We start from the raw sequence: 72,089 nt of genomic DNA on the forward strand, positions 1-72,089 counted from the left end.
TTTAAGTGATAAATAAATCCACTTATCATATTCACCATTTTTTTTATAAATATTATATTACTTAAAAAGTTAATAAGTATCCAACACAATTTAAAAATTAAATATTGAAAATGAAAATTTTCCATAATTTATCAGATTACAAATTCTTGCTTCTTTATCCACTTTATAAATGCTTCTTTATTATGAAGTGATCAGTTTAGTCAAATAAGAATAGGAACATATAACTTTTTAATTAATTCTTAGTTAAATACTTGTCATCATTTACTTTGTTTATCAAATCTAAGCAAAAAATATTATTGATTTTCTCTAAGGAAATAAAAGAATGGTTTTGATTTGAACTCGATCTTTACCAGACCATGAGTATTAGTGCAATCACTCAATTTAGAAAAGGAAACGATAAGCTAACAACTAAATTAAGAAAGAAATCAAAACGGGAAAATTTTTTGAATACAATATTAATCAACACTGTCATCTATACAAAAAAAAGAAAAAAAGAAAAAGAAGAAGCTGTTTTTTTATAATATCAATGGGTATTGATTGATAAAGCCCGTTTGATTTGATTTTGGGATTCATTCTTTCATCAGATTTAAGAATTTTATTTTTCAATCATACTTTTACCGGAACAGACTTGGCTGCATCCAGATGGTTAAGCCGGCACGTCCCGAGAAGGTACTCCGGCAGCTCCTCTTTTGTATTTGCCTGTAGGTTTCCGCATGAAATATTTACAATTTTGGACATTAATGGAAGTGTAAGATCAAAGACACTGAAATTCCATTTTATTTTTCCATTCATTGTTTTTGCTTGGTGTTTGTTGTTTTACCTGTATCAAAAATGCCATTTCAATAACCAGATTGTTGAGGTAACCAAGCACAAGACTGACTACACCTCTTGCCACCGTTGATGATCCGATGTCGATCCCAAGCTGAAAACAAACAATTATGAAGTTTCAGTATGCCGGAGTTTCTCATGCTATTTACAATTGTCAAAATCCACTTTGAACATTGATTGTTTAAAAAAGAGGCAATGTTATAAATTTACCTCCAAGTAGTTCTTCCCTTGGAAGTAATTCATTTCCAGAGCTTGGCCGATGAGGCAAGCTTTCTTTCCGACACTCTGCTTGACTATCCACGATCCCTAACAAAACAAAGTCATCTATTAAAACCCTTTTTTCTTTATGCAATGCAAATTGTGAAATGAAGCTATATGCGGTATGAGTTTAAACCGGCTAGTCTTCATGGTAAAGACTGCATGCAATTACTTTGCTTCATAGGTCATAAGGCCTGGGTAGGCTCAGTACAGAAACCTTAAGCTTAGGGATTTCTTACAATGCAAATCTTTGAAAGCAGTAGTAAGTATAAACTAAGTGACCTGTCAAAAAAGGTGCAGAGAATTCGGAAAACGTAGTTTCTCCTGTTCAATTTAAATGGAGTTAAATGTAAGATCGATAGTTTGTTTCTCTTTGAGTTTCTTACGTAACCCACTGGTGACAAGTGAGCTCACTAGAATAGAAAAGATTCCCGATCTCAACTGCAAAATGCTGCAAATAACAACCTTTGATATGTATGGAATGAGCTTAAACCGTGAATTTCTATATGCATCGTCTCCATTGATGAAGTTGTGTAGCAAGGGTGAATCTTCCACTGGACTACTCATCATATAATATAGTGCTAGACCATATGTTGTTGAACCTGGCACCTGCATTGCAGGAAATAGTTTGATTATTTTCAATGCTTAAGAACCGATGAAAACATAGATGGAAGGCTAATACACTAAAAAATCCCTTAAACTATTATACTTTGTTTAAACAAGCCCTTATACTATTCCTGTAGTTAAATAAGCCCTCAAACCATGATTTTTACCCATGAAAACCCTTAATTTTAATATTAAAGTAAAACTATTTAAAAAATTTAAACTAATTTGCATTTTATGCTGATATGAATTTGATGAGAATATTTTATTAAATAAAAAATAAAATTTTAAATTTCTTGAAAGTGCTTAGATGCATGACATAATTACTCTTTTGAAAATTTTGATTACTCTTTTAGATTTTATGTTGATGTTAAAGTGTATAATTTTTATTGGATGAACAAGAAATTAAGATAAGAGCTTGAAATTCAAAATATATTTACTTTAATATTAAAATAAAGGCCTTTTATGAGTAAAAATCATAGGTTAAGGGCTTATTTAACTACAAAAATAGGTTAAGGGCTTGTTTAAACACAGTGTAGTAGTTTAAGGGTCTTTTTAGTATGTTAGCCTAGATGGAAATATAGTTTGGCGGAATTAAAAGCAAGCAAAAACTCCAATACCTGTATGTTTATAATGAAGAAAAACTCTGGCCCTCCCTGCTCAGCATATTTCTGCAAAACCAACAATTTTTGTAACATTATTTTAACGTACAGGCAACATATTGCAAATGCAACTAGTTTTGCTTATGGGTGACTCACAAACAATGACCTCAAATCTCAATCTGAAAAATTAGTAATGACATATGTTTAAAGAAAAAAGAAATGAAAAGAACCTGAACAATGCTCCCAGGACGTCCTCCTAGATCGTCTTCTCTTGTGTCAGATCTTAGCCAATCTGCAGCAACCATTTGCATCAAAGTGCCCTTTGCCTTAAACTGAAAGCAAAGCAAATACATAATAATTTTAAACTGGAAGTTGAAATTTAATGCAGGAAAACTAAAATTGGAGCTATATAAAATGAAAGTTAAAGTGAATTCAATGGGAATATCCATGACTTCTAACTTCTAGAAGTTGATCACTATATGATATCTACAAAAGCTGACAATTGATTGTATCCAAACATGATATGCAAAATATGGAAGGACATGTATAGAGCCATAGACAGTATAGTCAGAGATCATCAGAGACAAAATGTCAGTTCACGGCATGATCATGCAATCACACGTACAATGAATGAATCATCATAGAACACACCAGCTGAATTTTTCTCATAGAGTTCAACTTTATCCTCACTTAAGCATTGTTCTTCATACCTTCTTACGGTCCTCTAGGTAATTCTCTCCGCGAATTAAAAATGTCGAGGGTTCTGCAGCTGTCCAACTACAAGGCAATGTACAAGTTGGATCCTTGGGAAGAGTGTTTCCATAGGAGCAACATATACCATCTTCCCTCGTCATGTCTTGTAAGTCCATGTAGCCTCGTTTTTGAACTGCAACATGGAAGAACTGTAAGTTATCAGCAATTTATCTACAACTTTCTTTGAGAAATTTTTTTTTTCTTCATTGCCACATTTAGAAGTTAAGGTGAAATACTGATCATCCAAAACGGAACCACCTGCAAGACCATGTAACTTCTTCACAAAAACAGCAGCAGTTGATAACTTTGGATGGCGTGTATCCTACAAATTTCTCAGTCACATAGAAGTCAAGTGAGAAACTCATAGCAAAATAATACACGCAGAACTTGTAATAGCCTCATTTATTGCTAAGAGTAACGGCAATACAACCACAAGTTAACAGCAAATTCACTTTCATGTAAAAAAAAAATTACTTTGATGTACACCTGAGATATTTCAGGACCAAAGTCAGAAGTCCAACCAGCTTCTGATTGCTCATAGTCTGTTGGTTCGGGAACATCAAAGAATTCATCAGCTGCATCATTAAGACCTAACAGACTTGAATGTTCTGAAGGAGCCCTTTCCATTACTTCACTTGTAGTTTCCTTAGTTTTCCCAGCCTCTATTTGTGTACACATATCAATTGCGCCATCCTCCACACTCTGGTGCAACCTAACTTTCCGTATCAACTCTCCAGAAGAAAGATTGTCCGAAGGATATTTTACTTGTTTTGCTCTGAATAATTCTCGTAATGCTGCAAGTACATGATATAAATTCCTAGAAATTTAATGGCTCAAATGATCACACGAAGTTATAAGACAGATGCACAAACCACAAACAAAATAATATGAACAAATAAATAAGATTATAACAGCAGTTGAAGCTTAGGATGACAAATCCCACAGAGTTAAAACAAAAATAAATGATTTACCAGCAACTCTCTCAAGCATCCTAATGGTAATAGGCCGAGCTGCTGAAGTTCGAAGATAAGATTTCCAGAATTTCCAATCAATTGCAAGCATGTGTTTTACAACAGACTGTTTTCCTTCATTCACAGGAGATATGACATATCCACCACCTGCAAGTAAGCGTCAAACAATAACGTTGTAGATTAAGTTTTGATTTTGCTTCTTTTAAAAATACATCTCCACATCGTTCCTTAACACAAAAAAAAAAAATAAAATAAAAATAACCAATAGTGCATCATGTGCAGCAACCCACAAATTTCTATGTGGTATACAAGAACAATGGCGAAATTGATCAAATCAAAATAAAGCAATAGAATATGAACCAATGAACAGTATCCGAATTGAGAAGCCAAAGATGCTTCAAACACAAACCAGTAAATTGCATGTGATCATGCACACATGTGATACTAAGAAGACAAGGCTCTTGCATGCTAAATTTAAACCAAAACCAGCTCATGCAACTTATAATGTATTTACTTATGTATAACAGAATAATATGGTGAACTCAGAAAATGTAGAAAAGTTATCTTTTCTTATTATGTATTTCAGGCATACATTACTTTTAAGGCAGGCACGGACATAGCTTTTCTGCGGGGGACAATTCTTGTGAAACACTGAGTGGTAGAGGATAACTGTCATAATATCAACCAAAATAAGTTAGTTTGCAGTTTAACTTGATCTGTTCCAACTTTGAATACAAATGTTAAGAATTCCCTCAGAACAATTAGTACCATATGTTCCATCATCTTCTCTTCTCCAATAGCGCCGCAACAAGAGATCCCTCCTTTTCATTGCCCTGCAAGTATAATGAGTTAGAGAAGACATATAAACAGAAATCTCCGACTTGCAAGATATAATGACTATATCAGAAGTTTGGATCTGACCAAGGTAACCAATCACTATAGAGTTGCTTGTGAACAATATCAGTATGACCATCAAGATGTTCAACCACACAACCCTTGTAGAAACAGAAGTCCCATCTGCAAAATTACCCTCAGTTTTAGAAAAAGAAACAGAAAGCATACCGGATAAGACAAAAAAATTTGCTAGATGAATATTACTCTAATTTCGCACAACTTTAGGATATACAAGAGAGCATCAGTAAGTAATAAAAAAATATATATATATGCATTTAAACGGGCACCAAATACTGATGCTAAATCTTTGCATAAAGTCATATTCAGAATATAGATTTCTTCTTATGGTTTTGTGTAGCTAATAAACGTTTCTGGATTAAGAGTTTCTAAAGAGATTGGATTCATATTAACAAGGGAAATAATTACTTGGTTTCTATTTCTATCATCCATCAAACTTAAGTTGACATTTCTTCTCTATTACAACAGAAGTGACACATGAACTCTAACAGCGCATTTAAATATGGCCAGTAAGAATAGCAATCACAGTGCAGTCTGTTCCAACAAATCACAATGCTAGATCTACTACGATTGCTAATATGCATAGATCTAAAGTACCACTTGATATTGAAATTAAACCATGCCTCTTGCAAAAGAATATAAGAGCTTTATTTTAAGAAACTAAAGAGTAATTGGAAGCTTACTGTGATCTTGAGGGTCCAAGAGACATAAGTGTTTGAAAAATGGCTTCTGAAGTTTCATCTACAACGCCCACAGCCATGATTGCAGGATGGTCATCCCACTGCCAATGGAGGGAGGAGAGAAAAGAGTCAAATGCAATTGCACGAATATCCTTGACTTGTGAATCAAAAGCTACCAACCTTTCTATGAGAATCCCTTTCTTTAGCTTCTTTAAACAGTCTGAGACCTGCATTGCCTCATGGTTTTAGACAAATAACTCTATCTAAAAAATCACAAATATTTGATTTATACTTGCCATTTTGGCATCCAAAGATTGTCCAAGGTGATGGTGCTACAACATCAGATGTCACTCTGTCCATCTTTGTGGATGAATAAAGAGTCCAGTCAAGAGAATTATTGTGATTTTCATTATTTGAACCACTCGACCTGCATGCACAGAATCCTTATAAGAAACTGATATATAGTTATGGGGAAAAAATATGGGAGAATACTTGATAAAAAAGCACGTCATGTCCTATCACACTCATCACTACTAACTATCCCAAACAAATCCAACTTAAGTTATTCAAGCAATCTGCAAATCATTTGCAAGCATAGGTGAACAGACAAAAAAGAAAGGGGGAGAAGCTTATGCTGAATAGAAATGCTAGATGGTCTCTTTATTATACCTGAAGGACTGCCATCTGCTCTTTGAATAAGCAGCATCATTTCCAGAGCATGGACCACCCTGCATATATACAATCAAGTCCAGTCTCATATCATCTAATGCCAGATAGTTAAGATGTGCATTAACAAGAGAAAGCAGTTCAGCACCTTTAAGGCTGCTTCCTGCAAGGATTGAATCCATCTTGCTGCTTCTTCAGGACTGCTAGCTCCTAGCTATAAAATTTAGATTCCATATCTCATACATGAAGGTGAAAGTATGATATATATTGACTAAGAATCTTTGTATTTGCCTCACCTTAAGTTGATCATTGTGATTAGAACTATTGTAAAGGGTGAATATGAAGAACACCTATAAGGTGAACAAAGAACTGTCATTACAAGGGTCCGATAGCATGAACCAATCAGAAAACATAAACCAGAAAATTTACCACTGTCCTAGAGGGAAAAAACCACATACTTTTCTGTGAATGCTTTCCCTCCCATTGTCTGTCACTCGAATGGAAGAATCAATGATTGCACTTCTACCAGGTTCCTAAAAGGAAAATCAGAGGTTTATCTTTTATGCTCAATAAAATTGTCATATCTGAAAAATAAACGGTATGCAAATGTGAAGCTACAAACAAAAAGAACATACTCAATGAATTTGAGCCTAAATACTATCTTAGCATCCCCATTTATTGATTAATCAAATCATATGAACAATACTTTCACAAAACTAAAAATGAACTGCAACATCTAGAAACAGAGGCACAAGATAGCTTGATCGTCGAGTATTCTTCAAGGCTGCTTAAGCCATTTCCCACTAAAGCAAAGACGAGGCCTCATCATCATTGTATAATTATGCATAAACGTATTATCTTGGCTTATGATAATCATCAAATTAAATTAAGCCACTTCGCACTAAAACAAAACCTGGCTTCATCACTTGTACAATTATGCATAGCCACTTATTAGCTTGGCTTAAAATTATCATCAAATCAACTCAACTTTCAAAAAGAAACTAAAGATTAAAGAACACAAGACTGACATATGTATGCTAAAGTAAAGTATTCCCGACACAAAGTTGACAGTACAATTCCCCAGATTTACCTTTACACAGTTATTTCTCTAACAAAAAGAAAAGAAAAAAAGGAGTAAATTTGAAAGACAGCTCTATTGAAAGAAACTATTCAAAAAAAAAAGTATCTAAAAAAGAAGTCAGCAAAGAATTTCAACCAGGTTAGTATAGTATAGAAATACTCTCCCTCCGTATCGAAATACTCATACTATACCTAGTGAGAAACGCGTTTGTTATGAAATTATTAAGTATATTCAACTAATTCATAAAAGCAACCAAAATCACTATTAAATGAACGAAAAAAAAATACAACCAATAAACAAATATAAGAACCGTTACTTTAAAAATTCGTTATTCCTTCATTATAGCAGCTAGATCGATTAATCAAAAAGAAAAGAGAATCATATTAAAGTTAAATGCCATTATTTGTTCACAATATTCGTAAATGAGTAACGAAGCTTGCAATATAAGCTTCTTCACACACACACACAAAAAAATACTAAAAAAGTAAAGAGGGGAGAAACCTGGAGATTGGAAATGGGCATGGATTTGAAGCTCTTAAGAAGATGATCTTCAAGAACAAAGTAACGTTTGCTTGAGTACTGTAATCCAATCCGATTCGAACGAATTATATGTAACCATCCTTCCATTTTTAAATCTCCGCTCTGGGAACCAGCCATTTTTCCTTTTCTTCTTTCTTTTTTCTTCAAAAACACAGAGGAGGAGAGCTCTTTGCCAGACAAACACAGAATTTTTTTAAAAAAATCTATGGAAATGTAATGATAATTTGATCCTCCGATCCCCACAAATAAGGTGGCATAGAATCAAAATATGTTGCTTTTTTTTCTTTGAAATTTCAAATACAAAGAAAAGAACAGGAAAAAGAACGACTCGGTTTCGAAAATTTTCGCTTTTTTTTCCCTGTTTTCTCTTTGTTTAAGAGAACTGAAAATTCTGAGATGGAGGAAAGCGTATATGAGACAACGATTGGCAGGCGAATATTGAATTACTTAAATTTACTATATTACCCTTTTCACCTTTCATTTGATTTGAAGTTTATTTAAAAAGTACGCGAGATTTATGCAACCAATCATGTACGTTCCCCCTTTTTCACTTTTTGTTTTTATTTATTTAATTATTAAAACATGGGTTATTCATGAGAAAATTTTTTATGAAATCACAAGGGAAAAAAGAAGAAAAAAATTAATTTGTTTTGTTTTTTTTCTTGTAAAATAAGCAACAGCAAAATTCATAGCTGGTCGAAAAGCTTGCAACTAAATTAACTTGAAAACAATCATTTCCCTCTTACGCCTGAGATGTCTTAAGATTTTTTTGTCCCTTACAAAAAAAGTACTTCTGTACGAGAAAGAAAGATAGTGCTGGAATTTTTTTTTTTGTTAATACTTGTATTTGATTGAAATTCAAAATAATTATTGGATGTGTTAATATAAGTATCAGCAATAGAGGAGATAAAGAGCATAAGGTGATGGAGCAAAGAGAGCCGGAAAAATGCAAGGAGGTAGAGAAGGAGGAAGGTGTTGTATCTTGAGGAAGATAGACGACTAGGGCTAGTAAAAGAGTCAAGGATTCAATCCTTTCTTCTTCGTTATTCAAGGTATTTATAGGTGTGAGGGGGGAAGGTTCTTTGTCCGCTTATGCCTTTCAGTTGCATATTTAATTGAAACTAGCTTTATTAGCAAACAGAGCAAAATTATGAGATGGATATAAAAATTAGTTGCGTAGTTCAAAACCTTATTACATTTGTTATGTTTTGTGGAGTCTTACCTAGAGAATAATTCATTATCAATCTTTAGTACAAGACATGATTTAAATTCTATTAAATAAACATGTATTAGTTTGTCAAAACTACAACCAATGTGAACTTTATCTCCCTTTAATTCAGCTCGATTGGGTCATCTATATGGAATAAAATAAACATGTATTGGTTTCACCCAATAAAAAGCTTGCTTCCTTGATTCAAACATAGAACCCTAAATAAAAAATTGACTAGTTTCACTATTTTATCACACATGCCTTTTGGAATGAGAGCAAACTGTATAAAGTAGTAAGGAATTGATAAAATGACCAATTTAACAAGTGTCACTCTTCCTGCCATTTAAAGCCTCCTAGCATCCCACCTATTAAGATGCGTCTGAATAGTTTTTCGAATAAACTTATAAGTATCCTTTATCACTCTCTTGTGAAATAAAGGGACTCCTAAATACCAACCTAGATAGTACACTATATGAAAACACAGTTTGTTTTACACTGATAGCTTGCCCTACACTCTTCTTAGTATTCTTTAAAAAGAAAATTTGAGTTTCCCAAACATTAACTTTGTGACTTGAGAAATAGCGGAAAGTGTTTAGCATATTGCTAATTACATCCACTTCTCCATATCAACTCGAGAAAAAAAAAACAAGTCATTAGCAAAAAAAGAGGGTGTGAGATTTTCAGCCCTCTTCTTGAAAGTTCAGAAGGAACTCAATTCTTGTTCTCAATTACTTTGTTAATATCGTGAGCTAATCTTTCCATGCCCATAACAAATAGATATGATGATAAAGGATACCCTTGGCAAATCTCTTTAGAAGGTTTGAATTCCTCAATCATACCCTCATTTCATACAATTTGCGTAGTAGAATAACAAATTTAGTACTTACTGAGGTGAATCATTTTATGCAAAAAAACCTGTATCCAAAAGAGTTTTGAGGAATTCCTATATGATTTTGTCGTAAGCCCTTCCAAGATCCACTTTAATATCTATCCATGCATTATGCCCTTTACAAGTATGCATAGTGTGGATAACTTTCTACGCAATGATGACGGTATCTGTGATGGACCTACCTTCAATGAAGCTAACCTGATAATCTCTAGTAAAATCGGCCTTGATCTGTTAATAATGGTCTTTGTTAGGATTTTATAGATGACGAAACATAGGTTAATCAGATGGAATTAAGTGGTCGACTTTAGGCCAATAAACAATGAAAGTGCTATTGAGAGCAAAATCTCTCCTTGATAAATTCTCCGAATCAGTTTGCAAATTGAAATGCCAACAATATCCCATTGACTCTTAAACAACTTAGCATGTAACCCATCCCTTCTCAAAGCTTTTGAAAGGCAAAATCTCAAAAAAGTGCTTTAGTTTGTAACATCAAAATTGAGTAAATCACTCTAACAACATCAGAAATTTTCGAAAATTAGCTTTTAATCAGGAAATACCCATCTCCCGCCTTGTCGTTTGTATATAGACTAGTAAAAAAGTTGACAGCTTCCCTTCTAAGTCTCTCCTCATCAAAGCACCGATATCTTTCTTCTGGCCTAATAGCCTCAATTCTATTAGTTCTTTTGGTCATCGTTCTGCTTTGGTAATATTTGGTGTTACGGCCCTCATCCATTAACCATTCACATCTAACCTTCTGACGCCATAAGAGTTCTTCAAGACCCAATATTTCTTCGGGCCTCTCTCTGAGTTTAATATCAAGTTTCCTCAAATTATTAGAATTCAACCTGTCTAAAGCCTGTTGAACACCCTTAAGCCTCGCTATGATATGATTCTTGCGAATGAAGATGTTTCCAAAAGTCAACTGTTCCACTCTTGAGCTGATTTTATGAAACCCCCCAAGCCTTAAACAAGGGGTCTTGTAGCCAACTTGCAAAGAAACGGAAAGGCCTCACAGTGCGACGAATGTTCTCTTTAGAAGTTCTAAGTTGAAGCATATGTAAAAAAATGTTTTACTTCAAGTCACTTTGTGTTTTCTCATGCTATTATAATGTAATCTCTAACTAAATGCAATCCAACTTCCTTTTATCTTAAAAAGAATAACAACTCTATTACATGATAAAGAATTTTTCCAAGACTTTGGGGCAATCACTCCTTGGACAAAACGTTGTAATGTAGTTTCAAGTTAATCTAACTGGTAGAGAATCTCATGCTAATTAAACATATAGAAAGTTGTATTATAGGTTAATCAAAATATTCGCATAGTTTTAAATCTTATGTTAATGAATTTTCTTATATTAAAACTTGTTTTTCATTAGCGACATCAATAAGATGTAAAAGATTACTTGATCACAAAACAAAAATAGACAACGTATTGATTTCCAAGTTTTCTTTTTAGTTTTTTTAATGGTGATATAAGTGTTGATGAAGTCATGTGGTTTTCATTCAATAGTGTTGCGTCTAAATTAAATTATATAGCACAAACTGCATGCCATCATTCAAAATCCTCCAATTACACCCAAAGAATTTCACATAGCTCTGGCTTCATTAAAACATCTTGCTACTTGCTCCACTAAAATTTATAACTCTATTATCATATTCACGAAAATTCATATAAAATGAAAATGACCATTCTTTATTTATTTTTATATGCCCACTACTCTTCTTCTTTTATGGAATAGTACTAGTTTTATCACCAATCACCATAAATCTTTATATTCATATATCATTAAATAATTATCGATACATGTTAAATTTAATAGTAAAATATATATTGTATTCTTAAAAAGTTGAATATAATTTTAAATATCTTGAAAACCATTTTATTAAGAAGAATAGTTACGAATCGTTTTTTTTAAGTAAAAATACAGAGGCAGAAATTGCATTAAGAAAAAAGCAAAACCAACAACCCCATAGATATGTGTCTGCCTTTTCGGTCATTTAGGGAACAAACAAACAGCTGTAATGTAAAAAACATTAAATAGCAAAGATAAGAAAACAGAAGCCAAAGAAAAGAAGAAAAAATTGCCTCGGTGGAGAGGAAAACGATTCATTAGCAGAAGGAGACCTTCTATCTTCTCCTCCAAATAGAAACCATCCAAACCCAGTCTTGAATAACATAAAAAAATATATAATAAAAAAACAAACTACTGAAAGTAACAAATTAAAATATATTAAAACAAACTCATTACTTAAATTTAAAAACTTAAAACAAATCCTTATCTACAAAATGATAATAATTTTACATTCAACTCATGACCATAACTTATTATTAATGGTATAGACATGTCACAAATGATTATTTTTTAAAATAAATTCCTAACATCTACGTGATATTTAAGAAAAGAGTATTAGTAAATTGATAAAAATAATTCATTAAATGTAAGATTATTTTATTAAATAAAAAAAAACAAAGTAGCCCTTTCACAATTTTTTCTTTCAAAATTGCTTTTTTTTCCCTATATAGTAGTAATAACATACGGACATCATCAAATATAATAAAATAAAGATAAAGTATCCCATAAAGGAACGAGGATGGTTGGGTTAGGTGCGACCGTACAATCGTTTACGTAACGAAAGAAAGTTGGCTAATAATATAATTCGTTTTTTAATTTTAATTTTATGCCCCATAAAAAAAAGTTTTTTTTTCTCAATTTAGTATTTAGGTTTAATTTAACATCGAGGCCAATCAACAGAATGTAACTTAATTAAAATTTAACACTTATTCTCTAGTAAAAAATATAAATATTTAATTAAGACAAAAGAAAAATTTTATGTATAAAATTGAATGTAAAAATTAAATTTAAGTATTAAATTAAAATAAAAAAACTTCATTAAATTGAAAAAATTAAATGCTAAAGTAAGATTTGAATATTAAAATTAAATTTAGATATGAAATAGGTGATAGTGAAAACTTTCGGCACTATGGCTTGTCATGTGGGCGGCGCTGTCTCTCGCCCTTTCAATTCTCTCACCAGTCATAAAATCATTTCTCTGGTTTCCTAAGCTCATGTTCCTTTTGCTTTTATGTGCTTTTTGTTCGAATTGCTTGCTTCGGTTATTTACTTTCACTTGAAAATACTAATATTATTTGTTGTTTATTATAATATGTGTTTTCAAAAATTGTTGTGAATTTATTTGTTGCGATAGTGATTTGGGCACTTATCAATGCTGAGTTTAGTGTATCGATTTAAATTTTAAGTTTTTCACATCTTATTGAAATTAGGGTAATAATTATCAAATGATTAAATGTATTTTGATATTTATATAAGGTTGAGAAGAAAAAATTGATTTGAATTGAGATGTTTTGATAGTTTATAGAATAAAAGTTAATAAATTATAATTATTTGAATCGAATTAAATTTTATTTTTATTTAATTTAAATAGAATAATAAATTTAGTTTTTAATATTTATATTTTTTTGTCAATTGACTTTGATTTATTTTTTAGCTAAAATTAGTTATTGACCTTTTAAAAATAGTCAAATCTCTTTTTTTAAAACGAAAATTTTGATTAAAATATTAATTTTTAACTATGTTAGCTTGGCAACCCGTGGCAATTCACGTGTACTTCATTCTGGTTTGACACATTTTGTCTTGTATGCACATCAACAATAATTCAAAAAATATAAAATATAAAAAATTCATAAAAATTAAAAAAATTAGCATGAAGTACATGTGAATAGCCATGAGGGCCTCCATGTTTAAAAATTTAACGTTTTAGCCAGTTTTTTTGTTAAAAAGTATAATCCGACTTTTTTTAAAATTTTGAATGCCAAATTTAGCTAAAAAATGAATAAAGGTCAAATTGACAAAGATGTGAATATTAAAGGCTAAATTTGTCATTATGCCTTTAATTTATAATAAATTTAAATTTTTATGAGGTAAAAAATAACATTTTAATATTTAAAATAATAAAAATAACTTAAAAGTTCTAGATAAAAAATGTTTTTCAAAAAATATCATATAAAAGTTATTGATTTTTTTTTATTTATTGTTTTAAAAATATTTATGAAAAGTACTTTGAATCTTACCAAATAATATTCAAAAGGGGTGAATTATCCAAAAATGCTGATAATTTTAAAAAATTATCAAATTAGGTCGATTTAGGAAAACGTATCCTTCTTTCTCCGTTTAGGGGTTAGGGGGTTTTTTAAGGGTTACATGTAAAAATCTCGCATCTCTTAAGTATGGTTTGATTAAAAACGATGGAGGAGTGGGTAGACTGCGAATATACATCTTTAAAATCTAATCTTTCGACTAATTATAAAAAATACAAAATATTAAATTTCAATATAACAACAAAATAATTAAATTAAATATAATAAAAAATTCTTACCATTTACCATTGAACGATCGAAATGTGCTTGTCATCCAAACGAATTAGAGAATTTATCATTATTAATTTCAATAAATATGAAAAAAATCGTAATACAAAATTAATTAAAAAAATCTTAATACAATTTTAATAAAAAATGAGAGTTGAGAGAGGATTTAAAATTGAGTGAGAATTGAGAATGAATTAAGAGAGAGTTGAGACTGAATTGAAAAAGTAAGAAATTAGGGGTTTAAATAGGAAAAAAAATAGTCGTTGGGGGGGGAGCTGTTGGAATTCGACCATTGGGGGTAGCCGTTAGGGAAAACACATTCGATAAATTTTAGAAGAACTAGTCTAATCCAATAATTTTTCATAATTTTTGGTATTTTTTTAGGTAATTCACCCATCCAAAAGTCATAAAAAAAAATTATTTTGTTGAAGTAAGTTTAAAAATTCAAAATCCAAAATTAAGATGGAAAAATCAAGAGCCTAACTAAATTATGATAGGCAGTTCAAAAAATCGAAAAAAATTAACAAAAATCAAACCATATCGCCCCACGGGTGTCGAGTTTTTAATAAGATACTTCAATGATAATGCAACAATAGAATTTAATTTTGTAATGAATTTAGATAATATTCAAATCAAATAGTGAGTGAAAATGTTTGTTTTAAAAATTTTAAAAAATTCATAATTTGTAACTCTTTATTTGAAAAGTGAAATAATTACTTGAAATGAGATCGATATATATGGGTGTCAAGTTTTTTGAAAAAATCGTAATAAAACTCTAATTTTAAACCTTATAAATAATCAATCTTAATTGGTATTTTTTTTTCAAAGTAAACCCAAGACATTCTTTTCTACATTATATACCATTCTATATACATAAGTGTTTCTTAAACCAATTTTTTTTTTCCATGATGGATGCCCCCTTTTGAGATCTGAAGAAGGGCATGTAGATCATGATGCAACAACAATAGAATATTCTCTAGTAGCTTGAACTTGTAGTTAAGGTCTATTGCTGACGAGCTTGCCACTATTGGTGAACCCATCACTAATTCTCATCTTATTGTTCGAATCCTACAAGGTCTTGGTCTCAAATACAAACACATCTTTGCAATCATCCGATCTAGTGACACTCCCATCACTTATGAAGAGCTTTACAACAAGCTCCTCAATCATGAAATCTTTTCACGACATGAAGACAACAAAAAGCCTCTAATAACACCTATCACAGCAAATATTGTCCACAGGTCATTATTCACTTCATCACGTTCTGGCAACAACACAAACAACCATCGACAAAACTCTAATAACAATCCCAATGGACTCAATCAACATTAGCGTCCACTACGTAACACTCAGCGGCAACAACATTCCACATACATCGTGTACTGCCAACTTTGTGACTGACCTGACCATTCTGCACATGTGTGTCGTTCGATTTCTCATAATCATATGTAAGCAAGAGTCAGTTTTCCTGCTCGATCTCAAAATTCATGTGCACCTTGGATAATTGATACCGATGCAACTCATCACATGACCCCAGATGTTCACAGTATGACCACTACACAGGACTACCATGGTTCAGAAGAAATCGTCATGGGCAATGGTAACACTGTTCCAATTTTTCACACTGGTAATGTCACTTTAAATGTCTCAGATAAAAAATTTAAACTTCACCAAGCTCTTTGCACTCCTACCATTAAAACTAATCTTATCTCCGTTTCTCATTTTTGTCTTTACAATAATACATCTATTGAATTTTTCCCTTATTCTTATCTTGTGAAGGATCTGACTACGGGGGCGCCACTGCTTCTCGGGCGGAATAGAGACGGGCTATATGAATGGTCGTTGGGCAATATCTCTAATACTCCAAGGTGCAATGTTGCTGTCCCCTATCAGCCGTGGCACCATCGCTTAGGTCATCCTCATCACCATACTCTCAATAAGATTTTACATTTATTTTCAATTCCGATTTCTTATTCTTAGAAACAATTTATTTGTTACTCTAATCGGTCTAATAAAAACCACAAACAACCTTTTTCCAAAAATTCTTTGCAAAGTGAAAAGCCTTTACAATTAATTTACAGTAATTTATGGGGGACTCTCCCCTATTCTATCTATTGACAAAAAACAATACTATGTTTTATTTGTCGATCAATTTTCGTATTACATATGGCTATTCACTTTAAAAACCAAGATAGAGATTTTAAACATCTTCAAAACATTACACCCTTTACTAGAGCATCAATTTCACACAACTAATGGTGGTGGAGAATTTCAAAATCTTCAATCTTATCTTCACTCTTATGGTGTAGAACATTTGGTATCACCTCTGTATACACCGCAAAAGGCAGCATAATTGAAAGGCAACAGAGACATATTTTTGAAACTACTTGCACATTGCTACATCAAGCATCCTTATCATCACTATTTTGGACTTATGCCTGTCATCAGGCAGTATATTTAATTCATTGAACATCAATCTCTTTTTGAAATTTCAAAAACCACCAAATTTTGAATCCATAAAAGTATTTGGTTGTCATGCTACCTTGGCTTAAACCATATGCCAAAAGTAAACTTGAGTCACGTTCTACACTATATGCGTTTACTTGGGATTTTTGAACAAATTTTATAGTCACCATTGTTTTGATCCATATACGTCCAAATTTTACTTATCATGAGATGTTTTTTATTTAAAGATAATTATCCTTTTACAAATATCTTTTCTTGTCTTAAAATTAATAATATCTTGTGAGACGATCTCATTTCAAAACACTCAAAATAAAAATCTCAATCCAGATTCTATTCAAAGTTCTTTATATGTTCCACCACTACGCATGCAACTGCCCACGCATCCATCGATATTAGACTCTATCTTGTCCCTTTGACTCTACTCACCAAAATTCCATTACTACTTTACAATTAACCCCACCATCACCATAAATACCACACCCTCTAAACTAATCACTTACCAAAGTCGCCACAAACAACAACTGCCACTAATTTCTTTCATTCAACTTTCTCCTTATACTACTGCAATGGCGCCTTATTCGTATATTCCTACACTTCCAACATTGCTTACCACCACCCAATGATCACCCGTTCCAAAACTAATAGTCTCAAGCCTCGTCAATACCAAGCCACCATTACATCCACCCACTCTATACCTGATAAGCCATAAAAGTAACATATTTTTAATCCTATTCTTGATGCGTTTTTGGATGATTAATTATGTAAATTAGTGAAATTGATGCTCCTAATTCTTTAAAATCATGTCTTTATATTTAGGAGAGCATTTGGGAGCAGAAGGAGCGAAAAACGAGCCAAAATCAAACAAATAGAGCTGTTTCCAGAATCCACATGGCTTGGGCATTTCCACATGGGCTGGCCACACGCCCGTGTGGCCACGTGCCCATGTGCCAGCCCGTGTCTATATCGCACCCTGTTTCCTAAATACGCAAAAAAACCCAAATTTTAGGCTTTCTGAGCATTCTAAAGTCTATAAATACCAATTAGAAGAAGACCTAAAGAGGCACTCAGAGAAGATTGAAGAAAAGACTCGAGAAGAACACCATCAGAATCAACTCGGAAGCGGATCTCCTTCAAGATTGAAGATCTCCATTTAATTTCCTTCAAAATTTTATTGAGTTTCTTTATGTCTTGTGGTTATTCTAACTTTGAAATTTTTTCATTCAGGATTACGAACTAAATTCCCTAGATACCTAGGGAAGATGAAACCTACGATGAATCTTATTATTTGATTTCTGATTTACGCGATAAATATTTGATTCTTGTTCTCAATTATGTATGCTTATTTCTTGTTTTAATATTTCTAATATATTGATTCAAGTTTAATGTGCTTATTTCAGTGGAGTAAAAATCCCTATTTAATAATAGATCTAGCATAATTGAGTGGAGTTGCATGCAATCCTAGAAGTAGGATGACATAAATCTACCGGATTAGAGTCAAATCTAATAGGGGAATCCATAAAATTGATTGAGTTAATGTGATAATAGGGGTTTTAATTAGAAAGAGATTTCAATTAATCAACCTAGAGTCAGTTGTTCTTGCTCTCGAAAGAGATATTAACATAATTTAGGGATTTCTATGGATCCAGACAAAAGTGAATAAATTGTTTAATTCAGATTCATAATAATAGATGAAGTCTAGGTAGATTCTTTCTTGAGTATTGTCTATCTCATTGGTTATTTTCGATTATTTTCCTGTTTCATTCTCTGTTGCATTCTTAGTTAGATTAGTTAGTAATTTTATATTAAAAACAATAGTAATTACTAGTAATTACTAGTAGAAAAATAGAAAAATAGTAATTACTAGTAGTCCTCGTGGATATGATATTCCCTACTCATCATAACTATACTATTGTTCGATAAGTGCGCTTGTCTTATTCGTATTTATAATTAATTTAGTGACCATCAATACCTCGTTCTTAGAAACATGCTAAGCTAATTCCCCCACTGGAATTTAGCCATGCAAGCCAAAATTAATACCCTTGTGTGCAATTGAACATGGGACTTGGTTCCATATGATCCATCTACGAATGTGGTGGACTGTAAGTGGTTGTTTCGGATCAAACATAGCCCCGATGGCTCTGTTGAAAGGTATAAAGTCCACCTTGTTGGCAAAGGATATACTGTCGTAGACTAGATTATCACGGTACTTTCAGTCCCATTGTTAAACTTGCTATTGTTTGCCTTATCAAGACAACTGCTACGCAAAATGGTTGGCTGATTAATCAGTTTTGAAAATATTGATTTACCAACACATGTTTGCAAGTTAAACAAAGCAATCTATGGCTTGAAATAAGCACCATATGCTTGGTATAATGAGCTAAAACTTATCTTCTTACGTTTGGGATTTGTGAAGTCTTAGTCAAATTCCTCATTATTTATTCTTCACCGTTTTGAAGTCGCTGTTTATATATTGATCTATGTCGATGACATACTTGTGGTTGACAATTCCTAACAGAGTTCGATGCATTATTGATGCTCTTTCCAACATATTTTCTTTAAAGGACATGGGCTTTCTTCGATACTTCCTTGGTGTTGAGGTACTTCCACATTCTGATGGTCTTTTCTTAAGTCAATGCAAATATATTTTGGATTTGTTACATGAAGTTAACATGGAAAACTGTAAAGGTCTGGCCACTCCAATGATGTTGGTGCAAGAGGCAGCAACAAGCTGTTTCTAGTCTTGCTTGAGTAGTAAGCCTCGAGCCTTGGTGAAGAAGCAAGCTCGGAAGCAGAAAACAGAAAGATGAAACTAGCAAGTGAAAAACAGAAAAAGAGAGAAGAAGATTGAATGAAAAATGAGCTGATATCTTTCATTGACAAAATCAACAAGGCATTAAGCCATTACATATATCAGTCAACAAGTAAAACAAACAAGTAATCACCTAATAACATACCTAACACCACTAAATTGCCTAGTAACTTGGTAAACTTGATTGAAAAACAAAAAGCTTCTACCTAAACTTGTCATTCAGCACCTAATTACATCAAAATGCAGCTACCAACTAAGTTTGATCCTAACTAAATACAAAACATTCAATTAAGGAAACTAAATGGATAGCTTCAGCTTGCTGCACCAATTTTGCTGTTGAAGCACGTTCCTTGCATGGCCACCTTTGCTGCTACATGGGAGCTGACTTCAACACTCCTCCTCAGCTTCTATGCAGCAGACTCCTAGCTCCCTCTTCAGGCTTAGAAATCTTGATACACTAAGAGGCTTTGTGAAGATATCAGTAATCTGATTTTCAGAACTGCAATGGATTAGCTCGATCTCTCGAGCTTGTTCCATTTCTCTTATCACATGGAGTTTGATGTTGAAATGTTTTGTCCTGCCATGGAAGACAGGATTTTTAGCAATAGCAACTGCTGACTTGTTGTCACAATGTATCACAGTTGCTTCATTCTGCTGTAGATTCAAGTCGCTCAAAATTTTTCTCAGCCACATAGCTTGATTAACAGCATTGGCAGCTGCTACATACTCTGCTTCTGCTGTCGATTGAGCCACCATTGTTTGTTTTCTTGAGCTCCAACAAATCATAGCTGAGCCAAGTGTAAAAGCATAGCCAGAAGTGCTCTTCATGTCATCCTTTGAACCAGCCCAATCGCTATCAGTGTAGCCAATCAGTTTCAACTCTTCAGCCTTTCTAAACTGTATTCCATGGTTTAAGGTACCTTTGATGTATCTTAGCACCCTTTTCCCAGCCTTGTAATGTTGCTGATTACAGCAGTGCATGAACCTTGATAGCATGCTCACAGCAAACAGAATGTCAGGTCTTGTTGCTGTCAAATACAATAAACACCCAACAAGGCTTCTGTAATCTATTTCACAGACAGATTCATGTTCCTCCTGGCTCGATAGCTTTATGCCAATAGCCATTGGTGTGCTCACTGGTTTACAATTCTCCATTGAGAATTTAACTAGCACTTTCAAGGCAAATGTCTTTTGTTTCAAGAGGATTCCTCCTTCTACTTGATTGACTTCCATTCCTAGGAAATATGTCATCAATCCCAGGTCTGACATCTCAAACATTTCCTTCATTCTTGCTTTGAAATCAGCCATCATAAACTTGTCTCCTCCAGTCACTAGAAGATCATCAACATATAGTGATACAATAAGCTGTGTTTCAGCTCCATTCCTCTTAACATAGAGTGTTGGCTCACTAGCACTCCTTTCAAATCCCAAACTGACCAAATATGAGTCAATTCGAGCATACCAGGCTCGAAGGGCCTGTTTTAGGCCATACAAGGCCTTTCTTAGCCTATACACCAAATGTTCCTTACCAGGCACTATAAAACCTGGGGGTTGCTCGATGTATATCTCCTCTTCTAGGAATCCATTGAGGAATGCAGACTTGACATCCATTTGGTGGATTGTCCACTGGTTCTGAGCAGCAACTGCAATCAGCAATCTAATTGTATCGAGTCTGGCTACTGGAGCAAATGTTTCCATGTAGTCCAGACCATACCTTTGACTGAAGCCCTTTACAACTAGTCTGGCCTTTAACTTGTTTAAACTTCCATCCGCATTGTGCTTCACTCGATAGACCCATTTTACACCGATAGTCTTTCTGTTTGCAGGCTTTTCAACCAATTCCCATGTCTGATTCTTTACAATCATGTTGATTTCATCAACCATAGCTTGTTTCCAACCTTCATCTGCCTCAGCCTCTTCAAAACTGCTAGGTTCTGCTATTGCAACCTGTGCCCTTTCATAAATATCTTCTAGGGGCCTTGTGCCTCTCACAGGCACATCATCAACATCCATTTCAGGTCCTAGCTGCTCAAGTTCAGCTTGATTAGGCACTAGGTCTTCTGAAACTGCTTCTGGCTCATTTTTCTCCCAATTCCAGCAGGCTTTTTCATCAAAGATGACATCTCTGCTCACCTGGACTTTGTTTGTCAAGGGATCCAAAATCCTGTAGCCCTTCTTGACTGAGCTGTAGCCTACTAGAACACCTGGTTGAGCCCTTTTAGAGAGTTTGTCTCTCTTTGCTGCTGGTATTTGTGCATAACACAGGCAACCAAACACCTTCAGATGTGCCAAGGAAGGCTTGAAACTGAACCAAGCCTCGAAGGGTGTCTCGGATGCAAGAGCTTTGGTAGGAAGCCTGTTCTGAAGGTAAACAGCAGTGTTTACTGCCTCAGCCCACATGGTCTTGGGCAGTTTCTTTTCAAACAGGAGACATCTGGCCATATCCATCAGACTTCTATTCTTTCTTTCAGCTACCCCATTCTGCTGAGGTGTGTAGACATTTGTAAGTTGATGTTTGATACCAGCATCATTGCAAATGGCTTGAAACTGAGCTGAAGTGTACTCAGTGCCATTGTCAGTCCTTATCGATTTCAGCTTGCAACCTGTTTCTGTTTCTACAGCATTTTTAAACTTCACAAACACTTGAGCTACCTCAGACTTGTGTTTTAAAAAGAAAATCCAGCAAAACCTTGTAAGATCATCAATAAAGAGGATGAAATACCTGTTTTTGCTGAGTGATTCAGTCCTCATCGGGCCACATACATCAGAGTGCACCAGCTGCAGTCTTTCAGTAGCTCTCCAAGCTGAATTTGTAGGAAATGGCAGTCTTGCCTGTTTCCCCATTTGGCAAACTTCACACACATCATCATGCTCCACTGAGCTGATGAAGTTCTCTGCCAAGCCCTCTTTGGCCAATCGAGCCATTGATCTGAAGTTGGCATGTCCAAGCCTTTGATGCCAAAGCTTGGAGTCTTCAACAGAGGCTGTGTATGCTGAGTTTGAGTCATTTGCCCAGTGAACCTCAAAGCATTTATCAGTCATTGTGACTGTCATAAGGCTTGATCCACTTGGATCAGTAATGTGGCATTGTTTATCCTTGAACACAACAGAATAACCTTTCTCGAGCAGTTGAGCTATGCTGAGAAGGTTTCTGTCAATCTGTGGTACCAACAGCACATTTGGAATGATCTTGTTGCCTGTGGGAGTACATATCAGCACTTCTCCTCTTCCTTCAGCCCTTATAAACTGACCATTTCCAACCTTGACCTTGGTTTTATAACTTCTGTCCAAGGTTTTAAACAAGGAGGCATCTGGTGACATGTGGTTAGTGCAACCACTGTCCAGCAACCAGCCTTTGGAGCATTTCTTCTCAGAAGCTACACAGGAAACAGCAAAGACCTGTTCTTCTTGGTCACTACTGTCCTCAGCTACTCGAGCTTCAACCTTTGACTGCTGAAATTGATTCTGCCTTGGCTTACTTCTGTTTTTGCAGACCCTTTCAACATGGCCCTTCTTCTTGCAGTGTTGGCATACTGCATCTGGCCTAAACCAGCATCTGTCTTCTGGATGGCCAGGCTTCTTGCAATGTCTGCAAGGCTGGTCATTGCTTCTTGCAGCATCAGGCTTAGGCCTGTTTTTCCAAGGCTTTTTGCCTCTTTGAGCATTAGTGCTCGAGGTTTCTCTGGCCTTGGCTTGAAATGCACCTTCTTGGTGATCTTCAGCTCTGCTAGCTCTCCTTTGTTCCTAAGCATAGAAGGTGTTGATTAACTCAGTCAAAGAGATGCTAGCAAGGTCTCTTGAGTCCTCTAGGGAGGATATATTGGCCTCATATCTCTCAGGCAAAGTGGAGAGGACTTTCTCCACAATTCTTGCCTCATCAAAGTGCTCACCTAGGAGCCTTATGCTGTTAACCACTGCCATAATTCTATCTGAGTACTGCTTCACTGTTTCTTCTTCCTTCATCTTCAAATTCTCGAAATCCCTTCTCAAGTTTAACAGCTGATGTTGCCTTGTTCCCTCAGTGCCTTGAAACTCCTCCTTAAGCTTATCCCAGGCCTGTTTTGGAGTCTCACAGGCCATGATTCTGGTGAAGATGACATCTGACACACAGTTCTGGATGCAGGACATGGCTTTGTGCCTTTTGGTCCTCTCATCAGCATGTTGCCTAATCTGAGCTACTGTGGGATTAGCCCTCAGTGGTGCTGGCTCAGTATCTGTGTTGACAACTTCCCACAGATCGAAGGCCTGTAGGTAAGTCTTCATCTTGACCAGCCATATGTGAAAGCCTTCTCCATTGAAGACTAGTGGGGCTGCTGGTGAAAATCCTGAAGAAGCCATCAAGTTCCTTGTTTTGAAGCAACAGGTCCACTAAGACAAGAGCTCTCGATACCAATTGTTGGTGCAAGAGGCAGCAACAAGCTGTTTCTAGTCTTGCTTGAGTAGTAAGCCTCGAGCCTTGGTGAAGAAGCAAGCTCGGAAGCAGAAAACAGAAAGATGAAACTAGCAAATGAAAAACAGAAAAAGAGAGAAGAAGATTGAATGAAAAATGAGCTGATATCTTTCATTGACAAAATCAACAAGGCATTAAGCCATTACATATATCAGTCAACAAGTAAAACAAACAAGTAATCACCTAATAACATACCTAACACCACTAAATTGCCTAGTAACTTGGTAAACTTGATTGAAAAACAAAAAGCTTCTACCTAAACTTGTCATTCAACACCTAATTACATCAAAATGCAGCTACCAACTAAGTTTGATCCTAACTAAATACAAAACATTCAATTAAGGAAACTAAATGGATAGCTTCAGCTTGCTGCACCAATTTTGCTGTTGAAGCACGTTCCTTGCATGGCCACCTTTGCTGCTACATGGGAGCTGACTTCAACAAATGACATCCTCTGTTATTTCCGAAACTTTCTTTGAAGATGCTTCTATTGATGGCTCTCTTTATAGTCACATCATTGGCAATTTACACTATCTGGCTTTTACTCGGCCGGACATTGCCTTTGCTGTCGGTCGACTTTCTCAAGCCATGCACCAACTTACCATGTCTCATTGGGTAGCTCTCAAACGCCTTCTACGATATCTTCATCATACTGCTACCTTTGGACTCCGTGTTTCCGGTGAGCCTGATCGTCATTTAATTGCCTACTCTGACTCTGAATGGGCTGGCAACCCTATGGATCACACATCTACAATTGGTTATGTTGTCTATCTCGACTCTATTCCTATTTCTTGGTCTTCAAAGAAACAACATTCTGTTTCTCGTTCCTCCACTGAAGCAGAATATCGTGCTATTGCCGATGCTATTACCTTCAATAATATTCACTTATACCTTCAATGGAAATAATTCACTTTTACCTTCAATATTATTCTCTTTAGTAGTAATATGGAAATTAATTTGCTTGAAAATAGTCGATTTCTATAACTCTAATCAAGTTGAGAATTTTACTTTCGTTTCGTCTCTCATCTTTGGTTTGGTTGAAAGATGAAAACCTAAGACGTATACGTTTCACTTTTCATGCAGTGAAGCAACAATAATATTAGAAAATGTAACATTATTGGCGAGCCTTCTAGTGCATCAGCATCTAGTATCGACAATTCTAAGTTTAATCTAGCACAGGTCCTTGCTGTAGCGTTTAGAACAAGTACCAACTATGCTTTGAGTGTTTGAGAGTAGGAGCGTAGCTAGGGGCTGGTAGGGCCCGGTCCCTTTAAAATGGAAAATTGTCTATTTAGGTATTTTAGAAACTTTAAAATTTTAAATTAGTAAAAATAAAATTTGCTTTAGCCTTCCTAAAAATGATAAAAAATTGATTTAATATTTTAAAAATTATAAAGATATAGGGTATTATAAATTACAATTTAATTTTGGCCCCAAATTTTCTGGTTTCTCACTTGTCTACAACTATTTTTTGTGAGTGTCAGCTAAATTAAGCTTAAATTACTGGTAGTGAGAAATTATTTGGAGAATTATTTGTTTGAAAAAAGCTGTGTGGACATAGTATTATATGCGAATTACATAAGCAATTTTGATCTTATTGTGCTTTTACTAGTAAAATTTGCATTACTGAACTATCGAAACAACTGCTACTAAAGTGAAACAACTTTTTAGAACAGCTACAAACCAGTATCGTTTCAGTTTATTTAAAGAATCAAAGTCATTTGTGCTGGAAGGTACAAAACGTTTGAAACAACACCTTAACTTAATAGACAAAATCTTTATAACAAAATCCTGTTTTGCTTTAGACAATGGAATTCTTGTCTGAACTTTTAACTTCATGGCCTTCTTTCTCGTGAGCCAGAAATGGTTTGTCTTCCTTATCTTTCATCTGTAAAACAATACATATAAAGAAATTGTCAACAACCCTTTCTCGAAAGATATAAAGACAAGAAAAGAAAGGCATAGATATCTATGAGCATTCTGTTTGATGATTTCTCTATGACATACGTATATTTATACCTGACACTCCAATGGATCAGCTTGTTTCTTTTTGTTCTCTTGGGTGCAAAAATATGAATATAAACCCATGCCAAAAATGGCTATCAGGATTCCAAGGATGTTCCTGTCTGTAAAAGGGTCATGCAGCAGTGTATAGCCGAAGGCAAGAACCAGGCAAGTCTTGAGGTGACCAAGTACTTGATATGTAACTGGGGATGTTTTTCCAATAACCAGAAACGTACTAAAGTTGACAGATACAGAAATAATACATGAGAGTATGATAAATGCCTGCAAATCAATGTTCCAAAAAAAAAGCAATTAGTTATCTGAAATATCATTCATGATATCTGTTTTATTGATATGCTAAGGAAAGGGAGGGATTTGGTTCTTTTACCAGGACTATAGGGGAATATTTGTAAGCAAACACATTTTGCTTGGTGAGGAACTGATCTACCAAAGGGCCTGACACAAAAAGAATAGCCGCTTGAAATGGAGCTGACTGGTACAGCAGCTGGGTTGAAGACACATTGAGCCTCTTTTGTATGGTGTTTGTCAGCTATATTAATCAAAGTTAAGAAATAAAACATTTTAGTGATCATTTTCAAGAAACTTAAGCTTGAGAGTAAAAGGATACAATTTGGCCAACACAGGTGGTTGCAATGGCAAGGAGAGAAAGGATTGTCCCAACAAAATTGAGTTGGAGATCAGTAATGGAGGCAATGCCAACTCCAACAAGCAAAAGGAAGAGGGATAGCTTTATCTTTTGACTGCACACAGTAAAACAAAGAGTTACGATCAGCTTTGAATCTCAAAAGTGCTCGAAGTATTCACAAGTTTAATGGCTTCAATTAAGAAAAAACCTGAATTGCTTTTTGAGGAAGACAGTTTCCAATAATACAGTGAATGGTATAATTGCAAGTTTGGTCATCTGTCAAAAGAGTCATCACCACAAAGAATAAGGGGTATATTGATTTTGATGAAGGAGTCAGATTATAATGTTTGCAACAACAACAAAAAATGGAGTTCACCTGATAGAAACCAATGGAGTTAAATCCAAGGCTCAAGTTAAGAAATCCAATAGAAACACCATTGAGGATGCCAAAAAGCATCACAGTCTTAATGTCAATTGATTTATTCTCAAACAGATTGAATCTTTGGGCAGCATGAAGGGTGCAAAATGTTACCATGAGATGCCAACTAGTGAGTGTGATAGCTGCACCCAAGGATAAATGAATACTGAAAATTTTCTATTTCAAATAAAGGCAAAAAAAAAAAAAAAAGTTACCAAAGGGGAAGCCAAGATTGCTCATCAAAGCTTTGTTGCATATGACAATAGAGACAGATGATGCAACAGAAAGAAACAGGGCCCCTATAACTCCCAATTGGAAGCTTGACATTTCTCCCATCTTTGCTGAAACAAAACAAACAAACATGTGTTGCAGAGGTTTTTAATGTTGCACTCTTATAAGATATTTATCAACCTTTTTCTGGCTTGCAATAAATGGATAACTATGCAGAAAATGGAAAAAGATTCAAAAGAATGAACAAAGAGAGATACCTTTGAAAGAATATATAAATTGACAAGGTTATTTGACAGAGGGTTGCTAAAACTCCATAAAAACAACAGAAAGCAAGTCAAGTTACAACAAGCCACCACCGGGAAATTCAACAGTGAGAGTGCAGGAGAAAATTGAGCTTTGGAGGAAAAAAAGAACAAGAGAGAGATTATTTGTGGCTTGTTTGAGAATGTAGGCTTTTTATGTTAGATTGCTAGGGAGGTTGGTGTTTCACGCTGTTATAGTTTTAAGTACTACGTGTATTTGTTTTTAGTTCTTCCAGAAGGAGGAAGGTAAGGATTTATTTAAGCAATGAGTAACAGTCAAAATTTCTAAAAGAAATTAAAATAAGATAAAAAAAAATCAGTATAAGGTGATAACTCTAATAAGGTTAATAAGCAAAATCCAGTAAAACAAAAAAAATGGTAAATTTTACACCTAAATGTAAATGTTAAATATACCCTTTAAAACTATTTTTTGTTAAATTTAAGTACGTAACAAATTCGATACATAGTTATATATATGAATTTTTATTTGATGTAATTATACATATGAAATTTTGATTGTGGTTCAAACATATACATAGAATTTTTATTTTGATTCAATTATACACATTCAAAGAAATAAATACATCAAATTATTTTTATATTAGATAAGTGTAATTATCTGTGTATGCAATATACAAACTTAAAATGATGCTTTATCAATAATTGTGGTAATAATTTGTGAGAATTGGATCAAATTAAAATTGCATATATAAAATTGTATATTAAACTAAAGTTCATATATAATTTTAAAATTTATACCAAAATATATAATTTAGGAATGGTGGATTGATTTCTGTCATGTTTTAAGCATTCAAATTTGGTGGTTAAGAACAGTGTCACAGTCAAATGGGGTCTTGTAAATCTGAATTCTTAAGCATTTAAGGGAGATAAATATGAGAATGAAACTTAGCCCACAAGGCAGGAAGGTAAGATGAACATTTTCTTATATGAAAAATTAGGTACCTGCCAATGCAAGTTAAAAGGGTTTGTCATCCAATTGGAGTTTGGTGAGAACCAAAAAAAAAAACCTTTCCTTGGCTTCCTCTAATCTTTACTATCGAATTTAAAAAACGAAAATGGGAGTCACCACTAATCACTTTTAAAAGGTGTGATCGGGTCACCTCGTAATTTGATCATTTTAATAAGAGATTTGATTTATTAAAACAATATTTTTGTGTCTACAAAAATCCAAAAAATGGGTTCAGGAGTAGGTTACGAACGAGGAAGGATTAGCACCCTTGTTGCGCCCAAAATTGGTACCTAATTGATTACTTGATGTCTTTAGTGTCGAAAAATAAAAATTCGAAGATTCAAATATGATCCCTCTTTGCATTTTTTTTATTTAAATCATTTAATTAAATCAAAACTTATATAAGAAGCCTTCTTATTTTGAGATAACGAAAAAAGTCATGTCCCGTAAGTTAGGTCACGACATTTCGAATTCTCGAAAATAAAACTTCTCCTTATTCAATTATTGTTTAAATCTCATGTGTTTTTAGTTTTAAGAGGATGTTCAGTTATTTAGGTTCAAAGAGAAAATCAAACCCCGTAAGTTAGGGCTGATTTCTCGAATCTCTAAATAAGAACGTTGCCTTAGTTTTCAAATACTCCTTTTTACGCATCGAGTAAAAAATTTAATATGATGTTTAAAGTGATGTATGTTTAGTTTATTCGGGGACAATACAAAATGGGCAAATATGTCTAAATTTAATGTATGGTATAGTGATAATGATTTAATATAATAATATAATATTAGAATGATAAATAATAAGTAAATAAAGGAATACTATAATAACATAATAATAAATAAGGTAAATTAAAATAAAAATAGAAAATGCATGATTAAAAAGGACAAATAAACATGACAAGAAAATGTGGAAAATAATAAAAGAAATAATAAAATAACGAGAAAAGAAATAAAAATAAAATAATAACAACAATTATAAAAAAATACACAAATAAAAGAGCATAAACAATCTAATATTTAAGTGTAAAAAGGAAAAAGAAAAAAAAATAGATAAATAAATAAATGCTCGATGAAAAGAAAATAAATAAATAAAAACAATTTCAAATATAAGGAATGATAAATAACCAAATAAGTAAAAAATAAATAAAAGAATTAAAATAAGTAAATGACTTAATCATAACTTAAATTAAACTAAAGGATAAATTGGGATAAAATAAATAAATAAAAGACCAAAATAAAAAGCGCGAAAACGAACAAGGACCAAATGAGAAATTATCCCAATCCTCAAGACACGCGTCCCTTCTCCAGAAGACCAGCGAATCGGGGACTTAATTGAAAGCGAGGTAAATTTTCTAAAAAGAAAAAAATAGTGAAATTAGGACTAAATTAAAACAACCCAAAAGGCGGAAGGACCAGGAACGCAAATATCCCCTCCTTTTTAAAAACACGCTGATCCTAAGAGGATCCGGGTCGAGTCATCGGGTTTGGCTCCAAAACGACGTCGTTTTGGGGCTTAAGAACGCCGATCAAAACGACATCGTTTAGCAAGGTTATAAAATCAAAAATTTTGAGAAAAAATCATTTGTTCCGTGTTTTTTTTTTTAAAAAAAGCGGGGGTTTTCTCTTTGTTTCCCTCTGGGCTAAGCTCAGAATCCGGGTAAGGGGACCGCCGTGGCCACGGGTCATCGGCGATGGTGACCGCCGTCCCTAGTGGCCGGAAAAACAAAATGTTCCCTTTTTTCTCGTTTTTTGTGTAGAATTCCAATTTGGAGTCGAAAAGTCCCAAACTAAAGTCGAAACTCTACAAAAGAAAGAAAACTTTTTGGTTCTCAGCGTCCTCCACCGCGGCCTTGGCTGAATCTTAAGGGGTTCGACGACCTTTCGAACTGGAAGAAACACTGACGATGGTGCGAAGATCAATCGACAGGTAAAATTTTATTATTTACTTATTTAAAAATAAAAAATGAAAAAGAATGAATCACCTTGTATGATTTCTGTTTTAAAATCTCTGTTTTTTTTTTGTATATTTCTCAATCTCTCCAAAAAAAATGCAATCTAGTTATGGCTTTTATAGCCAATATTATATTGTTTATTTTTGTTTTGCTACTGTTTCTGCTTTCGTTTCTGTTGTCCTTATTTTTGTCCATTTTCATCTTTTTTTACAGGCATTGGCGAGGTCAACGGAGGTGGTGGCAGAGGGAGTGTCAGACAGCATGCCTGCCGACGTGGCGAGGCTGCGACGCGAGAAGGATTAGGGTTAAATAGAGTTTTAAAAAAAGTTTAGGTTTTGGGCTTTCAGGCTCTTTTTTTTATTTGGGCCAATCTGTTTTTTTTGTAAATTTATTTATTTTTGGTTTTATTTTGGGTCAGATAAATTTGGGCCACTACAGTTGCCCCTATTTGCTAATTGTCGTGTAACGGGAAAGGAGCAAAGGCCTTAAAAGAGGACCAATTCTGTCTGGTCCTACTAAATCTCAACTTCTATAGTGCTTCTCTTTTTTAAGTAACCCATTTTTTCAAATCATTGGATGCTCTACTCCACTATATCCTCTTCGCTATAACTTTATGAGGGCAGGATTTAGTGTCACAGCTTCGTCTTACTCCATTGCAACTTTAAGGAGCTAAGATTCGTTGTTGTAGTTTCAGTCTATTCCACTGCAACTTCAGGGATATAGGATTTGTAGCTTTATCTTGCTCCACTGCAACTTCAGAGAGATGAGATTTGCGACTGTAACTTCATTCCAAACCACTGCAACTTTAGGGGTATAGGATTGGTACCTTCATCTTGTTCTGTTGTAACTTCAGGAAGATAAGATTTGCTGTTGTAGTCTCAATCTGACCCACTGCAACTTCAGAGGTATAGGATTCATTATGATGACTTCAATCTGACCACTACAACTTCAAGGGTATAGGATTTGTAGCTTCAATCTACTCCACTACAACTTCAGGAAGATAAGATTCGCTATGGTGGATTCAATCTGACCCGCTGCAACTTTAGGGGTATAAGGTTTGTAACTTGTAGCTTTAATCTGTTCCAATTTCATGGAAATAAGATTCGCTATCTTCAATCTGCTCCACTGCAACTTTAGGAGGATGAGATTTGTAGCTTTAATCTGCTCTACTGTAACTTCAGAAAGATAAGACTCGCCACGATGACTTTAATCAGTCCCACTATAACTTCAGGGGTATAGGATTTGTGATTTCACTAATCTGTTACACCTTTCTTTAGGGAACATGACTTGTAAAATCCATTTCATGGGCCTATATTTATGCCAAGCGATTAGGATGTTATGATCAGAATGAATCAAATGCTCCTAACTAGATGTATATGAATATTATTTCCATGAATGCAGAATGTCATTTTTTCGAGAATGATCCCCTTTTAATGCTTAGGTTGACATTGCTCGTTGTTCATCAAGGTTTTATTACTAACGCATTACCTTGCCTTCTTATTCAACTGGTATTTTTGACAGAAAACCCGAGGAAAGAATCACAATTTAAACTATTCGTTCCCAAACCTTTCTAACTCTTAGATTTGGTTAGTTCTGACTAGTGGTCCTGTTTCAGGTCCTTATACTATTTAGAAAACTTTCAAAGTAATATGCAAGAAATCCTTTTACTTGAATATTGTTAGTCCATTAATCGTTATTTCAATGAAAAATGCTTGAAAAATATTGTAACAATATACAAGGTTGAAATTTATTGAGAGCAAAACTCAAAATGAATAGATTAATCAAAATAGCAAGCATTGCTAAAATACAAGATGAGTAAGATAAAACTAGTTGCCTCAAATATCGTAGCATGAGCTTCTCCGCACAAACTTCTCGAGGATCATTTTAAGCCTGATATGTGTTTAGGAGATCTAGAGTACTTTGTTGATGCCTTAAGATGTAACATTTCTTCTTTTGAGAGGATGTGACTACCAAATGTTCAATCTTCGATCAAACTTTGAGTTGCCCTTTCCCGGGTTTTCAACTCAAAACCCCTTTGGTCTCAAGATGTAATTTGCGAGTTTTCACCTGAGCCTCTCCCTTTTTTAGGTAAAATATATCTTGACTGAATCTGAGTTCACAGGGTTAGACAGGTTTTTGCTATCTATCTTGGTCAAAATTAGCGCTCCTCCAAAAAAGACCTTATTTACCGCATAAGGTCCTTCCCAGTTTGACATCCACTTTCCTCTAAAGTCTTTTTGTCTAGGAAGGATCTTTGTCAATACCAGGTTTCTCTCATGGAATTCTTTGGGGTGAACATTTTTCTCATAAGCTCGCATCATTCATTTTTGGTACATCTAGCCATGACGGATAGCTTCCAACCTCTTCTCTTCAATCAAGTTCAGCTGATCATATCGGGATTGGATCCATTCTGCTTCATCTAACTTCACCTCTGACAAAACTCAGGGAGAAGAAATCTTGACTTCAATGGGCAAAATCGCCTCTATTCCATAAACCAATGAGAAAGGCGTTGCCTTGGTGGAGGTCTTGATAGACGTTCGATAAACATATAAGGTAAATGGTAACTTCTGATGCCAATCTTTATAAGTCTCAATCATTTTCCCCACAATCTTCTTAATGTTCTTATTGGTTGCCTCTACCTCACCATTCACTTTTGGGCATATAGTGACGAGTTATGGTGTTTAATCTTAAATTGACCATAGACCTCCGCTATCGTACTGTTGTTCAAGTTTAATGCATTATCAGATATAATCCTTTCTGGCATTCCATACTGATATATGATCCCTTTCTTCAAGAATTTACTAATTTCTGACTTTGTGACATTGACATATGAAGTGGCACCTACCCACTTGGTGAAGTAATTAATGACTACGAAGATGAATCGATGCCCATTGGAAGCTTTTGGCATGATCGGCCCAATGATATCCATGCCCTACACAAAGAAAAGCCATTGAGAATTCATAAAATGAAGAGGTGAATGAGGCATATGAATTTTGTCTCCATAAATTTGGCATTTATGACATCTCTTGGCATAACCGATACAATCCCCTTCCATGGTGAACCAATAATATCCGAATCTAATGATTTGCTTAACCATTGTAAAACCATTAGTATGTGTTTCGCAAACACTCTCATGGACCTCTTCTAAGATTTTCTTGGCCTCAACAGCGTCTACACATCTTAGTAGCACCTGATCCTTTCTTTTTTTATATAGGATCTCCCCATCTAAGACATAGTCATTGTCTAGTCTTCTTAGCGTCCTTTTATCTTTATCGGTTGCCTGCTCCGAGTATTCATGGTTCTTTACATATCGCAATATATCGTGGTATCAAGGGTGATCATCATTTTTTTCCTCGATGTTGTAACAATAGGCTGGAGCCTCATAAATACTCATCTGGATAGGTTTTACATCCTATTGTTTAATCACTTTGATCATGGAAGCTAAAGTAGCTAGGGCATCAGCCATATGATTTTCATTTCGTAGAAGGTAGCAGAAGGTGATGTCATCAAACTCTCTAATTAACTCCAAGGCCAGCCTTCTATACTCGATCAACTTGGGATCTCTTGTCTCCCATTCACCTTTGAGTTGATAGATCACTAGTGCAGAATCCCCATATACCTTTAGTACTTTAATATTGCGTTCTATGGTTGCACGAATACCCATGATGCATGCTTTGTATTCTGCCATATTTTTCGTGCAATCAAAATCTAATTTACTAGTAAAGGGAGAATGATCTCCGTTTGGGGATACCAGGACTACCCCGATTCCGTTACCCACAACGTTTGAAGCTCCATCAAAATTTAATTTCCAAGGATGTCTTTCTTGAGCATCTTCTTCAGTGGTTGCAACATACATCAAATCTTTATTCGGGAAATTAAAGTTTCAAGGCTCATAATCTTTTAGAGCTCTACTGGCTAGAAATTCTACTATTGTACACCCTTTTATTACATTTTGGTTCACATAAATTATATCAAATTCAGAAAACGAAATTTTCCATCGGGTTATTCTTCCATTCAGAGCAGTCGACTCCATCTTGTACTTTAGAGGGTCCATTTTTTAAATGAGCCAAGCCGTGTGGTACAACATGTATTGTCTCAATTTTCAAGTTGTCTAGATCAAGGTACAACACAACTTCTCGATTAGTGAATATCTTGTCTCACATTCAGTGAATTTCTTACTGAGATAGTATATCGCTCTTTCTTTTCTTCCTAACTCATCATGTTGACCAAGTACGCATCCCATGGAATTCCCGAATACTGCCAAGTATAGCATCAATGGCTTATCTGGGCTAGGTGGCATCAGCATTGGATAGGTAATGTTTAACGTTGTCAAAATTTTTATAGCACTCCTCATCCTATACACCTAGATTGTGTTTCTTAAGGAGACGAAATATGGGATCGCATTTCTTGGTTAGTTGTGAAATGAACCGGGCAATATAATTTAGTCTTCCTAGGAAACCTCGAACCTCTTTTTAAGTGTGCAACGAAGGCAACTCTTGTATAGCCTTAACTTTATCTAGGTTGATCTTGATCACCTTTTCACTGACTACAAATCCTAGTAATTTTTCGAACCTATCCCCGAAGGTACATTTTGCTGGATTGAGCTTCAGCTGAAATTTTCTCAATCTCAAGAACAATTTCCTCAAGACTTGTACATGCTCCTTTTCTGTTCAGGACTTTGCAATCATATCGTAGACATAAATCTCAATTTCTTTGTGCATCATATCATGAAACAAAGTTACCATGGCTCTTTGATATGTCGTTCATGCATTTTTTAGTCCAAATGGCATAACTTTATAGCAAAATGTTCCTCACATAATTACGAGTATGGTCTTTTCCATATCTTCAAGATGCATCTTAATCTGATTGTATCCGAAGAAGTCGCCCATAAATGAGAACAATGAATAACCTACCGTGTTGTCCACTAAGGTGTCGATGTGAGGTAATGGAAAATTATCTTTCGGGCTAGCTTTGTTTAAATCGCTGTAGTCTACACACATTCGTACTTTTCCATATTCCTTAGGGACATAGACTATATTAGCTACCCACTCTGAGTATTTGACCACTTGCAGGAAACCAGCGTCGAATTGTTTCTTGACCTCTTTTTTTATTATTTTCAGCAAGACGTCGGGACTTATCCTTCGGAGCTTCTGTTGAACTAGCTTGCACTCTTCCTTTATGGGGAGTCAAAGCATTACGATATCAGTGCTTATCCCAGGCATATCTTGATACGACCATGCGAAGACATCTTTGAATTCTTGGAGTAACTCAATGAGGTCTCGCTTTGTTTCTACGGTGATACAGGCTCCGATCTTTACCTCTTTCTCTTCTCTTAAGCTCACAATTTCTACTGACTCTTTGTGAGGTAAGGTTTGTTTCTCATCTTGTTCTACCATCCTTAACGAATCAGGAGATTGGTTACAATCTCGATCGTCTTCAAAGTCCTGAGGTTCCTCTAGACACATATCTTTCTTAAAAGGAGACCCCGAGTCAGTAGCAATGTTGCTCATATCATTGATATCTGGAGACATGTTATAGGAATGAAGGGAAACCCAAAGAATAAATGAATCTAAGAATAATTACCTGTGTGGTATGAGTATGAATGAAATGGAAAAAAATAAAAGAATATTTGCCTAAAATGAGACACAAAGATGCATTTTATTGAAATAAATATGTTGGACATATGTTTTTTTTCACAAAAGGATTCTTATTGCTCCCAGGTTTAGAGCAGTAAGTGTGTTTTGAATATTACTCTGAATTAGCTCTAAAAATTACAGGAATCTCTTCCACAATCCAATTTTTCAGAACACTTTTAGATATGTAAGGACAAATGCCTGATAAATTCTCTTTCCTAATTCCTTATTCGGATATGGCGTTGATGCTTAGATTTCCCAACATTTCTTTCGCAGTTTCTTTTCTTGACCTCATTCGTTTAGGATAAATGGTTTCTCCTGACACGAACGTTTTAGATATATGGGGAAAGGTCATTAGTTCCCATTTGACCTCTTCCCCACTCAGTTGCGCTTTTCTTCTTTCTTGCTTTTTCTCCAGCTCTCTTCTTTTTTGCCTCGCATCTAACTTGTATCCTAAGTCAAAGTAGTCTCGTTTATCCATCAGCAATAGTGTCTTGACTCTTCCTTGGAGGTATTTCTCGAGTCCCCTTCCAGGTAAGGCTACTTTTCCAACCGTCAACTGCAGACCCATCCTCATAGTTTTGGATATTTTGGGCGTTGGGATCTTGTTTCCTTCGACAATGAAAGTTGTGTTAACAAATTCCAATAATCGGAAAGAACATTTTATTGCCTCTTTATCAACCCCTATGTATGGTGCGTCACTAGTTATGGATGCAATGATATCCTCTTCAGCGTTTATCGTCACCAGTTAACCCTCTGTGACCAACTTTAACTTTTGGTGTAGTGATGACAGCACTGCCCTAGCTGGGTGAATCCAAGGTCTACCCAACAAGTAGTTATAAGAGGGCTTGATATCCATCACCAAAAAGTCTACCTCATATGTACTTGGGCCAATTAAAAGAGGTATTTTAATCCTTCTCATTACCCTCCTTTCCGTACCACTGAATGCTCTCATTATATTTTGGCATGTCTTCATGTGAGAGCTATCCACTAGTAGCCTATTTAGTGTGGATAGAGGCAAGACGTTAAGTGTAGATCCATTGTCGATTAACACCCCTGGTAACGTATATACTTTACAGTGGGTAATGATGTGTAGAGCCTTCGTGGATCCCATGTCCCCTAGCGATATTTCATCATCACTGAAAAAGATAAAATTGTCGGCACTTATATTGTTAACTAGCTGGTCTAGCTTGTTCACAAAGATATCTTCAGTGGCATAAGTTTCATTCAGCACCTTCATCAACGCGCTACGATGTGTCTCTGAGTTCAAAAGCAAGGCTAGTACTGATATGCGAGCTGGTTGTTTGTAAAGGTGTTCTACAACACTATACTCGCTTCAAGAAATTCAAGAATACTTTAGCCTCATTCTCAGTTACTGGCTCATTAACAGGTGATTCAAGTCTAGCCGTATTTTCTTTCTTATGTTCAACCGTCATATTTTTTCCTTTAACAGGCTCAGTTCTTGTATTTATAGGGTCATAGCACCTCTCATTGCGCATGTAGAAGCCAATATTCTGGCCCTCTTCTAAAGTGCCAACCGAGTTTTCCTCTCTTGGGATCATCATATTGCAGTCAAAATTCTATGGAACCCTTTTTCTATCCTTATAGGGGAAAGCCACGGGTTTTTGAATTATGACTCTCGGCGCAGCTTGTGCTCCCACTTCCTTGCTTCTCGACTGTGAAATAATCACCACCAAGTGATTGACCTTGTGGACTTTCTCCGTTGATCCTTCCTCTAAGGCGCATATGTCTCCTCCTTCCGAGCCTTTAACATCTTCAAAAAATTCTAACTCCTTGTTTTCCATCAAACTTTGCACCAAAGCTCTAAATTTAGTGCACTCTTAGATCTCATGACCTTCTTTAGAGTAGAGCTCACAATAGCTCCTCGCTCTTTTGGATACCTCTTTCGAAACTTGCATAATTAATCCTCTGTCTATATTTTTTGCCAGACCCATTTTAGCGGAGATTTTACCTCCACAACATCAATTTTGGTCATCTATCCTCCATTCTCAATTATCGTGTTTACCCCTTGATTTGAATGACTAGGTGGCGGATTTCCTGCTACATTAGGTCCTGATGGGTCATCAAATTTTACGAGTCCCATATTGATGAACCTTTCAATCTAATTTTTAAATGCAGTGCAGTTCTCAATTGAGTGTTTCATTATTCCTGCGTGGTACTCGCATTTAGCATTTGCGTCGTACCATTTTGGGAACAGAGGTTGCATGGGTTTTAAGTAAAATGGAGATACCACATGCGCATCGAACAAGTTCTGATATAACTCTCTATATGTCATCGAGATGGGTGTGAACTAGAGTTTTTCTGTGTTTGGTCTTGAGTTGGATTCTTGCCTTGAAGGGCCTTAATGGCTGGTTGTCATGGTCCTTGGTTGGCCCACAGTGATTGGTTTTGAATAGCCTTTATTATACACGCTTGCAGTGTTCACTTCATTTTCTTTCTCTCTTGGGGTTTATCTTTTAACATTTTCCCCCGCATATATTTTCCCACTCCTTACTGCATTTTAAATCATCTCATCGAACATTACTATATTTGAGAAGCTCTTGGTAGCACTTCCCAACATGTGGTTAATGAATGGGGATTTCAGAGTATTTATGAAAAGCATTGTCATTTTCTTCTCCAGAAGAGGTGGTTGGACTTGTGTTACCACCTCTCTCCATCTCTAAGCATACTGCCTGAAGCTTTTCTTTTGCTTCTTTTCCATATTTTGTAGTGTAATTCTGTCGGGTGTCATGTCCGTCACAGGACTGTATTGTTTCATGAAAGGTTGTGCCAAGTCTTTCCATGAGCTGATTTTGGCACGGCTTAGCTGGTTGTATCACTTGGCGGCCGACCTGATCAAACTATCCTGGAAGTAGTGAATTAACAGTTGGTCATTATTGACGTATCCCGTCATTCTTCGACAGAACATGGTGATATGGGCTTCAGGACAACAAGTCTCATTATATTTTTCGAATTATGGAATTTTGAATTTTGGTGGGAGCACTAGATCTGGGACTAAACTTAAATCCTTAACATCAACCCCACAACAGTAATCAATGTTGACACCATTTTTTTTATGAAAACGGGGTCGACTTAGTTTTTGAAAATGAAAACGGAAAAACGGGAGTTGCCACCAATCTTTTTTAATAAGGTGTGATTGGATCACCTCGAAAAGTGGTTGTTTTTAATAAACGGTTTGATTTTATTAAAACAATGATTTTGGTCTACGAAATTCAAAAGAACGGGTTCGGGAGTCGGTTACGTACGAGGAAGGATTAGCACCCTCGTAACGCCCAAAATTGGCACCTAGTTGATTAGTTAATGTCTTAATGTCGAGAATTGAAAACTTTGAAGAATTAAAAAATACGATCCTTGTATTAAAATGTTGAGAATTTTTGGGAAAAGAAGCATATTTCACATTAATCGAGAAAAAAAAGCATCATATCCAGTAAGTTAGTACATAATGTCTCGAATTCTCGATACGCGAATGAATGCCAAAATTTACTTATTTTGAAAGATATTTGGTTATTTGGTTAAACGAAAAAAATCGAAACCCAGAACATTAGGGCACGTTTTCTCGAATTTCCAAACGCAAAATATTGTCTTATTTTGAAATTTTTTAAAAGGATACTTAGCTATTTGGTTGAATGAGAAAAATCGACACTCAGCACATTAGGGCACGTTTTCTCGAATTTCCAAACGCAAAATATTGCCTTTATTATTTTTAGAAAAAAAACCTCATCTCGGGAAAACAACGTGTCATGTCCAATGCGTTAGGACACAACGTATTGAATTCCCGGTAATGAGCTTTTTTATTATTTTTAAAAGAGTAATCTCGATTATTTAGATTCAATGAAGAAAATCGGAATCCAATACGTTAGGGCTCGATTCTCTCGAAGATCCCAAATACCGAGTATTACTTATATTTTCAAATTTTCCGTTTTTTGATAAATCCAAGTAAAACTGGGTGTAAAATAAGAATAGTGATGCAATGTAAATAAAATGAAACAAGTAAAACCATAAACAATGAAAACAATCATACGGGCAAAATAACAAATAATAAGAAACTAAAGTGAAAAAATAAACAATAATAAACATGTAAATAAATAAATTAACAAAATTAACAAAAATCATATAATTATAAAAGATATATAAACATATATATGTATAAAATGATGAAACTATGAAAAACATGTGCATGTATACATCTTTTTAAAACTACTATGCATGAAAAATTATATAAGTGTATGTGCATACATACTTATGTAGCAAGCATCAAATATAAGAAGTATATATTGGTACATATATGAGTCATAAAGTAAAGAGTATATACAAGATATGCATTTTAAAATATAAAGAGTAAGTAAATATATATATATGTATGTATGTATGTATGTATGTATGTATGTATGTATGTATGTATGTATGTATGTATGTATATTTATGCAAATGAAATATATATAAACGTGAATGTATGCAGGTATGTATAACTATTATAAAATATATAAGTGTACATATAAGAAAAATATATATGCAAATTATATATAAAAAAATAAAGTAAGATGCAAAAATATATACATATATACGTATTTTAATATGTGAAAATATATATGAGTATGTATTTACTCATTCGTGAGAAAAATATAAATATACGTATATAGATATGTATATAAAAATGAGTATTTATATATTAAATAAGTTGGAAAAATATATATGTATGTATATACGTATAAACAATTACATAATGATAATAATATAATGAAACACATATATCTAAAATTTTCATAAGTAAATATATATAACGACATAACAATAATGACAATAATAATACTAATAATAGTAAATATAATAATAACAATAATAATAATAAAAGATGATAATATATTAAAATAATGAAGAAAATAATAAAAAAGATGAAAAAGGGATTAAATCGAAGTAAAAGCAAAAAAATACGGGGCGAAATCGTAATAATAAGACAAAAGGGACTAAATTGTGACGTGCGCCGAAAGAGGGGGACCAAAACTGCAAATAAACCAAAGCCCCAAAACTCAGCGTTGAAATGGACCAAATTGAAGCAAAAATAAAATTATGGGGGTAAATTAAAAATAAAAGAAAATAATGGAAAAAGGGCCAAATTGCAACACGCCGCAAAATAAGAGGGATTGCGCGCGCAAATAGCCCAAAAGTTAAAGACACGCGGATCCTTCGGGTCGGGTTGGGTCGACGCGCGGGTCAGATAAGCCTTAAACGGCGCCGTTTTGTACCTCTATAAATTTCAAAAAAATTCCAAAAAATTTCATTTCTTTCTTCTTTTCAAAAACAAAACTTTCAAACTCTCTCTCAACTCCCCTTTTCTTCCCCAGAAACCGGCCAAGGGTCCAGCCGTCAGCCACCGCACCGGCCGCCGGTCGCCGACACCGCCGTGCACGGCGGCGGGGAGACCAAAAGTTTCCGTTTTTTGCCGAATCGTCTCTCATCGGTGAGTTTCCCTTTCTTTTTTATTATTATTTATATTATATGTATATAAATAGATGAAGAAAAAGAAAAAATAAAATAAAATATGTTAAAATATGTAAAAATGAAAACGAAAAGGGCCGGAAATCACCTTTGATTTTTGTTTCTTATTTCTGTGAAAATATTACAAAAGAAAAGGAACAGAGAATCCAAACCCCCCCCAAAATACATTTTCCGTTGGCTTTTATAGCCAATCTTTGCTACTGTTTGTTTCTGCTATTTCTCTTGTTTGTTTGCAGGTCTGGCGGCGCAACTGGGAGGGCGATGACGTGACCGTGGCGGTGCTGGCAGAGGCTAGGGCGACGGCAGAGGCGAGGGACCCCCTAGGTGCGGCGCACCTAGGGTTTGACTTGTTTCTTATTTGTTTTTCTTGTTTTGGGCTAGGGTTAAGTCATTGGGCCTGGTTGGGCTTTGGGTCAGGTCTGTTTAATTTTGGGTCTGCTGGTATGGTGTTTGATGAATTTGTTGGGTTGTATTTGTAAATGGGTTATTTTTGTTTTGCTCGTATGGGCCGAGCATAAATTGGGCCCTACAATCAACATTTTCCATAGCTCTGAACTTCTCTTCTAACCACTTGCATCAATCTTCTAGGTGTTTCTGTAGTTCTACTTTTACTCTATCCATTTCTGCCATATCGTTCAAATCTGGAACGATAGGGCTGGTCGAATTATCTCTGAGATTGAAACCTAAACCCGTTGGGTAATTAACCAGTGTTGAGGTGTCGTCTTGATATTGTAGAGGCCTTATGGTAATGGTTGAACACGTGATCGAAGCTATCCGGTACACATAGTAGCCTGCACATAATACTACACATGCGACCTTTCATTCCGGTACACGTAGTAGCCTACACATAGTACTACACACGTGACCATCACTTTCACTTTCACATAGTGACCTACACACAGTCCATGTCACACATGTGATCATTTCTGTCACTTCATTCGTATCCCTTTTTATTCCGAATATTCAATCGAGAAATTTTTCACTTTTTCTCATTTTTTTCTTTTTCACTAGTCAAAGTCAATTCCTTGTCTTTCTTGACTTATAATAACACATTTAACTTATTTTACACTCACATTATTCAATCCAGTCCAAAAATTACATTTTGGAAAAATTACATTTTTGCCCCTAAAGTTTCACAAAATTATGATTTTGCCCCTAGGCTCAGAAATTAAATTTTATTCCTTTTTCTTATGTTTTATGACATGCTGAAAAAATTTTCCTTCTATAGAAACATCAAATTCTTGCTCTAAAGTGCACTTATGAACAATAATAATTTTTAACAATTATACCATTTCACTCGTTTTCGCTGAAAATCGTTTAGCAAAAATCGTTTAATATAATTCTAAGCTTCATATTCTATCATGGAACATCAAAATTCACACTTTTCATCTATGGGTAATTTTTCAAACATAATTTCTAGCTCGAATTAATGATAGAAATAGCTTAAGTAAGTTATCGGGATTTTAAAAATATAAAGAACAAGAAAAACAGGGCCAGAACGAACTTACCATGAAGCTTGAAAGAATAAGCAAACCCTAGCCATGGAGTCCACATGATATTCGGCCAGCACTCATGGATAAGATGATGATTTTGACCTTATTTTGTCGTTTTAATTTGTTTTAATTACCAAATTACCAAAATTCCCTTAACTTAAAAATATCCTATTTCACCTATTTCATGTCCATTTTTGTCCATAACATAACCAATGGTCTAATTACCATTTAAGGACCTCCAATTTAAAATTTCATAGCAATTTGACACCTCTAGCTTCTAGAACTCAACTTTTGCACTTTTTACAATTTAACCCTTTTGATTAAATTGAGTGCTCAAACGTCGAAATTTTCGAACGAAATTTTCATGAAATATTTCTGTGAAATTGTAGAACATAAAAATATAATAAGAAATAAATTTTTCCTTATCGAATTTGTGGTCCCGAAACCACTGTTTCGACTAGGCTTAAAATCGGGTTGTTACATATAGTACTTTCATCTCGGGTTATTTTAATCCCAAGAATAACATCTGCTACGCCCATATCTTTCATAGAAAATTTGTTTGACGAGAATTTCTTTGTATTTTCTATTTGTTCCAAATCCATGCCAAAAATAAGCATGTCATCTACATATAAGCAAATTATGACACCTTTTCCATTTTCAAATTTGCTATATATGCACTTATCAGATTCATTTATTTTATAGCCATTAGCTAACACAACCTTGTCAAAATTTTGGTGCTATTGTTTTGGTGCTTGTTTAAGCCCATATAAAGATTTAACAAGCTTACATATCTTATTCTATTGTCCTGGAACAATAAATCCTTTCGGTTGTTCCATGTACACTTCCTCTTCCAATTTACCATTTAAAAAATGCAGTTTTAACATCCATTTGGTGAACAACCAAATTATATATAGAGGTAAGTGATATTAAGAGTCTAATTGTAGCAATTCTTGCTATTGGAGCATAGGTATCAAAGTAATCAATACCTTATTTTTGTGTAAAACCTTTGGCTACCAACCTTGCTTTAAATTTATCAATGGTTCCATCGACCTTCATTTTCTTTTTGAAGATCCATTTACAACCTATTGGTTTGGAACCTAGTGGAAGATCAACTAAGATCCAAGTTTAATTTCCTGTTATTGAATCCATCTCATCATTTATTGCTTCTTTCCAGAAAGCAAAGTCTTGAGATTTCATTACCTCTTCAAATGTAATAGGATCAGATTTCATATTATAACAATAAGGTATCTTATTGCATATACTTTCATCTTTTCTTTCTACAAGAAACATAATGAAATTTGGTCCAAAATCTTTGACCTTTTTAATCCTCTTACTTCTTCTTAATTCTTGACAAGATTCATCATTATTATCAATTTGTTCCAATGGAATCTCATTCTCATTTGAAGAATGAATCAATTGTTGTGGCTGTAATTGTCTTTATATAGAATTAAATCTATTTTCATAAAAAATAACATCTCTTGATTCAATAACAGTATTAATTGAATTATAGTATTCTCCACCTCTATCCGATCTTAAGCACTTGATAAATGATTCACACTGAAGTTCAACTTCAGATTTATAAACTTTAAATTTATCAAGCACTTCATCTTTTAAATACAATAAATATATATAACAAAATCTAGAACAATCATCAATAAAAGTAACAAAATATTTCTTTCCACCTAATGTAGGAGTATTATGCATGTCACATAATTCACTATGTATCAAATCAAGTAATTTTGTTTTCCTTTTAACCTTAAGGAAAGGGTTTTGTAACACCCCAGGCTCATGTCCGTCGACGGATTAGAGTTACGAGGCATTACAGATCAAAATTTTAATATCATAAATCAAGCAATTATCCAAACATTTATTTCATTTCAATTTACTAACTATACTACATATAATACAAATATTATTTTCAAATTAGGCTTAACTATAACTAATTTATACAACTATTAACAAATATGCTAAACACATCACACTTCCATATAAATAACCGAAATTTTTGCATAACTTTAAACATCATATAAATATAAATATATATATACCAAATAGATCAAAAACGTAAAACCAAACTTAACCAAAATGAATAAGCCATTTTCGCATGGCTCATATTTAAACATCCCAAAATTAAACATATTAACTAGACTATACATGTCATAGGTTCGAATTCAAAATTTATAAAATACCAAAGACAGTCGATAGTGTGATAGACTATGCTGACAATCCCCGAGCTCGTAACGCGACTCCAAAATCTATAAAAACAGAGGTAAACAAATTTAAGCTATTAAAGCTTAGAAAGTTATAATCAAAAATTCATTTATATATATATACTAATACTTATTCCATCATTAAGATAAAATAAACAAAATATCCTAATATTTGTACCATATAACACTTTAATAAAAATCACCTTGTATTTTCACATAAACAAACCATATGGCCAAATACACATAAATATTTAGCAAAGCCAAATATTCAATAAATCATTATGCCAAAAATGCTTATACTTAAATGGTAAACTCATACTCTATATTTCATTTGAAACTATTATCAAATTATAACAATCAACTTACCTTAACACTAATTAAGCAAATGGCTAACACATACCTGAATAATTTAGCTTTCTTAACACATTATTTGCTTTTACTATTGCTCACATAAGATTTATATAACATAGAGCCTTGTATAAAACACCGGCATAAAGCCTGCTAGGCACAAAGCCCGATACATTTCACCGGCACAAAGCCTGCTAGACATAAAGTCTGAAGTAATTCATCGGCATCAAGCCTGCTAGACATAAAGTCTGAAACATTTCATCGGCATCAAGCCTCTTAGACGTAAAGTCTGAAACATCTTATTTTCAAACTATATATATTATATAAAATCCATGCATAGAGATTCAGCTCAAAATTCATAACTTATATTTTTAAAACACATGGATATATAAATCTCCATCACCAAATCTAACTTGATAATTCAATACTTCAACCAAAACATATTTATATATATATAACCTCATACTTTTGATTCTACTACTAATATAGTAAGATTGAACTTATAATATACTATGTGCCTTTAGCATTCGAACATATTAAAATAATCTAAGCTAATAATTTCATACCATTTATTCAATACAAAACTTATACATTTGCATATACGTTCACATTTGATTTCATGTATACATATATAATTCCAAACCTAATTTCAATTCAAGAAATTATACATGTACATTTATACATATTCGAATCTACCATATAAATATATAAATTCATACTCAATTTCAAAACAAGAACTTATACATATATATATGACATATCTAAATTCAATACACAACACATATATGTGTATTTGTATGCTTGTTCGAATCTATATATATACAATTATAACATACATATATCACAAATCAAATCCAAGAGTTTATATATAAATATACTTATATAATCATTCGAACCTTATATATATACATATATCTTATCCATATCTTTGATTAATCTAATAATTTATACATGTATATACTTAGATCCGGTTATACTTTAACTAAATTTAAAGGTTTATATAAGTATAAACCTATATACATATATTCGAACATTAATAATACATGTATACCATTCATACTTTATTTTATTTCAATCAATATGCTTTTAAATTAAAGTTCAACAAAAATACAATACATTTACATACCTATATACCGATTTAATAACATTAAATAACTAATAGACTTACCTCGGATATCAGTGGACACAATCGACTACTCGACTACTTTCGTTTTCCCCCGATCCAATTCCGTTTTCTTCATTTCTTGATCTAAACATATTCAAATTTAACCTTTTTATTCATCAAAACAATCAATTAAATCCAAAAATACATAAATATACAAATTACTATTTTGCCCCTAACATTTTACACTTTTTGCAATTTAGTCCTTTTTGCACCAAAACACAAAATACACAAAATTTGCCGACACTATGCTAGGGCTGAATGTTCCTTGTCTTCATAAAAGTCCACACATTTCATTTATTTCACACTTTAGTTCCTCAAAAATTTATTTTCACAATTTAACTCTAATTACTCAAATTCACTAAAAATTCAAAGACAAAACATGTTAATCTAACACATATATTTCATATTTCATCAATTAACATCACAAAACTCAAACATTCATCAATGACACATTTCAAAATCATCAACAATTCACAAAATTAATACATGGGTTTTGAAGTATTCGAAGCAACGATCTCAAAAACGTAAAAGTTATCAAAAATCGAACAAAGAACTAACCTTAAATTTAAGCACAACAATGGCCGAACCTAGCTAGCTTTCTTCCTTTTTTTTCTTTTGTTCAAATTCGGCTAGAAAAGATGATAAAAATGGCTTTTTTGTGTGTTTTATTTAGCATATATTATCATTTATTTTAGTTTACTAAAATAACCTTTAATAATTAATAAACAAAACATATATAATAAGGTTATATTAGTCCTTTGCCACACACTATCTATGTTTTAGTCTAATTGCATCATAAATCCCCCATTTTAAAAAGACAACAACAATTAGGTACTTTTAGATTTAACCCCTAAATTTTCATTTTACGCAATTAAACCCTTTTTATCGAATTGAACCTTCAAATGATTAAATTTCCAGACGAATTTTTCACACCTATAACTTAACATATAATAAACACTAAAAATAATATTAAAGTTTTTTTTGACTCGAATTTGTGGTCTCGAAACCACTATTCCGATTAGGGTCAAAATCGGGTTGTTACAGGTTTCTTGTAATTTTAGTCAATATACATGTATTGCATTTTTCAATATTATTATTAAAAATAGGAATTAAATCTAACTCATACATGTCATTCAATTTTCTATAATTCAAATGACCTAATCTATAAAGCCACAAACAAAAAGATTCAACAATATAAGTAGAAATAGTATTTTTATTCTTATTAATAATATTGAGTTTGAACTTACTCTCATACATATACCCTTTCCCTACAAAAATTCATCCCTTAGACAAAATAAACTTATCTGCCTCAAAAACAAGTTTGAAACCAAACTTATTCAATAGACTTCCAGACACTAAATTCTTCCTAACTTCTGGTACATAATATACATCATTTAAGGTTAAAGCCTTTCCAGAAGTGAATTGTAGTTCAACAGACCATTTGCCTTTGATTGCTGCAGTGGAAGAATTTCCCATTACAAGACATTGTCATTTTCACATTGTGTGAACTTTGAGAACATGCTTTTGTCTTTGCACACTTGTTTGGTTGCTCTGGTATCAATCCACCATGTATTATCATCTTGTGCCATATTAATTTCAGATATCATTGCAATGAACTTTTCGTTATTATTAGCCTTAGAAGATGATTTCTTCTTTAAAAATCGACATTCATTCTTGAAATGTCTCGGTTTACCACAATGATAGCATGAGCCCTTTTGTTTCTTTTTGAACTTAGGTGCTCTATCAATCTGTTTGAACTTTCTCTTGAATGATTTAGTAGTCTGTACTTCCTCCATAACATGCACTTTGGCATTTTCAGAATTTAGGTTCTGATCTTGCTTTCGATATTATTCTTCAATACGAAAATGATTTGCAAAGCCTCAAGAGATATTTCCTCTTTCTTATGTTTTAGACTTCTTTTAAAGTCTTTCCAAGATGGAGGAAGTTTGTCTATTATGAAGGATACAACAATCAATTCATCCATTTTCATATCATATTGCTTGAATTGATTCAACATTTTTTCAATATCACGAAATTGTTCCATAATAGAACAACCATCAACCATTTGATAATTATTGAAACAACTGATAAAAAATTTCTCACTTGTAACATCTTTGGTCATGTATCTTGTCTCCAATTTGTCTCATAATTCTTTAGCGATGACCTCGTTTTGGTAGGTGTCAAACAAACCATCAGATAAACCATTCAATATATGGCCCATGCACATGTAATCAACATTGTCCTATTTTTGTCTTTCTCAGGTTGCAGCAACAGATTCGTTATCATTCTCTTCAGGTCTTGGAGTATCCAAAACATAAGCAATCTTTAACGTTGATAATAAGAAGCGCATCTTTTTCTTCCATCATCGAAAAGTGCCACCATCAAACCGATCAAGTTTGACAAAGTTGGAAGCCAACTCCCTTAGTGTTCCACTTTCATGTGTTGTGGTAATCATCATGAAATATAACCTTAAAATTGTTAGTATAGATCTCCGAAGAAGAAAATCTCAAACACACGAACGGAACTTGAACAGAAAAAGAAATAGGACAAGGCTCCAAGGTATGTATCAAGTCACTATCTTTAAGGTTATATTCTCCCCTACCTATCTTCGCTGTGCAAATGAATTCCAAGCAAATTAACCTTGAGGATACAATGAAGCCAATGACTATTTGCATTTTGCACTGACGAGAATAGTCCACTACACACTGAGCAATGTATAATAAGAAACTCAATTTCTACAAAGGATTTCTGCAGTAATACTTTATAGAATAATCTAATAATATTAGAAAATGAAGGAAGGAAAGAAAGAATATTAGAATTTGTTGGTGTGATTTCCAAATGAAATTCATTCCTATTTATAAGAATTTTCATGTCTCTTCATAGAGACATCTTTCAATAGGTGTCTTTCTGAATAATAATGTCTTTAAAATAAACACATAATTATCAATTTGATATTATAACTATTCAAATAATATTATTTAAATAGTTATAATTCTTTTTCAAAAAATCAAATAATATAACTTTTGGTTAATTACACTCATTCATTTATAGTTATTGGAACACTATAAATATTTGGAAATATTCCAACAGAGATCATGCCCATCACAAGGACTTAGGTGTGAGTATTGAATTTGGGTATGTATAAATTTTTCTAAGCTTTTCCGGTAAAAGTATCATGGAGGCCTTGTATTAGAAGTCAGATTGCATTTTGTTCTCTCTACTCAAAGAAATCGGCAAGTTAGTCCCTATATGTTAGTTTAAAGAGTAAATTGGTCACTAATATTAAAAATTTCATCCATTTGTATTATTAAAAATTGGCATGGTTGACGGAATAACTATTCTGAGATATGTGGCGTGTCATGTGTACCTCATGCGACATATAGGAACCAATTTCTAACAATAGAAATTGATAGAATTTTTAAGAGAAATACCATTTTACTCGTTGACCTAACATATAAAATTAATTTATCCATTTTTTAAATAAAGAGAACAACATGTAACCCGATTTCTAATAGAGGAAATTCTATAATTTTTTTAGGAAGGTTTTAGGCAACTCAAACAGCATATCCTTCTACTATATCTAAATTTGAAAACCTTGAATGCAAAGTATAAATGATGTTCAAATGTCAAAGCAGCAGTGGACAAATCAATATTTAGCCGTAACACCACAATTGCGTCCACTTAACCATTTTGCTTTATAATCTGAGTATGATGCAGAAATTAAGTATTGATGAAATCATTTGAAAGCTCCTCTTTGCCTTATTACTTCTGTGATTTTGCACTTCCGCTTTACCAATTATTTTGTGTTAACGGATAACAATGATTTTCCTTTCTTTTTTTCCTCATAATTTAACTCAATATTTGTTACAACATTTTTAAAGGTTAAAGTACCAATAAGGCCTTCCCTTATTCGCTATGGTGAGTCTTCAACTCAAGTTCGAGTATTACCATATGTAATTGTAATATGTAAGCCTTTTTGGTTAGGTTCGGTTATTTTTTATTCTTCATCCGTTGTGCTTTGTACTAGAGGTGCTCATGGGTCGGGCTGGATCGGGCCCATAAAAAATTTTTGGCCCGGGTCCTAGGCCCGGGCCCGGCCCGGCCCAAAATATGGGCCTAAGATTTGTCCCGGCCCGGCCCAGGAAAAAAATCATAAACCCGGGCCCGTCCCGGCCCATTTTTATTTTAAAAATTTTTAAAAATTAAAAAAAGTATTTTAAAAATATTTTAAAATTAAAAAAATTAAAAAAAGTATTTTAAAAATATTTTAAAATTAAAAAAAAATTAAAAAGTATGTAAAAAATATTTTAAAATTAAAAAAAATAAATATATTTATTATATCGGGCCGGGCCGAGCCGAAAAAGTGGTGCTCGAGGCCTGGCCCGTTTTCTAAACGGGCCTCGTTTTTTTGCCCAAGGTCATATTTCGAGCCTATATTTTTACCCAAACCCTCCCATATTTCGGGCGGGCCGTCGGGCCGGGCCGAGCTGCCCGGCCCATGAGCACCTCTACTTTGTACTGAGTTGATTCTATGTATGCCATTGTAGCGTTTAATATTAATAATTAACTTTTATCAAATCAACTCTAGAATCAAATTAAACATTAAAAAGTAACATTGTTATCTTCATGTACCAAAATTTGTAACTTCTGTCAAATACATGTATCACATTGGACCAAAAAAATCACCTAGATACAACATTAAAAAAATGTCAAACTCAAGTACCAAATTATGCATTAAGCTTTAAAATCTTTTTGTTAAATTCATTGGTGTAATATTTTGAAATTAAAAAATATATACTCACTTGGTGTTCGTGTAACAAAATGATGACATTGTAAAAATATGTATATAACAAAAAAATTTAATGATACTAACAGTTGAACTTACATTTTTAAATATGAAAAATAAAGAGACTAAATTTCTTGAAATAAAAGTGTACGAATTAAATTTAAAATATATAAAAAAGTAGAATAGCTTAAATTATATTTTAACCTTTTAAAATTATTTAAAATATTTTATTAATTACATGTGAAAAATCATAACTAATTCAAAACTTGTAATGAATTAGTTGTGTATATTAATAATTAAAATTTCCAATTAGTTAATAACCAAAAATTGTGAAATATTAACTATATCTTTTTCTAAGCTAAAAAATTTATTGAAAACCAAAAAAACTCAACATTAACATCTTAGTCACTAAATTTAATTCGGTCAAAAAATTGATTTTTAAAATTTTTTATTAATGGTTAATTCGATTAAAAATAAATAATTAATAGAATTAATTGATTAATTAAAATTATTAATAATAAAATATTATAAGCCAAATATATTAAATAGGTACAATATATTATGTAAGCTCAAAATATAAAAAATTAAAGTATGAGCTTAAAATTAAGTGGATTTATACAAATTAATATAGTGGGTTTAAAATTATAAAAGATTTATATATTTTTAAATAGAAAAATAAATAAAATAATAAAAGAAAGAAGCCTTAATTTTTTTTCTTCCCATCATCAAACTCAAGACAAAGTCTGGGTGGGCGTCGCTTAACACCATACCATCTTATATTCTTCTTTACTTCTTCGATTTTCTTTTCATTTTCAAACCTTTTTATCTTCATTTCATCATTCATGTCTCAAATTTTCTTGTTTTTAACGTAGTGTTTGTTATGATGATTTTAAATTAGTGTTGCTATTGTGTTATTTGTTGTTTTTGCTTCTTCTTTTTTAAATTAAAAGTAAATAAAAATAATAATGTAATGATATTTTTTTTATGTTTCAAACTTATTTGAACAAAACAAAAAAAAAACATGTAAAAATTTCAGTTAATTTCATTAATTGCCCGAATTAATCAAAATTATTTCGATCGATTAAAAAATTTTAAAAATATTTCAGTTCATTTAACGGTTAAGACTTTTATGGTTTTGATTAATTTAGTTAATGATAATTCAGTTTGGGTATTAACCGAACCAACCGTTTGAACACCCTTAATAAAATATAAAAAAATTAGGGTAAATTATATAAATGGTCACTAAACTATTTTTTGTGCTTTATTTTGGTCACTGATCTTTTAATTTTTCAATTTAGCTACTAAACTATTCAAAATTATTTTTTTTAGTCACTGGACGCTAACATAGATTTCATTTTATTGGTCTAATAACGAATTTAGCCCTATAATGTTTAAACATTATATCAATTTTATCCTAAATATAAAAAATTCAACAAATTTAGCTTTCAATGTTTACAAATTTTATCATTTTAATTCAAAATTTAAAAAACAATCAATAAATTTAGCCCTCAACATTTACAAAATAAAAATTTTAAATTTTTAAAAATTTTGTTTTGTTGATATGAAAAAGGTTACATTTGCAAAATTTAAATTTAAACCTTTTCTCCTTTTTAACAAAAAAAATTTTAAACATTTTCTTAATACATGTAAAATAAATCATGTATTTGAGAGTGCAAAGCAATTACTTTTCCTCTAAACTGATTGAACCTTTTCTTGCCAACGATTTGTCGAGCAACCACCCCAATGGGAATAAACTGGCTTTTCATTAATGTTCTTCATCATGAGTTGTGCTTTAATAGTCTTTCCAACTCCAACATGACTTATGCCTCCTTTGGTTTGGCGATTAATGCCAGTTTGTCTAAAAAATTCCTACCAACCTCATTGATGTAGTATTTGGATAACATTGATTTCAATTACATTGGCAGGCTTTAAATTGACTAGAGCTTTTACCTCCGTTCAACACAATAAAGCAGAAAATATTTGTAACTAACAAAATGCCCATACTGTTATGAATATCTTATTAAGTGGATGTTCATCATGATCAAGATGAAGTTTTGATGTACTTTAAATTCTAATAGTTATTAGAATTAGATATCTACTTCTTTTATACTTCTTATGCCCATAAATAGAAACTCTGATAAAGCATTGTAAATCATCCCTTTGATCAATAAAGTACATTCTTTATTACTTTCATATTTTCTTTATTCTTTATTCTCTCCGTCTCTCTTTATTTTATAACACGTTATCAACACGATCATTCTCTATTTTTTCAAAATCTTTCGAAGTCATCTCACAAATCAAATTTCTTTTCACCTTAAACTTTCTCCCTTACAACTTCATCTTCAGGATGTTGAAAGATTCAATCTCATAATAGATTGTGGTTCTTATTCCCGATCTTTCATTTATAATTGTACAAGCACTGGTAAAGAACAGATTTGTCAAGGTGATGACGATGATGTTAAAGATCTTCAGGTATATTTTACTATATTTTATTTATTATATCATGTTTATTATAATTGGAGACTGTTCATGACAATATGAATAGATAGATTTTGATTTGAAATCCACGCATGTTTGCGATGGTGATTATGAAATAAAGCATCTATTGGGACGTTTATAAGTTCGTCCTAGTAAATTTATTGCATTCCCCGAAGTGAATGTAAATATAAAGAAAATAAAAGATATACTCATGGACCACTAAAAGTGAGAATATAGTAATAAATAAGAGAACAATGAGAGTTCTCAAGATAACTTTTCAAAGGGTAAAGATAACTTATGTTATCAATGTGATATGAAAGATTATTGGCCACATATGTGGCGTATGCCGAAATATTTTGTTTCTGTTGATATTCTTTGAGGAACGATATGAAAATCTAGTAATGAATTCTATCATTACAGATAGAAAATATTTATCTTGTTTGGTATTGAAACCAACAAATATTATTCCAATATTTGATAGTACAAAATTAGTTGAAAGCTCCAGAAGAGTTAACATATCACTATCTAAAAAGCACAAAATTTGTGATGGTTAATACATTACTTTTAAAAGTTACTTGTAATGGATCTCATATTGAGATTGTGAATGAGGGAAATATTATATTTCATATGAATAAAAAAGGGGATTGAGTTATTAATTTATATTTATTTTATAATCTTTGTGATATTCTTTTGTCATCATCCCTATTAAAGAGTTGAAAACAAAATATTTGACTGTGAAAGATATACTTATGAGCAATAGAATATGATAATTCTATCTAAAGCTTATTATGGTTGGATGCACCTAAAGTTGCAAGTTCTTTTTTAAACTGTGAGTATAACTCTACAGTATTCAGAATAAGTTCTCAATTAAAATTACGTGATAAAATATTACCGATGAGAACTTGTAAGAGAGAAAACTTATGTATGAAAAATCATTGGTTATGTACTTATTGTACATCTAGAAAATAAGATCCACTTTCAAAGTTCGCTATTAATAGATTTTTGGGCATTTGAAGATTTTGGCATATTCTCTGAAGCGAATACTGCATATAATTATTTGGAAATTATATTTATTGACTTGGTGGCATTATAAACTTCACATTGATTTAGACATTTCCAGTAGAAAATGTAGCAATAGTACTTATATGTGGATACAGATTAAAAGGAATGATAATAAAATTATCAATTTGTTACAAGTTAGTACAATTGAAACACATGTTAAAGTAAACCAGAAGTTTACTAATACAAATGTGTTTACTACTTGGCGTGACTAGTTAGACCATCCTGGATCGTATATGAAGCGAAAATTAATTGAGAATTCATATGGATATCCATTAAAGAACCAGAAGATTCTTTAATTTTTAAAAAAATTCTCATATATTGTTTGTTCTCAATGAAATTTGATTATCAGAAACTCACTGCTAAAGTTGAGATTTAATGTCTTGCATTTCTGAAACAAATATGGGCCCATTCATCCACCATGTGGATGGTTTTGATATTATATGATTTTGGTAAATGCATCTACAAAATAATCACATGCGTTATCAACTCGCAACCTATCGTTTGCGAGATTGCCTGTTTAAATGATTAATTTCAAATTATGCAACTAAAACAATTCATCTTGCTAATGTTGGTGAGTTTACATCCCAAGTTTTCAATGATTATTGCATGTAAATTGGGATAAAAGTTGAACATCTTGTAGCTCATGTTCACACATAAAATTATTTAGCTGAATTGTTTATCAAATGCCTCCAACTAATAGCTAGATAATTACTTATGAGAAAATAAAAAAACATTTCTATTTCAGCATGAGATTGTATTGATTTACATGTTGTACGCATCAAACTAATAAATTATAAATACTCCTCATTACAATTGATTTTTGGTCAAGAGCCAAATATTTCCCATCTTACAATTTTTTGGATGTGTGGTATATGTTCCAACTGCTCCACCACAACGCACAAAGATGGGTCATTATAAATGATTGGGAATCTATATTTATATGAGTCTCCTTATAATATTTTTTGAGCTATTAATTCGATATTTAGTTATGAAAAGAGTTGTCAGCTTTCCCAACATTAGGGGGAGAGAATAAAAAGCTGGATTAATAAAGTATTTGAAATGAATTATCAATGTCTAAGATCCTCGTACAAAGCAATGTGAATCAGAAGTTCAACAGATAATTCATTTTACAAATCAACTGCCAGATTCATTTAATCTCACATACCAGCTAAAAATGCTCCAATACGAATTGATTCCTAATAGGGCAAACTATTAATGCAAAAGAAATTAATCCATGCGTGAAGCGTGGAAGACCGATCAGTTCCAAAGATAAAAATCCTCGTAAAAGTAAAGGAGCAAACATTCAAGATGGTCATATAGTGGAGGCAGGGGTTCCTGAAGAGACCCATGACATAACTAATTATAAAACTCAAGAAGAGATTTAGGTACCTAAAAGTGAAAATGGAAATGATAAAAATAAAGAGATCTCGATAAGTTACGTCAATATGAAAAAAAGATGGAACCGAAAAAAAAAAGTTGTCGAAAACAATTTTGCTTATAATATTGCTATTAAAATAATAAAAGAAAATGAGGATCTTGAGCCTAAATCTACTAAGGAATGTAAAAATAGAAAAGATTGGCCAAAACGGAAAGATGCAATTCAAGCAAAACCGAGTTCACTTTCTAAATGTGAAGTTTTTGGACCTGTAGCCCAAAAACCTAAAGGTGTAAAAGCCGGTAGGATATAAATGGGTATTTGTGTGGAAACAAAATAAAATTGATGAAGTCATAAGATATAAAGCTCGTCTTGTAGCACAAGGATTTTCGCAAAGGCCCGACATTGATTATGAAGAGACATATTCTCCTGTAGTGGATGCAGTCACGTTTAGATATCTTATTAGTCTGGCAGTATGTGAAAAACTTGACATGCATCTAATGGATGTTGTTACATCCTATTTATATGGTACACTTGATAGTGAAATTTATATGAAAATCCCTGAAGGATTTAAAATCCTGGAAATATATAAAGTTTCTTGAGAAAATTACTTGATCAGTTTAAAGAAAAGTTTATATGGAATAAAACAATCTAGACGTATGTGGTACAATCTTCTTAATAAATACTTGTTAAAAGAAGGTTACAAAAATGATCCAATTTGTCCATGTGTCTTTATAAAAAGGTTTGGATCAAATTTTGTGATAATTGTTGTTTATGTTGATGGTCTAAATATTATCGGAACTCCTGAAGAGTTTCAAAATACAATAAATTGTTTAAAGAAATAATTTGAGATGAAATATCTTGGAAAAATAAAGTTTTATCTTGGATTACAAATCGAGCATTTAAAAGATGAAATTCATGTTCATTAATCAACTTTCATGGAAAAGATATTAAAGAAATTTTACATGGATAAAGCACACCCATTAAGTACTCCAATAGTTGGACGATCATTAGATGTGAATAAAGATCAATTTCGTCCTCGCGAGAATGATGAAAATTTTCTTGGTCCTGAAATGCCATATCTAAATGTCATAGGGGCATTGATGTATCTTGCAAACAACACAAGACCTGATATAACTTTTGTTGTAAACTTGTTAGCAAGATTTAGTTCTTTTCCAACATGTAGACATTGGAATGGAATTAAACATGTAGTTAGATATTTCAGAGGGACCATTGATATGGGGCTATTTATTCAAATGATTCAAAATCCCTATTAGTTAGCTATGCTGATGCTGGATACTTATTAGATCCACATAAAGGTTGATCTCAAATAGGGTATTTATTTATATGTGGGGGTACTGTTATATCATGGCATCAACAAAGAAAACATTACTTACCGCTTCTTCAATCATGCAGAAATAATTGCAATGCATGAGGCAAGTCGAGAGTGTGTTTGGCTAAGGTTATTGACCCAACATATCCAGAAGATATGTAATTTTCCTTTACAAGAAAAGATGTCAACTATCTTATATGAAGATAATGCAGCATGTATAGCTCAATTGAAGGGTGGTTACATCAAAGGTGATAGAACGAAACATATTTCATCAAAATTATTATTCACCCACGATCTTGAGAAAAGAGGTGATATAAATGTTCAATAAATTCGTTCTAGTGATAATTTAGCAGATCTTTTTACTAAGGCATTGCCAACTTCAACATTTGAAAGACTACTAGATAATATTGGAATGCGTCGACTCAAAGATGTAATGTAATGTTGCCATCAAGGGGAGTCTAAAAATAAGTTGTACTCTTTTCCTTTAACCAAGGTTTTGTCCCATTGGGTTTTCCTGGTAAAGGTTTTTAACGAGGCAGATTGTAATAGAAGATTGTGTACTATTTTTCCTTCATTAGGTTTTTTATCCACAGGGTTTTTCCTAATAAAGTTTTAACGAGGCACATTATCTACCAATAGACATCCAAGGAGGAGTGTTATGAATATCTTATTAAGTGGATGTCCATCATGATCAAGATAAAGTTTTGATGTACTTTAAATTCTAATAGTTATTAGAATTAGATATCTACTTCTTTTATACTTCTTATGCCTATAAATAGAGACTCTGATGAAGCATTGTAATTCATCCATTTGATCAATAAAGTACATTCTTTATTACTTTCATATTTTCTTTGTTCTTTATTCTCTCCGTCTCTCTTTATTTTATAAGACATACTTTTATTTTTTATTTTTATTTTTATTTTATTTTTTTTATCCTTGAAAGTTAAACTAATATCTATCCCAATCCTTTTTATTTCAGATTTGGAACCTAAACACTCATTATTCTTGGTTTCTCCTTACTTTTTTGCTCATTTTTAAAATAATATCTATCCCAATCTTATTTGTTTTCAGATTTGGAACCTAAATACTCATTATTCTTGGTTTCTCCTTACTTTTTTGCTCATTTCTTAGTTATGGCTAGTACTTGTTTCATTGCCTAAAGGTTAGTTTTTCATATATTTGTGTTTATTAGATAACATTTGAGTATTATGGTGTTCTTCCAACTTGTGTTTTGTTCTTGTTGAATTTTCCTTTGGGTACTAATTGAGAGCATTTTTCTGTTGTGTGTTTGATGTATCTCACTACATATGGTTGCTAATTTTTTTGATAAACACTCATTGCTATCAAGTTTCAACCTATAATATATCCTTAACTCTTACTAGGATGCTAGTGTCACGGGTCACGGATCAAATTCTGTGATCATTGCGCACAAAACATCCCATTGAGGTCAATTGATTAAATGAGGCTCGTTTGACTCACTTGAACTAGCTCGATTTGTAAAACACATGGAGGAGCCTATCTACTTGAAGCATTGGTGGTCCAGTGAAATACTCCAGCAAAACTAGAGTTACCAAGGTAATTATTATAAATCCTAAAGGATAAAGATATACAGAGTTTAAATCCCTTAGGACTCTCAATTTGTAAATATGTACAAATCTCAACTATTGATATAACTCAATTTGTACCATTGGATCTAGAGGAGCTCAACTATGAATAGAGGTCTTCCCCCTTATTTGTAATCATTCAATTGTAATCCTTCAAAGTAATTGAGATACTTTGAGAGCATTTAATCAAACACCTTGTATGCGATATTTTTCTGTGACTTTTTGTTCGTTTATGGCTTCTTTCTCTTTCGAGTTTGTTTTCAATTTATTTCGATGCCTTAGAGAATTTGTAAATATACACAAATCTCAACTATTGATATAACTCAATTTGTACCGTTGGATCTAGAGGAGCTCAACTATGAATAGAGGTCTTCCCCCTTATTTGTAATCATTCAATTGTAATCCTTCAAAGTAATGGAGATACTTTGAGAAAATTTACTCAAACACCTTGTATGCGCTATTTTTCTGTGACTTTTTGTTCGTTCATGGCTTCTTTCTCTTTCGAGTTTGTTTTCAATTTATTTTGATGCCTTAGAAAATTTTCTATTGAGAATTTTCACTTTGCTAAGAGTAAGGTTGACTTAGACAGATTTGAACCCAAGAATTCACCTAAAGCAGCTCGAATTGTGAGAATACAGTTCTAGCCCCATGATAGTTGGTATTCGAGCCAGTGTTTGAAGGCGCCAATTAAGATGAAAAAAGGAGTAGAAGAACAGGTTTAGTCGATGGAGACCTATGAGAGGGCTAGGAAAACTAGCCGATCGAGAGAAATGCTATCGGCTTTGGAAGGTCGAGTGGTCAATCTCGAGGAGTCCATTGGGGATATGAGGAAGACATTAGAGGTAGTTAAGGGACACACCGATAAGTTGGACTTGATGAAAGAACAACTCAGGGACTATGTGGTGGAGGCTCTTAATGCCAATTCGGATGTGATGAAAGAGGCCCTCAATGTTGCTAGGGGTGATTAGATAGAGAAAAATAAAATTCTCGAAGTCATGGTAACAACTTTGAAGGAACATGTTACGGAGCTCTAGTGGGAGCTCACTATCTATAAAGTTGCTCTAGGTAATGGGATGTTGGCTTCAGTTCCTAAGCAGTGTAACATAGATGTTCCTAAATTGAAAGAGTTTAAAGGGATGAGTTTCGTAAGGGATGTGACTATTTTCTCTAGGGGATGGATATTGAGGTTAATGTCACTAAGATAAACACTGCTGCAGCTTATTTTTCTGATGTCGCTCTCATATGGTGGTGTCGCAGGTCTACAAATGAAAAACGAGGTGGTACCATGATTAGGACTTGGAAGGAGTTCTAGAAATAACTAAAAAAAGGTTTTACCCTCAATATGTTGAGGAGGAGGCTCGGGATAAGTTGCACCGACTTACACAACAAGGTACTGTTCAGGAGTATGTTAGAGACTTCAGTAAGTTGATGCTTCAAATCTCTTACCTGAGTGAGAAAGAAGCATTCTACTACTTTAAAGATAGGTTGAAACCTTGGGCAAAGCAAGATTTGCGTCAACAATGTATCACTAAGGTTACTGTAGCCATGGTCAAGGTAGAGTCCTTTTTCGAGCTTGGTCCAAGGAAAGACAAGTTTAAGTCTTCTAGCCCAAAGAGACGAGCAATGGTACGGGAGAACATGAGAAAGTGGAACAAGTTAAAGATGGCAATGGTAAGAATAGTGGCAATGAGAAACCACCTAATGGGAAGTGGAAACCCAACAACAAGCCAAAAGGGTCAGTAAAATGTTTCATTTGTGATGGTCTACATATAGTGAGGGATTGTCTAAAGAAATCTGCACTTTCTACCATTAAAGGGGATGATGAGCTAGGTAAAGCAATGATGAGACTTGGTTCAATCGTGCATTCTATCAAAGCTAAGAAGGTTAGAGAGAATGAGAAGAAGTCAATAAAGTACTTATGTTGTGGTCCGCATAGGATATGAGACTGTTTAGAGCGATTTCAGATGTCCATTATCAATAAAGAAGATTAAGCAAAGCCTGTTGAGGATAAGGTATTGAAACTTGGATCAATGATACTCAATTCTGCTAAGGCGAAGAGGGACCGCAAGCAGAAAGGGTTGATGTATGTGGACATTAACATCGCGGTTAAAAAAAGAGTGTTCTTGTTGATACATAGGCATTAGGCTTGTTCATATTAGAGAAAGTCGTGGGTAAACTTGGTCTCTCGATTAGCAAATCAACCAAGAATATCAATACCATAAATTTCAATAAGGTCCCCAACTGTGAGAGTAGCATAAGGAATTGAGCTACAGATAGGTCAGTGGAAAGGCAAGGAAAATTTTGAGGTAATTCACTTGGATGATTATGATTTTGTTCTTGGCTTGAATTTCCTAGATAATATTAATGCTCTGTTGCTTCCTTTTACTGATTTTTTATGCATCTTGGATACTCGACAATAATAATGCGTTGTGTTAGTGAGTCTAGACATGAGAGATGGAACCAAGATATTATCGACAATCCAGCTAGCTAAGGATGTTTCATGTGGTGCTAATATTGACTTGGTAGACCAAAGTACTACAAAGACCCCCTTGAAAATGCTAGAGGGGAAAAATACTGATATGAAACATGTTGGTGTATCAGTAGCGCTACCACATATGAGAGATATGGGTTGTACATCGATTTTGTGGGAAAAGTGGTGATACAAACTAGACAGTTGAATCGAGTAAATGTTATGAGCGAGGTACATATCAAACACTTATCTAGTGTTTTATATTATGACTTGTCGCTGGCTTGGCAAAGACGCAAGGGCCCTTTCAGAGTTTTAAAGCGGGTAAGTCGAGGGGCTTACAAACCAGAGTTAGCGGCAATACTTAAGGTTAACTCGGTGTTCAATGTGGGTGCTCCATAACCTATTTGTGAGGATCAAGAGGATCCCGAGTGAGGCAAGTCACAATGGGGGTAAGTAAGAGCGGTGACCTCTTGCAATCAAGATGTATAAGGGAAATACAATTCAACTTAGACGACGATGGAGACATAAGTCGATGCAAATGTTCTGGGGGGTAGAACTATCCGACAGAGAGGCTAGTTGGGCATCGATAGAGGCATCAAGAGAGTTCTAAGACGAGTTGAACTAGTGTCATTCCGAGGACGCGATGAGGGCGTCACAAGAATGGGTGGGGGAAAATGTCACGAGCCGTGGATTAAAACCTGTAACCATTGCACACAAAACGTCCCATGGAGGTCAACTGATTAAATGAGGCTTATTTGACCCACTTGAACTAGCTCGATTCATGAACACATGGAGAAACCCGTCTACTTGAAGCCTTGGTGGTCCAGTGAAATAGTCCAGTAAAACTATAGTTACCAAAATAATGATTGTAAATCCTAAGGGGTGAAGATGTATAGAGTATAAATTCCTTAGGACTCTTATTTTGTAGATATGCATAAATCTCAACCATTGATGTAACTTGATTTGTACCATTGGATCTGGGGGAGCTCAACTATAAATAGAGCTCCCTCATTTTAGTTATATGAGACTTTTCTAATCTTTTAAGATTATATATACCAAATATATATATATAGTAATAAATGAAGGATCACAAAGGATCCTTAAAGGAAAACTAACTCAATAACTAAAATGGTCGTCCATAGTGTTCCTTGCCATGCAATTAGCCACCATATTATCTTGAGGATGGGGTATCAAAACAAAGAACTTGCATTATCAATGTCAGAAGAGTCGAGGAGCATATTAATATAGTTGGTTGTCAGTCTAAATTCACCTATTTAAACACTTTAAGTCCCAAGCAATAGTGAGACCGTGTTAAATTGAGAACACCAGCAGTTATAGTTTTGTGATAGTTATATTCTGTTTATACTCAGTTTCTGGTTCAAGTAAAAGAAATCCAACAAAACAAAAAGGTAGCACCAACAAAAATCTTAAAATAGTTGCTTGATACTCGCATTGAAAATTTTCCAATTGATCAGTTTTCTCTTAGACGTTCGGCACACAGATCTTTGAAATCTAATGCAAAATATATGTTTCAAGGGTTTGGCTTCAAATCAGAAAGTCAGACCAGAGAGAATGAGAAAATGCAAAATTTACAGCGTAGCCATTTTTGGCTTTCATTGATTTGCATAGAACATCAAAGTATAAAAGCAAACAAAAATATTCCATTTGGTGAGTTCCGTTTTCTGATGAAAGAAATAAAGAATAACCAAAAACCAACGATTTCAATCATTGGAATTTCGAGCATTGCTGTGGCAGGCCGGTGATATGATTAACCGTCACAATCTCGGTGGCATTATCGCATCGTAACACATCTTGGCCCAACTTGGCGCCTGCTGCCTTGAGTCCCTTCAATGAAACAGGTTGATTGAAAAGGTTAAGTGATGGCAGCTTGGAGGTTGGTGGCATCTTTCCATTAGGCAAAAGGGGTCTAAAATCTTCCTTCAACAATGGGACTTCAAAATCTGCCTTGTCATGCCTAACAACATTGTCCTTTGCACTGATATGGGCCCCTGGTTCCATATGGTTGGTCGAAAAGCTAGCTTGGTTGGGAAAGTTGGGATAAAGGCTAACGTATCCTCTAAGGTACATCATGTCGATGAGAAACTTTTTCCATGAAGCTTGCCATCCATTTGTTCTAGACTTTGGGATTTGAACTGGATTTGATTTGGCATCTTCAGTGAACCTCATGTTCATATACACATAGAATTCTCTCCAATGTTTGGGGAAGAAAACAGCACCCCAACTACAAGGTAGCTGGTGAAGATACGGTGTGTTCGGGTGAATGCGTTTGAAGAAGTCGGTTGGATTCCATTTCGGCCTTTCTTTCACGACTTCAACTATCCGAGGAGTATAAAGAGAGATCGATGAGAGCTCGGGAAGTGATATTTGAGGGTCATAATGGTAGGCTAAGAGAGCATATTTGATCCATAGATAGTAGTAAGGAGAGACTTCGATATCGTCCTCGAGTAGCAGGCCATAGTCATCATCTGATGTTGGATACCAACTCTCACTAACTGCTCTAATGAGGCCCCCTTGAATGATTCTCCTTCTAAGGGTTTTAGGGCCATGAGGCCATTCAAATGATTCTACAAGTTTAATAGTTGCCTCATCCACTTTACTGTCCATGTTGAAGCTGATAGGAATCTCATCTCCAATATAGTATGCATCACTCAGAGATTTAAGAAGCCTTGTTAAGGAAGAAGCACGGTTTTGAGTTATTATGTTGACGGAGACCCGCATCCGGTTCCAATCTGCAATTCACAATTGACCACTTAGATTATTGCTCAATAGGTACTATATACGGATATGGCTCTAAAGAAGAGAAGGTTGACATTCTTACTTGGCAATGCTGTTGATCTTAGATCAGCCATCCATAGAACCTTCGAGACCGAAGGCCTTGGTAAAAGTACGAGTGCAGTTCCATTTACATTCGTCTCGGTTGCCATCTTCAGAGCTTTCTTCACATTGGGATCAATGTCAGTCACAGTGATCACCACACTGGGGTTGTGAATTTTGATTAACCCTTTCATGCTAGAGTACACTGCTTGCACAACTGGGACCTCAGAGTTTGATGTTCCTGAAAGTGCTCCGATTTGCAAATCAAAAATCTTAAATCTTCGCTCTCTACAAACCAACTTTGGCCAGTTTAATGCTGCAGCAGCATCTTCACAAGGGCAGAAGCTGCCTCCAGGGACTACAATGTAAGCCTTCTTCCCGACAGTGGACCTGAACTTTTCGAGCAGCGGTGCAAGTGCCTTGACCTCATCGAGAGAGTGAGCGTATAAGAAAGCATCGATCTTTTGAGGGTACATTGCAGCCCACTGAGTTACATAACCAGCACTTAGTGCCCTCCACCATTGATCATCTCTAACTTGAACTATGTCCTTGAAAATCACCGTTGTTTCCGACACATAAGCCAGCCTGTGTTCACTATCTCCCCATGTTTCTTTGTCAGTAGGGTCAACTGGAAGAACAAATGAGCCTGCATTTCTATACTTCTGAAGTTGATAACTGCACAAGTTTACCCAAAATAAATATAACCATCAGTATCTTGAAAAAAGGAAGAAAAAGTTTATCCAATCAAAGATTAATGATTATTTATGTGTAATTTGAAAGTATGTATATAATTTAGAACAGACAAATCAATGATGCAGAAATATCAATAGTGGAAACAGGATACAGAGCATCCATTTTTAACTGGAACTAGCATATAAATATGTATACTTTTCTACAAAAGTGATTTACACTATCCAGAAAAGCTGACCAAATGGTATTAATATATTGTAGCATAAGCATAGAAGATTCTTTCATAGAATTAAATAGAGAATTAGTACCTCAAATGCTTCCTGAGTCAACTTTCAACATCATCAACTTTTAGATCAGGTTAGTTGTATGGTCAACTTTCTATTGCATTGAGCCCTTTCTCTTACATAGTTCATCAAATATTTAAGGATCCCTCTTCTATAATTATTTTTCTCTAAATGTAATTAAATTCTACTTGGTAATGACACATATATCATAGCGGGTCCTAATATTTCCGGTGTGGAACATCGATGTCTGTATGCAAATAAAACAACCATGATGATTTCTGAGAGTTTCAGTTCAAGTAAACATACCTGAGGAAAAGATCTTCACCAGTCATGAATGTGAAAGGTGTCTCAATGAAAAGTGACTTGACAAGCTCGGAAGATAAAAACCAGGAGCTAGAGAGAAAATCGACCTGCACGATTTTATCGACTGTAATATCATAGGCAGGGTCAGGCAAGTAAAGCCCTGCCTCCTTCGATCGGAATTTCCGGTAGCTCGGGAATGTGAAATCCTTTTGTCTAAAAGGCAAGATCCTTCCTATGCTACCCAAAACAGAGTTCTTGTACTTTTCAGTTCCAGCTACATGAGATAAAATCTGTAGCATTTTTTTACCAGGAATCATGTCATCGTCAAGGATATATACAAGATCAGCTTCAGTTTGTAAAGCCATTTGAAACCTGCCATAGTACTTGAAGTCATAGCTTGAACTAATGAAGCTGATCCTAGAATCGTTGTAGGTCTCGACGATTCTCTTTAGAGATTGCTCATTTGGACTTCCAAATGAAATCACCCAAACATGATGGAATGGAAGTGTCTGGTGAAGCAATGAATCAAGCTGAGCACAAAGTGTTTTTCTCTTGAAATGGTTCAAGAGCACTGTCACTTTCGGTTTGTTCGGACCGCGAATATCCCACTTGGATTTCATTGCCATTAGCTGAGCTAGAGCTTCAGTGCCAATAGTTTTGCTTTGGAAATCCAGTATTTCATCATACAACTCTCTCTTCAACTTGATCATTTGAACATCATTGGACTTCTTCTGCATGAAATCAAGCTTCTCGGTCTCACAAATTGTGGATGGTGTAATCGGAGGGATTTCAGCTCGGATGAAAGAAGCGGCCTCTTGGTAGCGCCCTAGAACATGCGGTGGGATGATGAACTGTTTCATGTTTCTTGCAATCCTTGTGGCCCAAGCAAAATCCGGTTTGGTTCTTAAGTCTACTGCTGGACTCATGTAGTACAAAAGGAATGTTGCATACACTGCAAAGGCAAACTGCAGGCAGGTAAGAGCTGTCACAAGCCGAGACGAGGCATTTTTTGGAGCCTTGGCCTTTGCCTTTCCTCCAACATAATCGCTGAGCATTCCTTCCAACATATCCCCACTTCTCATATTCGGATTCCGCACAAGTCCCATTTCATAAATTCAGATGTCGAGATATTTATACCTGAAAAATTCACAAAAACAAGGAATACCTATCAGTTTATCAGTCAAAATGTAGTTAAAACATCAACATTATTAGCACTACATTAAGCTTGACACTGACAAAAACCAAAGTTTCACAGCCGATATTTACGAATAACCAGTGCTGGCGGCGTCTCGAGGCAAATGGTTTGAAGAATTCAAGGTTGAAGATCAGAGAAATGGAAGAGACAAATTGTAGTGTTGAACAAGGTGGTGGTGGCTAAGGAGCAATGGATCCCGTGCCATTGTATATATATATGGAAAGGGTACTAAAAAAAGAAAAGAAAAGTGAAGAGGAAGCACCTCATGAGAAATGCAGCAAAGGGGTCACATGGGGCAAAACGTTTATATTAATAAAGGTAATCAACACAATATATTACGCGTTACCTTCACTACTTATCTTCTCTGATACATTTGCATTGAGACACTGGCACTTAAAAAAGCCGGTTTTAATGGCGTGGAAAAGGGCTACCCCATCGTTTTTGGCACTGCACGCCTACATAATCCCATATGCTTTCTTTTAATCAATTATTTTCCTCTTTCTCTCTCTCAAAGATTTTAATACAAAAAAGATAATATCCATGTGTATTTAAAACTTGATTTGTCAAAACTCAGTTCCCTAGAACAGGCTTACCTGTCCAATGAAGTTTACTACAAGTAATAATTAAGACAAGAAACATAAGTTGATAATAAAGACAACATGGAAGTCGTGTCGTTACCTTGTTAAAAGTTAGATGAACCAGGTCCATTTTACAAGCAAATAAGCATTTCTTGATCGGAAAATGAGGCAAAAGAACCTTAGATTCAACAAAAAACTGTTGTCAATGGCTACAAAGTTGTCGGCAAGGAGGAATATTATGCTCAAGGGAAGATTGAGTGTATATATATATAACTATGCAGGGTTGGTTGACTTTGCATGTAGAAACGTAAATGAAGATTGCAGCAAGCTCTCTCTCTTTGTTAATGGCTTTTTGCCGAACTTATATGAACGTTGAACTGGATTTGCTTGCACAAGGGAGAAGAAAATATTCAAAACAGGTTTGCTCCCTTTCTTAAGATTAACAAAACCAACGGAATCTGAAGTCTCAAAGCTCGCCTTTTCTGTTATTTTTCTACCAAGTTAATGTAGGTCACAAAAAATTATCACAAACTTGTATACTTATTTAATGTTTTTTATACAGAAACGGTAAAGAAATTTGATTCAATCAGGGGATTTTTTCCATCTATTTTTATTTTTTTAAAATTAGGTGTTAATGTCAGATACAATTCAAAGCTAAAATGTGAGAAACCACAGATACATATACATACATAGGATACCATTGCATGGAAGATTTCTTCACTGATATGAATCCATTGAACCCTTCAGCTAGGCTACAATGAAAATGTTCATCAAATCAATTGATGAAAAGGCATGAAATTTGGCAAATGGTGTTCAGACTCCTAATGTTATCCATTAAATTGTTATCTCCGCAACATTACCATTAAAATTAATAATTTTAGTAGTTGAGTAACCTAGTTAAATTATTATATGTGTAACTTATTTATATGGTAAATTTCATAATTAAAAATAAATAATATATGATAAGTAATCTAAAAATAATGGATTGACAGCATAGAGATAAATTTTTATCATATACTATCAAAGTATAATTAGAGTTAAGCTTTGTAATACGATATTTAATAAGTAATGAAGTTGCATGTCTTTAAATTAAAATTTTAGATGTTGAAAATTTTATTAAATAAAATTATTAGTAAAAAAAGTTAGATATTTAACAAACGATTAGTGATATTAATTATTTTAAAGATTAATAGTATGTGACATATAACAACGTTTATAGATTTAAAAGTTTATCAAACTTAAAAATAGTAATATAAATACATGAGTAAAAAGGTAAATGATATTAAACATAAAAATGAATAAGAATTCTATAATTACAATTTAAAATTATATACAAATACAAACTCCAATTCTTGGTGAAGTTAGATCTCATACACGTGCAAACGTGAAGAACGTCATTATTTATAAGAATTACTTTTATTTCTCCATTTCAAGTCAACACTCAACCCTCCCTTATTAGTCAAACTTGAGTAACTGCAGCACCTGATGGACAGGCAGAAAAATAAATTATTAGACATTTTAAGTGGAAAGCCGCATAACACAAGCAACGGCCTAAGCACATTTTATTGCTATTATTATATTACCTAACAAAATATAGAGGAAATATCTTAGTATTCATTTGAATCCAAATTGTGCCTTCAGTCTCCATGTGCAGCTCCCCTTCCAATAACTCTAATATGCTGTGGCTTATTTATATATTGTGGGTAATCAAGTTGAAGATTCTTGGTCTAAATATTCTTTTAAGTGGAATATTAGAAATAGTTCAATGGCATTTTGTAATATGGTCCCTAACAGTTTGACACAATCAGTTCGAGAAATTTTTTTATTAAGGGTGGATTTGGATGAACGATTAAGTGCAGTGCAATGCGTTTACCTTATTTTTTATCTCACGTTACAATATCTAATTTCACCGCTACCACAGTTAAACGCACCGTTCATCCAAACCCACTCTAAATAAAAGAAAATGAAAATGAATGAGCCGATAACATAGTTCGATCAGAATTCTTAGAAAATTTGGAAAAAAAATATAAAGATTTTTGAGTTTTTTAATTATATTTAATGTATTGATTGCATATAATTTTACATAGATTTATAATTAAATATTTTGTTAGTTTTTAAATTATGAGTAAATTTTTGTTTTTGTCGCTTAACTTAAACAAATATAATTTAACCATTAAAGCTTTTAAAATCTTTTTTTTGTCACCAGACTATGAAGTGGCACATTTTTAGTTGATATAATAACAATTTCAATCCTCAACTTTTTTTTTCAATTTGACCATGATTATATATATAAATTATAAAACAAAACTCAAAATTATTTAAAAGTAGAAAATTCTATCTAAAAATTCAAGAAAAATAAAATCTCAAAAATGTTGTTGTTAATGTATGGAAAATAAAATAAAATAAAAACTTATCATCCAATAGAATCCAATAATAAATTAAGAATAGACAAAAAAAAAAGAAGTTAAATCGTTACATGCTTCATCAGTGTTTCTCTAAACCAACTTAGTAATAACTTGAAGTCAAGTTCCATGCCATATTTTAACAAAAAAAATACAAAATATACCAAAATATTTTATTTTTCAGACTCAATTCAAATTTCCAAGTCATTTAATTTATTTTTTAAAACCTAAATTATAAAAACAAAATATATTCTATTTTTTTCTTTTCTTATAATGGAAAAAAAACTATGTAAAGAAACAGAAAAGGTAAAAATAGAGAATTAATAATTTTTCTTAATGTTTTTATTTCTTTTTCTATGTTTTTTAAAGAATGGGTATTGAATATTTCTATGCACATTGTAGAGAGAGAAAATTTAGAGGGTTTAAAAATAATTTTCCCTCATTTTCTCACTTTATATATTTTTGAAATTTTTATCTACTTTTATTTTAATTTTTTAATTTTTCTAAATTTAAAAAAATTATTTTTTATCATTTTATATATAATTAGGGTCAAATTAATAAAAAGTATAAAAATTGAGGACTAAAATTGTTATTATACCAACTAAAAAGGTGTCACTTAACAGTAGGGCTGTAAATTAATCGAGCTTGAACGAGCAAACATCTGTTCATGTTCGTTTGTTTAATGTTCACGAACATGTTCACTTAACTTAATCGAACATGTTCACGAACAATGTTAATAAATAATAAACAAACTAACAATAAATAAATGCATACACCCATATATTGTTTAGATATAAAATAGTCAAATATAAATATAAATAATTATATTATAAATGAAAAAAAATTCAAACCAAGATAATTTTATTAATATATACCAATAGAATTTTAATAAGAAAATATCATTAATAAATAAACGAGCTTATAAACGAGCCAATAAACGAGCTTGTTCGTGAACATATAAACGAACCGAATACACCTCTGTTTGTGTTCGTTTATTTATTAAACTAATATAAAAATTTTGTTCATACTCGTTTATTTAGCTTAATAAACGAACATATACAAACGGTTCACGAACAATTCATCGAACGCTCTGTTCATTTATACCCCTACTTAACAGTTGGATGACAAAATTATTTTTTTGAAAATTTTAGTGACCAAATTATAACTTTTTTTTAATTAATTAACCAAAACAAAAAAATATCCGACTAATGGTAAAATTTACCTTTTTTTTAGTTGTAGGTAAATCTTAATTGCATGCCATGTTCAAGCACTAATTGCTTAAGATCTTCGTTTCTTTTCTCAACCACTTCCAATTTAGTTAATAACAATTGTCTATATTATATTATTATAATGTCTTAGATGGAGATCAATCAAGATTTGTTTCAATTATAAATTTACCAATAACCAATTTAACTTACAAAGCAATACATATTAAAATAAACTATATAGTCACTCAATTTTAATAAATTTTTATGTTAATTATTGAAAAATAAAAAATTTCAAATATAACATTATTGTTAGATAGCTTTCTCATTTTGACCACTCGTTGTTAGATAGTTTTTTCATTTTAGCCACTCCCCATTAATGGTAATGTTACTATACACTCATTTTAATCACTCATCTTTAATAAGTTTTCATTTTAACCACTCATTTTATATTTTTAATTTCATTTATTTATTTTTTTAGAATTAATTTTATATTTTTCT

The 72,089-nt window shown here is 33.4% G+C and overlaps 3 protein-coding genes across 5 annotated transcripts; all 3 read right to left on the reverse strand.

Annotated features, from left to right (window-relative positions):
• Positions 1 to 425: 425 nt before the first annotated feature.
• LOC107962772 (protein ENHANCED DISEASE RESISTANCE 2) lies at positions 426 to 8,314 on the reverse strand. Of its 2 annotated transcripts, none has more exons than XM_016899282.2 (21): positions 7,856 to 8,314; positions 6,732 to 6,806; positions 6,570 to 6,623; positions 6,422 to 6,487; positions 6,277 to 6,335; positions 5,904 to 6,034; positions 5,788 to 5,834; positions 5,611 to 5,708; positions 4,937 to 5,032; positions 4,784 to 4,848; positions 4,613 to 4,684; positions 4,016 to 4,162; positions 3,519 to 3,838; positions 3,303 to 3,366; positions 3,002 to 3,177; positions 2,522 to 2,623; positions 2,310 to 2,360; positions 1,552 to 1,695; positions 1,039 to 1,134; positions 821 to 922; positions 426 to 699 (listed from the first exon to the last, which is right to left on the reverse strand). In XM_016899282.2, exons 1-21 carry the CDS (start codon positions 8,009 to 8,011, stop codon positions 607 to 609), a joined length of 2,214 nt encoding a protein of 737 aa, XP_016754771.2. In that variant the 5' UTR covers positions 8,012 to 8,314; the 3' UTR covers positions 426 to 606. The 2 variants fall into 2 exon arrangements, with proteins under 2 accessions (XP_016754771.2, XP_016754772.2); XM_016899283.2 differs by having other exon boundaries at positions 3,531 to 3,838; positions 7,856 to 8,296.
• Positions 8,315 to 25,681: 17,367 nt separating this feature from the next.
• LOC107962771 (UDP-xylose transporter 1) lies at positions 25,682 to 27,872 on the reverse strand. 2 transcript variants are annotated; one of them, XM_016899281.2, is made up of 8 exons: positions 27,659 to 27,872; positions 27,386 to 27,506; positions 27,129 to 27,313; positions 26,961 to 27,028; positions 26,735 to 26,867; positions 26,495 to 26,656; positions 26,122 to 26,388; positions 25,682 to 25,990 (listed from the first exon to the last, which is right to left on the reverse strand). In XM_016899281.2, the coding sequence occupies exons 2-8, from the start codon at positions 27,504 to 27,506 to the stop codon at positions 25,904 to 25,906; spliced, it is 1,023 nt and encodes a 340-aa protein (XP_016754770.2). In that variant the 5' UTR covers positions 27,659 to 27,872; the 3' UTR covers positions 25,682 to 25,903. The 2 variants fall into 2 exon arrangements, with proteins under 2 accessions (XP_016754770.2, XP_016754769.2); XM_016899280.2 differs by having other exon boundaries at positions 27,386 to 27,511; positions 27,659 to 27,871.
• Positions 27,873 to 63,598: 35,726 nt separating this feature from the next.
• On the reverse strand, positions 63,599 to 67,669 carry LOC107962770 (uncharacterized). The gene is made up of 4 exons (XM_016899279.2): positions 67,445 to 67,669; positions 66,212 to 67,345; positions 64,936 to 65,606; positions 63,599 to 64,846 (listed from the first exon to the last, which is right to left on the reverse strand). Exons 2-4 carry the CDS (start codon positions 67,312 to 67,314, stop codon positions 63,822 to 63,824), a joined length of 2,799 nt encoding a protein of 932 aa, XP_016754768.2. The 5' UTR covers positions 67,315 to 67,345; positions 67,445 to 67,669; the 3' UTR covers positions 63,599 to 63,821.
• Between the last annotated feature and the right edge of the window lie 4,420 nt (positions 67,670 to 72,089).

Source organism: Gossypium hirsutum, chromosome D08 (genome assembly GCF_007990345.1).
Source record: "Gossypium hirsutum isolate 1008001.06 chromosome D08, Gossypium_hirsutum_v2.1, whole genome shotgun sequence".
Classification (NCBI taxonomy): Eukaryota; Viridiplantae; Streptophyta; class Magnoliopsida; order Malvales; family Malvaceae; genus Gossypium; species Gossypium hirsutum.

Bases quoted from the DNA above. Each gene is read 5' to 3' on its own strand.
- LOC107962772 (XM_016899282.2), bottom strand. From the start codon at position 8,011: ATGGCTGGTTCCCAGAGCGGAGATTTAAAAATGGAAGGATGGTTACAT. The intron at 6,624-6,731 runs GTATGTGGTTTT...TTCACCTTATAG, and splicing joins GGGAAAGCATTCACAGAAAA to GTGTTCTTCATATTCACCCT. The intron at 5,033-5,610 runs GTAAGCTTCCAA...GTAATTTTGCAG, and splicing joins CTTGGACCCTCAAGATCACA to ATGGGACTTCTGTTTCTACA.
- LOC107962771 (XM_016899281.2), bottom strand. From the start codon at position 27,506: ATGGGAGAAATGTCAAGCTTCCAATTGGGAGTTATAGGGGCCCTGTTT. The intron at 26,868-26,960 runs GTTTTTTCTTAA...TACTGTGTGCAG, and splicing joins TTCCTCAAAAAGCAATTCAG to TCAAAAGATAAAGCTATCCC. The intron at 25,991-26,121 runs GTATAAATATAC...ATTGTTTTACAG, and splicing joins CTGATCCATTGGAGTGTCAG to ATGAAAGATAAGGAAGACAA.
- LOC107962770 (XM_016899279.2), bottom strand. From the start codon at position 67,314: ATGGGACTTGTGCGGAATCCGAATATGAGAAGTGGGGATATGTTGGAA. The intron at 65,607-66,211 runs GTATGTTTACTT...AAACTTGTGCAG, and splicing joins GGTGAAGATCTTTTCCTCAG to TTATCAACTTCAGAAGTATA. The intron at 64,847-64,935 runs GTAAGAATGTCA...TGTGAATTGCAG, and splicing joins AAGATCAACAGCATTGCCAA to ATTGGAACCGGATGCGGGTC.